Source organism: Lonchura striata, chromosome 4, assembly GCF_046129695.1.
Source record: "Lonchura striata isolate bLonStr1 chromosome 4, bLonStr1.mat, whole genome shotgun sequence".
NCBI lineage: Eukaryota > Metazoa > Chordata > Aves > Passeriformes > Estrildidae > Lonchura > Lonchura striata.
The window spans coordinates 76,512,347-76,584,435 of record NC_134606.1 but is presented as its reverse complement, the minus strand read 5'-3'; the positions used below and the strand labels follow the sequence as shown (position 1 = coordinate 76,584,435).

General features: G+C 38.8%; 3 long non-coding RNA genes across 3 annotated transcripts; all 3 read left to right on the top strand.

The window, feature by feature from the left end:
- Positions 1 to 5,416: 5,416 nt before the first annotated feature.
- On the top strand, positions 5,417 to 23,163 carry LOC110478808 (uncharacterized). Its single transcript, XR_002466817.2, has 6 exons — positions 5,417 to 5,456; positions 5,830 to 5,920; positions 12,604 to 12,896; positions 14,370 to 14,438; positions 20,305 to 20,525; positions 23,150 to 23,163. It is a non-coding gene; the product is annotated as an uncharacterized LOC110478808 (long non-coding RNA).
- A 7,768-nt stretch (positions 23,164 to 30,931) lies between these two features.
- Positions 30,932 to 43,029, top strand: LOC116183586 (uncharacterized). Its single transcript, XR_004148221.2, has 2 exons — positions 30,932 to 30,967; positions 42,096 to 43,029. It is a non-coding gene; the product is annotated as an uncharacterized LOC116183586 (long non-coding RNA).
- Positions 43,030 to 58,573: 15,544 nt separating this feature from the next.
- LOC110482328 (uncharacterized) lies at positions 58,574 to 60,152 on the top strand. Its single transcript, XR_002467399.3, has 3 exons — positions 58,574 to 58,629; positions 58,776 to 58,890; positions 60,000 to 60,152. It is a non-coding gene; the product is annotated as an uncharacterized LOC110482328 (long non-coding RNA).
- Positions 60,153 to 72,089: the final 11,937 nt, after the last annotated feature.

The following is a 72,089-nucleotide window of genomic DNA, read 5'->3' as shown; positions in this document are numbered from 1 at the left end:
TCTGAGAAGAGATGCATATTTATTTACCCATTTTGTCCAAAGAGAAACTCTGCTTGAAGAAAAATTATTTTATTATTCTGAGGAAATTTTCTGTTTAAAAGATTCAGTACAGTGGGCTTGAGGGTAGGAAAAAGATGACCAAGCAGATTAAATACTTTCTAGCTTGGCAATTTTGTTATTTTTCTGAGATTGGAATTCAAATAGTAGTTTGTTCTGAGAAGTAATCACTGCATGCAAGGTAGAATAAGGCTTGCAGAATGTGAGAGAAAACAGTGAGTGGAGGACACTGGAAAATGGAAAACTGAGGTTTATTCTTCAAAGTTAAATCAGCTTCTTTGTATACCAGCAATAGACAGCTGGGCTTTTGCATTGCCTTTTTGCATCATGGCCATAAATTCTCTCCTGGGCATGAGATATTTGGTGGATTTTAGTGGTTGAATGAACAGTTTCTGATGAAAACTTTTCACTGGAGAGTTTCTCACTGGCTGAAGTCACTAGAGGAGTTACTTCAGAGCTGTACAATATCAGTGTACAACCCAGCCACCCTGATCATGCTCCTTCCTCCCTTAAAAAAACTGTGGTCACTTTTTTTTTTTTTTTTTTTTGTCTGCAGCTGAATTAATCAGCAAAGATTCAGTGGAAGTGGTGACAGTAAATTGCATAAGCTATGTGTTGCCCCAAGCCTGGTCTAAATTAATCTTCTCTGAGCTGTGTGTCCTGAATTAAGATCACCATACTGGCCTTTCCTGTAAATATTGTAGAAAATGTGGAATACAAATACCATGTGAAATAAAGCATCAAAATAAATGATCTGTTGCCTCATCTTTAACACAAAACTTGCCTCATAAAAACTGAAGGAGGTTTTCATGCTTTTGGAAATAGTTACTAATGATCCCTCATAAATTAACCCTTCTTTCTGGAAGTAGAAACCAAGGTAACATTGTTGGTTGCCATCAAAAAGTGGTGTGCTGTACCATTTACATCACTGGTCAGAAAATCACATCTGGACAGACAAAGCTGCGTCTGTTACCAAGGTTTGTTTACACAGCTCTCACTTAGGGTAGATTTCTCATTTATACAGGTGTTGAAACAACCCAGCAATGAAAATAGACAGAGTAAATATACCATCAAAAATAAAAAAAGAAATAGATACCAAAACCCAAATGGCTTTCTCTGACAGTGCTGAATGTACCATCTGTTTCCATTGCATTATAAATTTATATAGGACATTACTATGCAGTGCTGTTTCTGGGTAGCTTCTCATTTGCATTTGCTTTTGTTAAAAATGGGCACAACTGAAACCCAGCAGGCTGGAACCACTGGGCTTTGGAAAGAGGCACTCAGACCAGCCCGAGGTGCTTCAGCCTGAGCCTGGAGCCACAGCTGGATGGGGCAGCTGCCACACACCTATCCCATCCGTGTTAAAGCACAGCTCTGGATCCAGGCACCCCATGGCCCGTCAGGTGCTCAGGCTCCTGCTCCCACCTGTCTGCTTTTATTTATTTTAGTTTGCACTTTAACAAATGACTCATTACGATGACACAAGGCTTACCACCCAGCTATGCCAAAAAAAGAACCATAAAAAGACCCCATGTAATCATTTGACTCAGGCAGGCAATGTGCAATAGCAGCAATAAGGAAACTTCCAACGAGCACCAACAATACAAACTCGGTTGTCTTCGATTAGTTCTGTGCAGGAAAATTAAATTACCAGAACACAGAAGGATAACTATTGGCCATGGCCATGATTGTGATTAATCTCAATGTAAATCACCATCCAAAGCAACCTTTCATTCTGTGGCTGGAGGAAACCGAGTTACAGCTTTCTCACCCTGTGTGATAGTCCAAATCACTTGCAGGCAGAAATGGAAAAGCCAGAGAGCTTGTCAAATGTGAGTTGGTGACATATTGTCTCTGCTGGACTCAGTGCTGGGCAAGAGCAGATGTAAATGAAACTTCTCCCTGACATGCACTACTTTCCCTGCATTAGCAGTTTTGGATAGGCTTAAAAGACAAAAGATGCAGAGCCAGCTCCAAAAGGTAGATGTCTGTGGTGGATGTGTGTCTCCATGAGGAGATGTATTTGTGGAGCAAGGATTTTCATGCTTTTGCTTCACAGCACAAGGAGCTTAGATGTCTACTTTATTCCAAAAAGGAACAGCTGTATTTCCTGTCCTTTAATAAAACTGAAATAATATTTTATTTGGTTGAGTTGTCTCCATCACTGTTAACTTTAAGGGCTTCTGAAAGGAAGAGGAGGGAGAAATCAGCAAAGATTGAATTTGTTCAAAAAAAGTTCTTGCTGTACTATTTGAGCATGCTGCTGTGTAGGGGTGCTAGAATCAGTGTGAATGCAAAGCCTCCTGTGCTCTCTATTTGTATTTTTGGTAATCAGAAAATTTTTTCAAAGATACAATCAAAGCAAAGTTGAACCCCTCTCATATCTGTGGGGTGCAAAGGATTGTTTGCACAGTTTCTGAGAACCATAGCAATAATATCCACACCTCTGCAGACCAGTAGGAAATGTAATTTTGACACCAGGTTGGTGATGTGCATGGGATGAGGGCTTCTGCTGGCTTGCCACAGGAAGATTTAGATCCATCTTTCCATATTCTGGGCTTCAATAGCAGCCTGGGAGTCACTGGCTGTTAGATCCTGCTTGTGTCTCCAAGGCTGGTAGGACAAGCAAGGAGAATATTCATTTGTTGTTCTTATGTTCTCCATCTTCTGTTCGTGTAGACTTGAAATATCTGGGTTCTAGGCTGCTATGGTATAATGTTGCATTATATGTGGTATTGTGAAAATCCAGATAAACACAGAAATAACAGATATTTGGAATTTACTGCTTTACATTCAGTAAAAGATGCTGGTTACTTCTCTATATTATTTGTTAATGAAATGGAATTTTTCCTTGTAAAATTCTCAGCTGGCATTTACTTGTTGATCAAGCCACTACTTTTTAACATTTTGAGGTTGTATTCACCAAAAATTTGGTATTAATGGATTTACATTTTTTTCTTTACACTGCCATGCCTCACTGATAGACTTCCAGAGAAGGAAGAGCTCAAAATTGATGTATTCATTGAGAAACTGCAGAATTAAGCCTGCTATGCATTTGCTGCAAAGAACCTGGAAGTATAGAAGGCAGAGAATCTGGAAGCAGGAATATGATGAATATAAGGTAAAATCAGCATTTCTGGTAGATATGTAATGTTACAAATTATTGTGAATAGCTTGGTAGTTTAATTTAGCCACAGGTTTGTGACAATATGAGGGACCTCAGCCTTGACTGTCCTGAGATCATGCAATACTTGGTGAAGGATTATTCAGCCGTATTTCCTGTTCTAGATTTGCTGTTCATAAAAATGGTAGCCAAGTTATACTAAAGACTCAGAATCTACAGAGAGAGATTTTTCCCCCAAGTAGAAACTAAAAATCAAACAACTTTCTGTCAGTGCTAAAGCGGTTTAAAAGTCATATTGATCATATTGAACAATGAAATTGTTTATGTTTATGGCTATCTTACCAATCAAAAAATTATGTAGAGAAAATAAATTTTCATAAATTTCTATGAGGAGAAAAGAACTCCTCATAGCTGTTGACAGCAGCAGCAAGAAAGCAGACTTACATTGATAATTTACTAGTTAATATTTTCTGGGGGACCACCTTAATTTCTCTCTCTTACCTCCAAAATACAGATGTGAAAGGGCAGAAGATTTGCTGCCACGATAAGGAGCTGCCAAAATATTTCTCTCTCTTGCATACAAACTACATCAACCTCTGGAGTTCTTAGCAGCTGGGAATAGCTGCTCACTGTTGAAAATTCAAAATAATCAATTTTCCTTTTCAGTGGATGTCTCTTTTCCCCCATATAGCCTCCAAAGAGTTGGAGAAATAAGACCTATGGCAGATGTATTTCAAGGTGAAATAATCTCTACAGTGTCTTGTAAGCATTTTTCCAGTTTCTGAAGATGTTGAGGTGTGCATTGTGTCTCTCCAGCTATCCAAGAAAAAGCCACTTAGCACTGCAGCTTGGCAGGGTCATCCCAGGAGATAATGCCACAATTTACTGCTGCCTCACTCCTGTAGAATGCTCCTTTGGAAAAGGAGAAGGTGTTTGGAAAGTTGGAAGGTCTTGTACTGCAGCCACAGCTGTTCTGCAGAAGTAATGAGAAAGGTCTGAGCTTTGCAGGCTCTCAAAGCTGTATCTTTTACAAGCATTAGGAGAAAACCATGAACTTGAAATCTAATTCTCAGAAATTTTAGAAGCATCTGGCCTCCTGTAAACTGGTTTACAGTTTGTCTGGATAAGCCGAGGCTGTTTTTCCTGTAATGAGTATTTTTTGGCTTCATGAGGTGTAGGACTAGAAATAGAATCATAGAATGGTTTAGGCTGGAAGGGACCTTCAAAGGCCATCTAGTCCAGCCCTTCTGCATGAGATGATAAAACCACACAGAAGATGGCTCTGTTGGGATGTGGGAAAAAAATAATGTTGGGACTTACCTGTTTATTGTCTGCCTTGGTTAAGTGCTCCTGAATTGCAAAAAACCAGATCAGAATATTTCTTTTTTTCATGTGTTTTTGGTGATGCCAACTCTGATTCTTTCCTTTTGCTGTGATTTTGATTATAAATATGCTTACCAGTTTTTCTTCCTGCAATTGTTTCTATAGAGGGCTGGGATTTTTCTTTCAGTAATGGGAAAATCATCCTCAGCTATTTAAATGTTTTGGACATTTACTGAGCACCACTTTACTCTGTTGAAATTTTCTATGCTATTTGATACTTATTTTTAGTTTCATCCATTATTTTTCACTTGCTTTAACAATCACAGTGATTTATGTTTCCCTCTGCTTTCAAAATGTGTATTTTTGAGGTAGATTTTGTTTTGAAAATGTTTAAATGCTTGAACTTATGGGAACATATCAAGACTATTTTGTATAATCTATTTCTCTAGGAAAAATGTGGAATATTTATGCTATTTCTGAAATTGCATCAGGGGAGTTTGGATTAAGTCTATATGTACATACACACAGTAAGCAGTGTGCTGACAGTTTGCTTGTAGGGCTCCAAATGTGTGTGCTTAAGTGCTTGCACGTTTTGATGGCTTTGCTGAAATGCATAGCTGAACAGGTCTCCCTTCTCGAATTGGTTTTTGCACAGTGCAAGTCAAATTTAAATTTCACAAAATTATTAATTGCTAATTGAGGGCTACTGAGAGATGACAATGTCCTAGATGGTTACAAATTTCTTCCAGTGTCACTGTCTATGCCTCTGCTCCAGTGCTCCGAAATGAGTCAGTAGTCAGCTTTAATTTGTTCGGTTTAATTAAATTCCACCTGAATAAATGTGTTGCGCAAATGCTGAAATTTCCTGGGTGATGTATGCAGCTGAGATCTAATTTGATCTACGCAGCCCTAGATTGTAGCTACTCTCTTCCAGAAAGGCGTGCTCCATGTAATTACTTAAATAATAACTTAGATGAACTTGTAAGGATAATTATATAAAGAAGGCAAAGCAAAACTGCACACAGAAAACTATTTTTCAGCGTGTCATCATTATTTTTAGAATTACAAAAAAATCATTAGCACACTAGAAGCATATTTCACTTTCAGAGCACAGTCTTGTTAAGTGTAGCAGCTTGTTTACTTATCCTGATACTGTCCTGTACATATTACATTAATTAAAGTAGTGCTGTAGTCAGATAGGACAGCATTCTCTGCTGAAATGTCTTGCCTTTTGTGGAACGACATTGATGAATTGTATTTCTGTGTATGATCAGTGATGTGAGGAACTGAAATAAATGCCTGTCCTTCTCTTTCACATATAGTGCAAAATGGATGAAAAATCCTCCCTCTCTCCCGAGTCTCCTGGCCCTGATGACTGAGGGAAGTGTGCTGCCCAAAATACACATCAGTCAGGTAAGCAGGGCTCAAAGGGGCTGGGAGCAAAACTTATCTCTTCCAGACAGTACAGAAATTCCTTTTCTCTTGCATTGTATTTTGCTATATTAACTCTCCTTCAGGACCTGCATAAAGTTCACTCTTGTGTATGATTTTACAGTACCTTACTCTAATTTTTAAATCAGTGTAATTTTCTGAGTCCTGCCTTGCTGGAAATTTGCATGGATTTCATTTCCTTTCTACTTGCTCCTAACATAATTTTCCTGTTACTTTTATGATTTTTTTTTTCTTTTGCATCTTTGTTTTTCAAGTTCTGTTTAATCTAGGACTAGGGGCAGATAACTGACGAATAATTTAGGAGGTTACTCTACTCCCACTATTTATGTTTATCTAAATTCCTATAGGTCAGAAATTTCTGTACTGCTGTAGATATATATATTTAATACATATTCTCACTATGGTGATATTTTCATTACAAAGTTAAATAAAACTTTCTTACACTTTTACTGAAATTTGGAGGTGGACACAAATGTTTTCATAATTATAAAATATAGAACAATTAAAATGTATTGCTAAGAGACAAGTCCTAGATAATCTTTTGACCTTCTGACACAGAAGAATGAGTCTAAGGTATGGAAAATGCTTGTGTTTCTATAAAATTCCATCTTTATTTACATAAAAATAGCTGTGAATTTAATTTTGTTTTAATTTTCTTTTCATATGTGAGAGACCCTTGAAATCGCGATTGGTAGAGACATAAAATTTCACAAAACCTTTTATTTGCATGCTGAAAATAAAGTCCAAATTATTGAGGGCAGGATTTGGAACAATAGGCTGAATCCACAGATTATGTCTCCCAGGAACTTTTCCAGATTTCCACAGGTCTCTTTAGCTTTCTGCACCTTGCTCACCCTCCAGTGTAAATGCCATTTTGCACATGGGGCACCCCCAGGGGCAGTGGGAAGATGGAAAGAAAGGAGGGTGTACACTGCAGTGTGCATGCAGAGAAGGAGAAATAAATAACAGGGGACAGTGGACAGAGCACTGGGTAGCCTTCCTACCTGGCTGGATAGACAATAAAGCCCTGTGGTTTAATAACCAAAACTTGCAGGTTGATATTCCAAGAGGAGTTTGGAAGTCAGTGACTGCTCTCAACAGTTGCTTCACCAAGAAAACAGTGAAAGACTTGAAACTATTATTATGCTTTGTGTTAAGAAAAATTTGGTTACTAGAAACAGGACCAAATTCAATTCCTAGAGTAAAGTAATAAATATTGGGTTTAGACACCACTGAGAGATCAGTGAAAATTAAATTGTAGGGGTGCTCAGAGAGCTCCATTTTTCAGTATTTCCTCCCCAAAGGGCTGTGTGCTTTTGCATTGGATTAGGGCAGCCACTCCACCTGAGGCACATTTGGTTGATTCACTCAGGTGACAGTATTCCTCCTCCCTGAGCTACATCCTGTTCCCCACTCCATGACATGACTATTGGTTTTGTTCTTTATAGAACTATTAACAAAAATGAGAAAGAATCTATTACTGTGTTTAAATTCCTATTTCTACTTTGTTCTCCCACTTCAATACAATTTTCTGGAGTAATTTAATAATTCTGTAAGAAATAGGCGAAAGTAGATTTTTCCCAGTGCATCCATCTGCTTTACTAAGAGGTGTGGGGTTAGATTTTATTTTAGTTGTTATGTCCCTTAAACCTGCATCCACGCTGCACTTTCTCAGCATTAATTTCACTCTGGTTTCCTTTCTGAGATTTACTGGGCATCATTGGAGACACACCTGGGTGCTCCACATTTTTTGTATCCACCAGGAGGGAAAGGGTTTGGAATGATAGTTCTCCTGCTAAAGAATGACAGAGGACACCAGTTAAGGACGCAAGACAGCTTCTCTCTCAAAAGAAACCCTACAACAAACTAAATGAGTGATGTAGCTACACCCACTGAGCTTTCAAGCAGCTGATTTTAATTTTCCTGGCTTTTTGGTTTGAGGCTTACTATTGTGTTTATTAGGGGCTTCTGGAAAAAAAGATTCCCCTGGTTACTGCGAGTTAAAACGTGACAAGTGCTGCATGTGTTTATAATTAGGTGGTCAAGCTCAGCTGGATGTAGTTGGCAAAGATGGTAAAGAGCTTAGGACAGAAGAAAGGAGAAGGATGAAGTGCTGGTGCCTTGCTGGATGTCACTGGATAGGGGTGCACTTGCAGCTTAAGGAAGGGGCTGTGACATGGCCAAGGAGACAAGGGAGGGTGTGCACAACAGCTGAAAAAGGTCTTGGGAGTTCTTGGACACCAGAAGAGAATCCTCACCTACAAATTTTAATAAAGGTCAATGTCTTGTCATTTAACCCCTCTATAAATATAGATGTCACCACCACTTGGTACTGAAGAGAGGAATGTAACAATGTTCTAATGCTCTAATTAGGAGAGTACTTTTCTAGCTATGCTAAAGCAGCTTCCTTACTTTTCTTTCTTTGTAATCTGTTAATAACTGTGACATTTTTCTTGGCTTCAACTGTGTGTCCCTGAAGGCATGGTGAAGGCCCCCTGTGATTACAGCAATGGGAATCGTGTTGCTGAAGTGATGGTAACAGAGACACTTATTAAAATCTGGCCCTTGCTGTTTATAGCTTCTCGAGACTACACTTTGGCAAAATTTAAAATAGAATTAAACCATGCCTGACAACTAGAAATTATGCTATAGCCCAAGTGTTAGGTGAGAATTAGAGAAAGGAGTGTGGACTGTCACAACATCTGAAAGCAGAAGTGATGCTGCATTTCCTGATGGTGCATTTAACAGATCGCTGGCTTTGTGGCTGGTGCAGAGCAGATCTCTTGGCATACTGTGCACACAAAAATCACGTGTGCTGTTTGAATGTTTGCAAGGCATTCCTGGTGTTCATCTGCTGTTCTCAAGCATCAGGTGAAAATATGATGCCACTTTCTTAAAGCCTGTCCACCTGAACAGTATTTTAAATAAATACTCAACATGACATGTATCAGGACAGAACAAAATTGCTATTTGACTGTGACTGGTACATTTAAAATCCCCACTACATCACTGAGGTCTTTGTGATGGATCTGAAAATGACAGTATACTTGTCAAATTTTTATGCTGTGGAAAGAATTTTAATTATTTTAATTACTGTTTCTGAGTTACTGGGAAATATACTCAGAATATTTCATTAGTGCATCCAGCTGTGCAAATGAAATATATAATCAATATAAAATGGTTTTGTCATACCCTGTTTGAACAACGATCTATGATAGTTTAAAATTCAGAGGGTTCTCTTGTGATAAAGTTCTATTAATGCTTTCATTAACAAGAAATTACATTACAATGTCTGTGGGGCTTACTTCAGTGAAAGGACAATTTCTTTGTTGGTAATTTCATCTCGACATTACTCCCCTCTATTCAGCTTCCCAAAATGACATTTATTTAAAAATCAGCACTAATGCAGTAGTTAACCTTTCTCAATATTATTTAAGCAGATATTGCAGAGATACAATCACAAAATAATTAAACCTTGAAAACATCCATTTTACCCAGTGCTGCAAAAGTACAGCACAACTTCCACCATATTCTTTATTTCACAGATAGTACTTCTAAAATGGTAATAATGACTTGAAATTATAAAAGATAGTTGGCTGGCTGACATACAGACTGTGAGGATTATTATTTGTATGGAAAAGAAGCACATAAAGATATTGTCGAAGCATAGCAAGGCACAGGATTCTAATGTCCTTTATATTATTTATTTTATGCTAAAACTAATACTGAACCAGATATGAGGGAAGGGTTACATGACTGAAAGGTGCACAAATAGTTTACTCAAGAAAGCCCTAATTTTTCATTTATTTAATTTATTTTTTTTTGGTCCCAAAAAAGTCACAAAACAAATGTCTTCTCTTTTTGGGGGATAAAATCTGAGTGTTACCCCTCTCATGTAAATTATGTCTTTGCCTGGGGAAATCAAAGTGTCTGTGTTGTGCTGTGATCCATTGGGGAATTATGAATGACAGGAACTGGAAACTGAACTTCTACAGGATAAAACATGGGGAATATGCATTGATCTTGACTTGCAGCATCACTTCAGAAATGAGGTGAAAGTGCAGGGGTTTTGGTGTCCTCGAAGATTTTATTGCCATAAATCACTTCTTTAGTGTCTGCTAGAATTGCAAAGTTCTTGAAAATGGACACCTATAAAATGATTAATTCCTGTTATGCCTTACTTGAGTCTCCATTTATGAGGTTAGGTTGTTTTATTTGCTTGCTGGTCTTGACAGTCATGGTGGATAAAAACCTTCATTTTCCTTCACATGAAAGCTGAAATTCTTATCCAGTCACTTGATTCTAGGAGCTCTGATCAACTATAGGGAGACACTTAAAAACCAAATCCATAGAAGAGATATGGCTGCTTCTGCTACAGCGTTTTCAGTGAGAAGGAGAATGGTTCTGGTCTGTTATGACCCAGTGAATGAGAACAGATTCTGTGCTGCCCTAAATCCATTTTGATCTGCTTGTTTCAATAGATTGTAACGCTGTATGTGTGAACAAGCTGGAGACTCCTTTCCTATGGATAAATCCTAGTGTCACAGGTGGATGTTGGTACCAGAATTGGTCAGATAGAAAGTTTCTAAGAGAGTTTTGAGTAGTGGGAAGCAGAAATTCATTATTGCAGCGTGCTGGGCACTCGGGGGATGCCTCCTCTGATCGAGCGCATCGGGCGCGTTTTTATCATCCACACGGGAGACCTGAGACGAGCATCCCAGAAAAGTTCTCTAGTAATTCCACATGGCTACAAGCTACAGAGGACCAGGCAGGGAATCATGCTGTTCCACCTCTGGGAATAAATCACACGGGACTCCATTTGCTTCGTGGTGGAAAAAGTCCTTCTTTACTCACCTAACTCCTTTTTTACAGCTTTACGGACCTCGTGTGGGACTCCAACTGGTTAGTAGTTTCTGGCCAATTACTTTTATTGGTTAGTAACAAGTTGTTATTCTGTGTTGACTGGTCACTCAAACTCTCTGGGTGTTTTTTGTGAGAGATAGTTTTCATTTTTCTACCTAAGTGCAAAAAGAGTTTATATATGTTCAAGTTGTTATTTTACCTTGGAATAGCTTGTTATGCTAATAAATTACTCACAGAAGGATTGCTTGCAAGATGCTGGCTTTGACAAAGGCACTGATTCCAGGAGAGAAGGCTTGATTTTATGAAGATTTTCTTTATGATTTTTCTACCTTACTGCAACAAGCACCTATAATTAAAAATCTGGTAGAACAGTATCACGCCACTGAAAATTTTTGGTCTAAGCATGCAGTGTGCAGTACACAGAGAGGTCAGATGGCCAGCCTGCTGCCATCAGTTCTCTGCACTATTTTCATTCACATTATTAAAAAGCTGAAGTGCACTGCATAGTTCTTAGTTAATTTTTAAGAGGCAGAAAAAAATTGGTGAAACATAAAAGGCTCAAGTATCTACATGTCAACTAGACAACAGCACAGTGTAAAAAAAGCAGCAAAATATTTTATTAATATTTCAAGAAGATCTTGCTCTACTGCTCTATGAGGCTATCCTTTATTTAACCTTTACTGATGTTGTAGCAGCCTTGATAAGTGCCAAATATAAAAGGATGCATTTTCATTGTGTCTAGCAATCATGACGTCATAGAATGAAGGTAAGTATTAGGAATTGGCATAATCTAAAAGCCTCTCAAATTAAAAATAAAGAATGCATATTTTTGTAGATGGTCATACCAGGAAAATAGTATTGGTAAATTAGTATCTGTCTCTGAACAAAGAGGACGCTTTGAAAGCAAAAACAGATATACCAATGCAATGAATACAATTAAGACATCAAAGGAACACCACAAGAATGATTACATCAAATCAAAAAGGTTTTAAATACTTTAAGGTGCAAGGCAGATCAAAGGCTTTTAAAGGTATCAAAATTGTGAAGCCTACAAGGAAAATAAGATGCTAAGAAGCAAAGACTAGTTAATGAAAATGTACGTACAACCATTTAAAATGGAAAATTAAATGCAATGTTCTAGGATAAGCCAAAATATTTAGTGTTAATAATACTTTCATCTTTCATTAAATGAAATTAAAATATACATAAGACCTGAAAATTTATGATATTATTGAATTTGCCATCATGGTTATGCAGAATAAAAAGACTAACTTATAATTACTTAAACTTCCTTCAATATGAAAATAAAAGTAATGGAGAAAATGAAATCAAGGACAGGATTAACAGTGAGACTGCCTCTGACTTGGATCCAGGAGAGTGGATTTAAGCATTTTACTGGAGAATTATATTGATGCCAGTGCTAGAGCTAGCTCAAATGGAACTCTGCTAGAGGAATATTTTATTATGTAATCATAATGGTGAAAAAAAATCCACATTAGGAACATCTGTTATGTGAAAATATTTTGGTCCACCGAGGTAATTTTACAAAGCTTTATTTTATAAAATTATCATTTCCCCTTGCTACGTCTTAGCGCAGTATAGGCCTAGGTACTGTTAGTCCAGAAAATAAGATTTACAAATGTTTACTTGAGAAGGTGCTTTTAAACACAATTTGCCATTTGTTTTTGTATCCACAGCTCCAAACCCAGAAATTAGAAAGCAAAGGGACAGACCTTTAAGCTTATAAAATAAGGTTAATGTGACTTTTTTTTTTCTGTTAGGTTATCTAGACTAAGCTCCCAAATCATTCTATTGTCCAGCCCCAGAACACATTGTCTGAGAGTCCTGAAGACATCACTCAGTTCCTTTGGACCTGGGTCATGGCAGGATGCTGCTTCATATTCATCGCCCCGACAGTGCGTGTGGATCCCACATTTCCCTCCTTGGCACCCTCTGCTCCTTCCCTGCGCCTGTGGCTGCTCAGCATGGGACAGCAGAGTGAATTCTGCAAGGATAACTGCAGATAATTCATCCAACAAATTGGAGCAAGGGGACACATGGCATGAGGAGGGAGGTAATGTTTTTTTCCTGTTTTGAAGGTGTTAGGAATACACCTGTGTTTTACAGACCGAGAAACTGGCAACAGAGGGACTCAAAAGCCACTTGGAGAGGCTGATGCAGTTTATAACCCTCTATTGGCTAATAAACAGATTAGAACTCCACAATTCCAACAAAGAAACACAAGCAGTATGAAAGTATAGTCTGTATCCATTTGTCCATTATCTCTAATGAAATTAAATAATGCATGTGGGACCACACGTTTGAAGAATAAATACACAATACAATTCTTAACAGTGAGAAGATTAAAACAATGTGGTTTTTTCTAAAGTTTTCATCCAGGGAAAAAGATCTTCCTGCTTGCTTCAGGTAAGATTAGCTGGAAAATTCCTATCATATACCTAGAATAAACTCTGAGAGGCAACAGGCAAATATTTTAATGCGGAATAATTTTTATTGGTTTTAATTAAGCAATAGCAATCTTATTGAATGCCTTTAATCTTTAATTACTACCCAAAAGTACTGAACATGACATGAGTTATTTATTGAGTCACTGAGAAATACAGTTTGAGATTTTCTTATGAATACTTCATACAGAAAAAACAGGTTCTCACTGAAAACAAGTGATTCTTGGAAATATTTGTGTTTCAGAGTCCTGATTTGAGCCACAAGGAAGGCAACTGAAAGAATGTTGGGGGTTGGTTTTTGTCTGTAATGAGTGTTAGAGTTTATAGTAGCTAGAAAAATTTTTTTTTTAAATGCATGAATACGTCCCAAAAAAAATCAAAATCTGCCAGCAAAGAGTAGCCCTGAGTAAGTGACTGGGATTTATACAGGGACTAGGTTTAGGGTGGTGAGAGCCCAGAGCAGTGGGAACTGGGGAGGAGCCCAGTCTGCAGGGAGTTCCTGCTCAGGCAGCTGGGAGCAGCCTCAGGGTGATGCTGGTGCTGGGGCTGTGTGCACCAAGCCCAGGTGGGCTCCTCCAAAAGAGCTTGCAGTGTCCCCAAGCGTGAGAGGCTCTCTGCCATCCCCTGCCTGTGAACACCCCTTCTGATGAATATCGACTCTTCTATCTGTGGGATGGGGAATCGATTCTGTAATCAACTCTTTGTACTTCTGTTGGCATCAGCCCAGGTTGTAGGACCTCTGAGCCGAAAATCTGCCAGCTGGGAAGTTATAATAGGAAAAAAAACAGCTGCTGTGTTTCATCCTGAAATCCTGGCCATACTGTGGAGCCCAAACTGTGATCTTAAGTTTTCCTTTCCTGGCAGAAAGCTTAAAGAGGCGTGAAAGTACCAATACTGCTTGATCACCACAGAGATCATGCCTCCAAAAACGTGCAGGGCTTCTTGAAGACTCAGAGATACCTCTCATATGTGGTCTAGGGATGCAATTTGAGCCTCTAGATAGTGTTTACCTTGCATGAGAAAAATCATCAGTCAGAAGGGAGGAGCCCACGCTCCAGTGAAATGTCGTTTTCTTTATTTAGAACCTGTTTTCAGAAAGGATGAAGAAGTTTTTAAGACTTGATGAACACAAGATGTGCAACATTTCAGAGGTGAGAAACTTGTCTGTGTATCTACAGGGCTTGTTCATAAGGGTCTGCATCTAACCCTCCCTGCTGGAGTCAGTAATACATCTGATAAACCTTACATATTCAGCCAAACTCTAGCTAGTAACTTCTGTGAAGAAAAACACCCTATGAAAAGCCTTAAAAAAATACCCAGTTGTGTTTAATATCCTTTGTAATTTTTAAGCAGGGACTCCTGCACAACAGAAACGAGAAAAACCAGTTATTTGAGTTAATAAAACCTGCTATGTAAGGGCTTTCACTGGGTTTTGACCTCTTTGGCTGTACTTTGGTTCAGGATTTTCAGCTTTTTACAAGATCAGATCCCAAGTATAAGTCTAAGCACTGCATCTGTGCCTACTTAATTTGAAGATAAAATAAAAAGAAGCATCTAGAAATCCCAATAACGTCAGCACAGGGGAGAACAAGATGGAAGTATTACCTTGGACTGCTTGTGCCTTGTGCTGCTGGCGATACCAAGTTCCTATTTTAAGTGATAATATGCCATTTTTTCCTTCCATGGGGAAAATGTTACCACATTGCTACTCATTGTGTGAATAGCTTGTCCCCAACCAATTTCCAGAACAATGTCTAACACTGGCCTGTGGAAGTTTCCTCCCATTGAAATTCAGAATGAAGTTTACTGCAGGAATGATATCTATAATCTGATTACTTGTCCACTGAAATTAAATTATAGCCCTCTATTCAGTTCATTATGCATGAAATTAAGATAGAATCCAGGAAAGATAATGGAGTTTCAGATGTGTGGAAGCGCTGGGGAATGGGAACCCAAGGTAGAGAATATTGTGGTGAGATTTTGGGAAAGGAAGTGTGTGCCATACAAGCTTTTGGAGTGAGACACAACTTTTTATGCCTCTTTTCTAAGTTGGCCAGGCACTGCAGTCAGTGTGTCATTATGCTTCAGTTAATAAATCCTCCTGCAAAATAGATGAGAGTTAATTGGGCAGGGTATCTTAGATCAGATAAACCAGGTCGGGACCTAGGGAGCTTAGTTTATCAGGACAATGGGCTAAAGATAACAGGGAGTAAGGTTTTAAGAGATTCTAGAAAATAAAGTGAAAATGGAATTAAACACTGTTATATAGTCAGGAATTCTAAATGGAAATATCTCTGACGTTAATCAGTATCTCAGTGCTTAAGTTTGCAATATAACCTTTCTTTTAGCATTGGTTGATACAAATACTTATACATATATGTCCCTATCTTGGTTTGAAATGATTTTAGAAGAACACTCTGTAACTTTTAAAGTAAAAAGCAGATTTATAGGGTGTTATATAATTTAGGATGGCAAGTATATGACAATGGGTCTAGACAAGTATGTGACAGATGGAAGCACTGTAAAATCTGCCTTTATCATCATTTCACTTTGCCGTGCTATGGAGCTACTTGGTTTCATTTCCTCTGCAGGGCACAATTAATTTAATTTCCAGGAGTCTTCTGCCTACATGTAGTGGCTTCCTTTTGATAAAGCAGAGACACAGAATTTCACTGGAGAGAGACATACACGGCTCTCTACTGAGCAATTCATTTTTGCCCTTAAGTCTTAGGATGGTTATGATTAAAAGAATACACTTCTCCCTTATGTACAAAAACTGTCTTTATAAAAATATACACACATATGTATTTGTGCAAGGGGTAATCAAGGGGTAGTGTACAAATTAATTATTCAAAATATTCTAATTGGCTATCCCAAGAAAGATGGTTAATCTTTGATTAGACTTCCTACTCATGATTTAGAATAGGGACATATTTCATGGTGTATAGGATAAATCTATCTTAGGTTTACAAACATTAGCTCTATTTCTAAAATTTTAAATGTGGTCTTAGATCCTTTGAGGAGTTTAGTATAGATAACCTTCTCATGTGTCTTTCAAATCTGAATATTGATGAGTAGTGCTCTCAATCATTTCAACATGAATATTCCTAGCCTACAAAAGGTAACAGTAGAAACCCATTCTACATCTAAAGAAAGATAGTAGCTTTGCCCACGTCTACAAGAAGATCTAAAAAATATGTTTTTCAAAAACATCAGTACTATATACATATGCTTTTATTACTGTATATTTGAATCTTAACCCACAAGATTACATATTATTTTATTATGGTCAGAGATTTCCACTGTAACTAAGTTACAAATACATTCTTGGACTTCGGTCTGCAATACAGCTTATGCAGGGCAACTACTCAAGAGTAGCATTCACATTAAATATTGATAATTCTGATATTCACCAGTCAAATATTCAGAGGATGATGTCTCTATCTGTACAGCAGGTGCTTACTTAATGGCAGAAAGTGGTGGTCAGTTGAAGTTAAAATCAATGTTGATTTTTAATTTTCAACCACTTGTCCATTTAGCACCCAGCTATTTGGGAGCTGGATCTTTGCCACAGTCTCTTACACTCTTATCAAAAGGATGCCTTGGGGCTGATAGTGTCTAAAAAAAAAGAAAGTTTTCTGTAACATATATGTGTTAGAGATGTATCTCTATTTCTAATTTTTCTCTCTCCTTTGGGGCATGTTTGCCATGAGCTCTTAATTCTGTTGTTTCAACTTCAACATTTTCATTATGTGTTCTTGTTTGAGTGCCTTCTGGGAGCACGACTGCTTGGGAGATTTATATATTCTACAGTCTCCTTTCAGCTGCCATCATGTTAGTGGCTACAAGAAAAAGCCTGCTGGGCTGCTGGGTGTAGTGACATTTTAGGTTATTTGGCATATATTCCTGTTTCTTATTCAGGAACTGTAAAAACCTAATTAATATGAAGGGTGTTCTTATAGTCACCCCACCCCAGAAGGAAGCCTGGGGGTTTTGCCCCAAATACTCGTTTGTTCTGTGGGTCTATATCCAAAATAGCAGCTTTGGATCCAAGGTGGGAGCTGTGCTGGAGAATGAACGCTACCAAGGAAAGGGGCTGCCTGGAGATCATAATAACTTCTATAGAAAAGCCATTACAATCAGGAATGCCACATCAGCTCCTCCTGATGCCCAGCTTGGCACGGTGGCACCTCTGTGGGACAAAGAACCACAGAGTTTCCTTTCCCAGGGTCATTCAGGGAGCGAGGGCTAAAAATGGAGCATAACTCTTCTGAGGCTAAAGTCAATGCACTCACTATTGCTGCAGTGGTGCTGGGAGGATATTGCCTGCTCCTGGGCACCCAGGAGTAGTTAAGGAGACAGAAAGCTTAGGCTCTTGTTTTTACAGCAGGGATGAAATGGCCTCCAAGGCGTCATTAAAAAGATCCTCCTGAAAAGTTCACATTTCACAAGATTTATATATGTATTGGCTTATTCAGAACTTTAATTAAAAATTGTACAAGGTCCTTTAGTTCATTAATTGAAGATGTTTCCCCTGTAAATGAGAGATTAATTTATGCCTGTTTTTAATTGTTGGATGCCACCACAATTGGTGCTGCATAAAAATACATACAGTACGTAAAATATGAATTAAAACAAGTGAATAATTATAACCACATCAGCCTAAAGGCAGGAGGCATTTTAATATCAGAGTCTGGTAATGGTGCATGAATTTAGAAGGATTAATTTTTCCGAGACAGTTCAGAAGTATTTAGCCTTTATTCTGCCCTTATTTAAAATGCCTCATATAATACATCTCAGTATTTTACATAATTTAAACTTTCATAAGACATTTTGTTCTCACTCGGTAAGGTTCTTCAACACACTGAAACACTGCTAAGATCTTAAGGCTACAAATCATAATCTTTCCAAACAGATCCTTTGTTCTGAGGCTTTGCATTGGTAATCAGTAGTATCAGTGCCTGTTATAGATCAGCTTCTCCCATGGAAATAGAAATACACCTGGATATGTAGGTAGGTGTGTATATTTAGATAAAGGCACTGGTCAGAACACCACAGTCACCAGACAGCTGAACATTAAAGTGCCATGGAGAAATGGCTGTATTCCTTACATCAGGGTATATTTAACTACTTTGGGTGGCAAATATGCAGCAGAAAGCAGAGCTTGCCCCACTGGCAGACAAATCAGAGACAAGGTCCTGTGGTTTTATGTTCTCAGGAAATGGGTAACATGTATGGACTCTCTGCATGTTGAAGGACACATCCTACAGAGGGGCACTGCTTCAGCAGTGAGGCTGCTGACCATCAGCAAAGTATTTCACAGGAAGTGTAATTTTGAATCTTTTTCCAGTGGCTCTTCAATTGGAATTAACTATATAACTAAAAATAAGAGTGTCTAAGGCCTTTTCTAGGTTTGGCTCAGGTATTTCCAGGAGGCTTTGTAGCACTGAGGCCCTTGCTGGCCTGAGTGCATCACAGCAGATTGTATACTATATATATATATATATACACATAATATATATACACTATATATTATTATATTATACATTATATACTATAATTAATATATAAATATGACGTTATATATAACATAGTATAAATATAATATATTATATATATAATGATATAATTATATATATATATAAAAATTATATATATATGTATATATGTATATATATATATATATATATAATGATATAATTATATAATAATATAATGGGCCTGAGTAAGTATCAGGAGGTTTTAAGAAATTTAGCAATAGAAGGAGATGTGGCAAAATGAAGACGAGTCCTAAGGCAGAAAAAAAAATAAAAAACAGAATCCTTACCAAGTGTAAAAGTTTCACAAGAGAGCAGAGGTTTTATTACTGTAATAACTCCATTATTAACTTTTTGATAGATGCCTTACATATGAATATTACCAGGAGATAGCCTGGATTCAAACTATTCTCAGAGCATGGAAACATTATTTCAGGTTCCTGAATGCATCTGTCAGCATATCCTTTGATCCTGATTTGTAACAGGTCTTCTGTTTCAGTTCTGGGTTTCTGGGTCTTTCCTCTACAGAGTCCTTGGACTCCAACAGATTACTTCAAAATACCCGGTAGCTTTGTGATGTGAACAAATATCTACTGAGATCAGATTCTTTAAGTTTTATATGAATAGCAAATTAGGCAGAAGGAGCTCTTGTATGTCAGCACATCCCACAGCATGTGAGTTTTCTCCACATTAGAAGGCAAATCACAATCAAAGAGCCTTACATGGATTTTAGATTTTGACCTTGGGCAGGTTACTGAGGCCCTCTGTGTTTTGGTTTGAAGCTGATTCTTGCATGTGCAAAATGCTAATATTCTGTGCATCAAGGTGTACGTATTTTTCTCTGTGTAGGAACATGAATCCTCGAGATGACTATTTTTTTCCCTTTAATTTTTTAACTTTTTTCTTTGTCTTGGCCACTGCTACACACACATACACCATATATATTTCCAATCCCTATGTGGATGTTTTGTTCTTATCTGCTAATTTAGTAGAAGTCATCACTCAGTTTGCAGAAGAGAGGTCCTGAGTTTTGCCTCTCTGTTTAAGCAGAATTCTTACTGGGTTTTAATCTTGGCTGCAACAGCTTTTTAACCCTGGAACTCACAGCCTGCCTTTCCTTTGGCTGTGAATGCTTCTCTTTCTCCCATGGGAGGAACAGTGCACTTTCTTTTCCCTCTGGAAAATACTCGTATGGCCCGAGAGGCTCTCTTTTATAGCAAATTTCTCACTCTTAAAACTATAGCTGAGGATTTTGTGCACGGTTTTGCACCTCTTGTGATATTATGAGGCCATTCAACCACCAAACTATTGCCCATTTGATGGTCCCCCAGAGTCTCCCACTCCAGGCCCCTGTAGGATTTGTTGACTTTACAAAGTGCTTTTGTTTATGTTTCCTTCAGTCTTCCCTTCCCCCTGCTCACGCTGCCAAGTGTTTCTAATGGAAGTTTTTTATTCTTTTTTTTTTTTAATACGATTTTAGGTATAACAAAATTCTTTCTCTGATGAAAGGATAAAGGCAGAGTTGTCTGCTTAGCTAGCACCACCAGTCTCAGAGCCAGGCCAGACTTCTGCCAATGACCCCGAGACTTGAAGGAGCCAGGCTCAAAGAGAAGCACCCAAAAGGAAAATGGAAATCTACTTTTCTTGACATGTCTGTCAGCAAGCAGCAGAAGCACACCTTACCAGCATGTGGAGGAAAAAGTAAGTAGTTTGGGCATGACAAAAGCATGAGCTCAAAAAGCTGCTAAGCAGCTCCTGAGGAGAGCCATGTGGCTGATGAAAGACCTTATCCTCTTGAGATTTTGCCACAGAGCATTTGCAGGAATAAGGATGTTTCATCCCTTCCCCAAGAAATTATGCTGCTTGCTTAAAGAGCCCACTGGTGATGAGCTACAAGTCTTGCAGAGGTGAGCAGCTGTCTCTGGATATCCTGTTTCCAGCATTAAAAGAGGAAAGGTAACTGCTCTTTATTAGGTTTCTTTTGGTAAAGTTCGTACCTTTTCCTAAATTTAAGCAAACTGGGGAGAGAGGTTTCTTTTTTATTTATAAAGTTATGTATAGGGTTAATCAAGAATCCTTGTTAAAACAATGCATCCTTTTCCTGGCTTCTCTGGACAGGCTTCCTGGAATTTCTGGGTTTGCATCTTGAGCTTTCCCCCTGTATTTTAGGCTTTCCAAATTATATCTTATGGTTTGGATATAGTTTTTAACATTTGTAATAGACTTGTCTCTGCTGTGTCCACGCATAAAGGAGCTAATCCTCCATCCTGCTGGGGAGCCTGTCCCAGCTAGGAAGACAAGTTGTGTCTGGGATCAAGAGTTCAGACTGCAGCTCTCCAGAGGAGCTGACTGGTGACATCATGCCTTCTCTCAAAGCTTGTTTTATATAGTCATGGCTTTCCTTATTAGCTCCTTTTAATTCCTGACTCTCAGTACTGTTAACTTTATGTTGACTTTTCAGCTAGTTCTTTTAGCTTGTTTCTGAATCCAGGGACAGATTCTAATTTGAGCAGTAGTGCCTTTTTTTTTTTTTTCCCTTTTTTTTTATTTGCTCAATGTCTCAATCAATTGATGGAAAAAAGGCAAAGAATAAATTATAAGACACTGTGCTCTCCTTTAATGTCCTAAAACCAGTGGGTGATGAACAGATATATTTGCTTGTATTCAGAGATGCATTTTATTTCTTTCTATTTCAGCAGGCAATGCATACTGATATTATTTAAAAAGCAGGAAAATACACATTATCCCATGAAATAATACTGTTTGCATCTAGGAAAAGTTGACTTAGTTGTTTGCAGTTTCCTGAGGTAAACATAGGCCTTTCTTATGCTCTTTGTGTTGAATGCAAAATTTATTTTAATTATTCTACCTTAGTTTGGATTGTCAGTTTAAATTCACCTGCTGAGTACGATCAACTGGTGTTGGCATCTGTATTCATGCTTGAGATGTCCATATTCATTACTGGATTGTTTTAGCTTAACAAAGCTTGGAATTAAATGCAGCCCACAAAGTGAGCATTCATCATTCTGTGATGCGCTGAGCCTGTGCTGCTAAAGGAAAGGATTGTTCCAGGCATTAAGTGTCCAGTGTGATTACGGAACTCGGACCATTCCTGGTGGAACCATTGGAAGAACAGCACCATTGCCATCTGTGTCCTCCTCAGAGGCTTCATAGCTGGGTGTTTAGCATTTCAAAAATCCTACAGATGTTGATGCTGCATTATTCATTGAGCCAGGAGCTGCCACAGCTGTGTGCTCTCCTGTAGATTCTTTCAAGCAATCTGGCAGCAGAGCCTAGTGTGAGCAGGGCAGAGTACAGGCTGCAGCTTTGATGGGCATGGCTCTGGTACTTGTGATTTGTGCCTGGCTGGCAAATTTCCAACCTCTGGAGAAGCAAGATGGGGAATTGGCACTGCACTCCAGCAGTTTCAGCGCTCCAGTGACAACGTAATGGATTGAAAATGAACATGCCTCGTGTACATCCAAATGCTCCCGTGGTACTGAAATGATTTTAGAGAACCCTTTCAAATCAATACATCAACCTGTCCATGGAAAGATTGATAGAGTGGAAGAAGTGAAGTGTCAACTCCAAGAGAAATAGTGGAGGAAAAGGAAGGAGGAAAAACAATAGGACAAAAAAGAAGCAAAGGAAGTGGAAGAAGTGGAAAAGGATGTGAAATGCACTGTATATTGAAAAAACTGAAAAGAAGGAAGAAAAATGGGACACATTAAAGAACAAAAAGGAAGAAATTTTAAATTCAATTATAAGGAAGAAAAGAAAAACACAAGGGGGTTCATGAAAAGTATTTGGTGAGATATGAGGCATCTGCATTAGGTACTTGAAAAGGAATCAGATTCAAAAGCAGTTTCTAAAATATTTCTAGTGAATAACTGGTTAAAAAGACTCTGCTTTTCCTGTGAGAGCAAAGCAGGAAAAAAGGGGGATTGTAATCCAAATTGCCAAATATCCATTGAATAAGAATCTTCCCCAGGAACCAGTACAAAGCTCTGTTTGTTTATTTCTACTCATAGAATCTGATATTAGAAGTTATTCAATTGCTTGAAAGCAATTTGTTTTCATAACTTGTGGCTGGAAAGCCAAATCTCAAGAAGCGCTGGAAACTTTTCTGAAAAGTATTTTAAACCTGTTATGATGATAACAAGAGTGAAAGATGGCCTTAACTCAATGATGTCTCCCAGAAAGAGGGTTGGTGCTTTGTGAATTTTTAGGGAGTCTGCTTATGCTTATTTTCATTTTTCTTGTGGTTTGTTTTTTGTTTGTTTGTTTTTTTGTTTGTTTGTTTTTTCCCACTGGTTAAATCTCAGTTATTGAAACCAGCAAATTCATGCATGAACAGTGGGTGATTCCCTTGCATAATGTATTAAAAGAAAGAGGTAAGGAGAAAGACCTATCATTCTTTCTATCTATCTATCTATCTATCTATCTATCTATCTATCTATCTATCTATCATTTATGAGTTTGAGTGACAGCAATTGAAATCTATGTTGAAAATGCAACGAAAGACTAAAAGTAATCACCTCTCCCACTGCCCATCTAAACCAACTTTCTCAATTTAGAAAACATCATTAACCCCTTGTAACGTGGCAAAGTAGTAGGTAGTGGCATTACCTGGTACCTCCTTTGTTCTTATAGTTCTCCTTTTCTTAGGGAAATACTGGTTTTCTGGCATGTTCTAGACTCTGAGAAGTTGCTTTTTCCCAGGTCAGAAGAGATGAATTTGTCACTGGACAAGACATATTTTTATGTTCAGCTCCCACACAGCAGCTGGAGCACAGAGGCAGTTTGAGAGGCAGGGCTGAGATTGTGTGTGGGTTTAAATTTCACTCACTCTGACTGAATGCCAGTGGCTTTCTCATTCCTCTTCTGAAGAGATTAAGACCTCTAGGCACTTAATGTCACTGAATCCTTGCCTGTACTCTGCAGGGAAGCTCAGTGTCATCACCCTGCACTTGTGTGCAGATTCTGTAGTCTGACTGCAGTGGACAATTTCAGTAACAGTGTGATCACACTGTTCTGCATCTCTTTTCTTTTCCTGTGGGGCTAGTTTAATAAAGCTCCCACCTGTCAGATGAAATCTATTTTGCTTTTCAGTGTCTTGCTTATCGAGAGAAAAAATTCACATCTTTTGGGAGGAGTGTAATGAAACACCTGTTCAAGTGCCCAGTAAGTAGAGTTGAGTTTGCATGAGGAAGTGAAGGGAACCCAGTCAGTCAATAGTGAAACAGGACAACTTTATAAAATCAGCAGTGCTTTCACCTTGAACTCCCTGTCCTATCTGGATTACTCACATGGAAGGGTGAATGAAATTTTTTGTAGCATTCTGTATTATTGCAGAGGCAGCCAAAAGATTTTTGATTATATTTAGTGGACTGGATTTGTCGGAGTAGAGAGGAACATGGAAGAGTAACCCAAGTAATCATCTAGTTTTGATGTAAGAACACACTCAGATTAAAAATGACTGTTTCAACACATAGGAGGAACCACACCTTACACAGCAGAGTTTTCTAAATAAAACACAAATAAAGTAGTTTAAATAAAAATTTATACCTAAAGTTCTTGTTCTGGAAAAGGAGGCTGTAGTTTTTCTATATTTTATCAGTAATTTAACTATGTACTATTATGACATCAAATGTAAATTCAGAAAACATGCTCATTGATCACTACCAATATTATTGATCTACAGAATTTCAAATCTGCTTTCCGATACTTTATCTGAAAACCGATGTGATAATGAAAAGATGAAATTAGATAATTAGATGTGTAACACCTTTCCCTGCTATCCTTCTAAAACCAAATTTTTCTTCCTTTCTCTGTTTTTTAAAAAATATTTCTGCCCCGATTTTTAATGTTTCCCCTCAATCCTCAAACATCCATGATTCTTTGATGATGTCTAATTTTGCCAGCATTTTGAGCAGTAATTTTTGCTGAGTTTTATTAACCAGAAGTGTACTTTGATCTTTTCTTTGCATGTCCATACTTCTCAACATCAAACAGCAAAAATCCTGGGAGTGCTAGCAGTTAAAAGAAAAAAAAAGTTTTAAACAATCATTAAAATTCATGGGGCAAGTTCGGTTTTTGCTCATGACATTGTGAGAAATCAGAAGTTTCAGGGCCTAAAGACAGCTGAGGTAGGGTAGGAGGAACCATCAGTGATCCCTATTTTGGTTTTTGGGAGAAAGGGAAAAGCATCAGGTGCTACATAAACAAGAATCCCCTGGAAAAAATGGTGAAACAAAACTGAAGAATAGTCTGTAGGAAATCAGTGAGTATCTCCGCCCATTCCAATCCTTACCTTACCAAAGTTTTCTTTCAATAAAGATAATAAAAAGGACACAGCCGTATAAAGGTCTGTGGGGATCTAGCCACATAAATGAAATCTCAAGTTGTGTTCAAGTTGTCCCATTTCAGTCAGTTTTATCTATTTTCAAACTATTACTTTTTCAAGACCTCCATTGCTTCTCTATGAATTACACTAACTTGAAAGTTGAGGGTGGCAACTGTGAGGGAAAAAAGGCATTTTTAACTTTCTGGGAGCTTTGTTAATTTAATTTTGGTGACTGAATGGCATGAGTACTGTGCTAGATTTTCGGTAAAAGGCTGGTTCTTTCTCTAAAATAATTTGTCTCAGTCATATATTTCTGCCTCTCTTAGGTGTGCTCTTTGCAGAATTTCTCACAGCACGTGTCTAGCAGAATGTTTCAAAAGCAGTTTTGAGGGAAGCAAAAGAGGTATTAATTTCCCTCCCTGCCCCTTGTTTGAAAAAGAGATCAGTTTTACACTTACTAAATTCTGCCCTGCTTTGAGAAGTGGGCTGATTCCTTCATGGAAGCGATGCAGCATCTGCCTATATACAACATTTTTAGGAACAGCTATGGATTCTTGAGCTTACTCATGTAAGTTTGTCCCTTCTTCTTGTAGTGTTCCCTAAGCCTATGGAGAAATTCCCATGCATTAAGAAAAGTGAGGGGGTCATAGAATCATGGAATGGTTTGGGTTGAAAGAGACATTTAAAGGTATTCTGGTCCAAAATTCCTAACCCTTCCATTAGACGTGGCTGCCCACAGCTCCATCCAGCCTGCCCTTGGATGTTTTCAGGGAGGGGACACTCACCACCTCTTTGGGCAACCTGCTCCAGGGTTTTACCACCTTCACATTAAAAATGTCTTTTTTATACCTAGTCTCAAATGATGGTCTTGAAAATAAATGTTGGTTTTGTGTATAACTTTTGGCGTTTCTGCCTGCCTTAATACCTTTTTTAATTCTCTCTCTGTTGCTGAAAGTGGGGGAATATTCTCTTTCAGTTTTTATTTTCCTTGAAAATATATGCTGGTCTGCTTTACAGATGACCAAAACATTCTGGACCTTGGTTTTTTTCCCAGTGTGCTAAAAAGTAAGTCTACAAGTACTAAGTGAAATTTATTGAGCTCTGTAATGTTTCGCTTATAAAGTTCAAATTATGCATATTACTTGCTTTCTTGGGATTATAAAGAAAAATGATAAAGAAATGCATTATTATATAAAGAAAAGTTGCCATAGGTGAGAAAAGCTATATAGCTGATAACACCGGTCCCTGTGTCAGACAACACGTGGCTGTTCCTACAGTCACGTAGGAATCAGAATCCTTGTGGCTCTACATCCCCAGCATCCCTTCAGGTTTTTTCATGCATTATGGATTCTTCTCTTGCAGAAAACATCCCTGCTTTGATGTGTCAGAGGTTATTTTTTTTCACAATTGTTTTTAAAATAGTCGTATCTTCTTAGCTGAAATATTGACTTTAAATATTTTTTCCTCAACTTCATGCAAATTGCAGCAGGGGGAAGAACTTTGCGTTAATGGACCAGACCTGTGACCTCCTAAGGCATGAGAAGTAAATTAAAAAGTAGCTAATGACTTCGTTATCATGTGTGTGAGCAGGTCAACATGAAAAATAGCAAGGATGGTAAAACAGATGACAAGGTAGGGAGAGGAATATTTATACAGCTTTTTCTCAAACTATGAAAGATGTTTTCTTAATTTTAGACTCTGACAAAGAACCTGTGTGGAAGCTTACCTCAGACTTCATTCAGTGGCTTGCGAAAGTCATCATTTTCTATTTGAAATATTTGGGTACTCTCTTGAAGCAGGGCACAGAGACCCCATCTTCACTAAATTTCCCCAATATTTTTGTTTTAAAATAAATTTTAAATAAAGCATCAATGAAATATTGAACCCAGAATCTCCTTGCTGTAGTTTCACTACATAATAAATGTGGCTTTAATAAAGACAGTGAAGCTTTTGTAGTTCCATAAAAGTTCAACTATAAATTAATATTAAATGGAATGCTGAAGTTTGAGCAGGTTGTATCCTTTGAACTTAATGGCCCAGATCCTTGGGCAACACACAGGGCAACTCAGGTGAAGGGCATTCATGTGTGTATTTCAGCATTTCTTACCAAATTGCTGCTCCATGTAGGACAAGGAACTTAGAAAACCCTAAAGTCTGGCTACTGCTAATTACAGTTACAGCCATTGCAGCTGAAAGGTGGATGGTAGACTTGTAGACTTCATGGCTTTTTGCAGCCTTTATTTTAAGATGATCATTCCTCTTTGTGGGAGTAACTTCAAAAATTACTGCTAGGAGATACCCATGATCTCAAGAAATCATGTTTGCACATGAAGCTATTTAAGACTCATGCTATTCTGGCTATTTCATGCTATTGAGTAAATTTTTTTTATGCTGCTTCTAAAATTTCCTTGCATGAGTTTTCACAGGTAGTCAGCTTCAGATAATCTTTATGGCAGCACAAGGCTGTGAATGATTGGCTCACACATCTTTTTAGAGGAGCAACATGTCATGAGATACTGATCATTACCAGAATTACATAAAAGAAAATCAATGTTTAGCTTCCCCACTTATTTTCATTTATTTCCTCATATAGCCTATGTTTAATGTGCCGGTGGTAGGCTTTGTTATTAGCTTAAAAAAAAAGTTAATTAGAATACTACTGCTGTGTTATACCACATCACAAAATATATCCCCTATCTCGCACTTCTTCCCACTTTTCCTTCTCCTGACTGGTTTTGTGGTTGATTTGTTCAAGAGGAAGCTCACAGGAACCAGCAAAATGCATGCATGTGGTATTTCACAGGTGGATACCCTAAAGTCAGAACTATTTCCATTCCTCACATGCTGTACTCCTAGTGCAATTTGGTGTAAGTATGCAGTCATCAGCATTTGTAAAATTCACTTTATCTCAACAACAACAACAAAAAATTCCATCTACCAATGTTGGTAAATATATATTTAGTTGCTAATGACAACTTAATTCTCAACTTTTTCTATCAAAATCTGGGAGAGCAAATGGCTCTGTCAAACCCTCAATCTGGAGTATTTCTTTTAACATTTTGCCTGAATATCTTTGATATAGGCAGGATGTGGATGGGGTCAGAGTGCTGGAAATCTGTGTAGTATTTTTCTTATTAAAAACCCACATTTTTATTAAGGGACTTTTCCACCTGGAAATATCCACGTGCCTTTGTCCTCCACCTGAAGTAGAGGTTCACTGCAGCAGTATTACCAAAAACTCAGTGCTTACAATGCTGAAAACAGGCACTCTCCCTGAAATTTTTACCAGTGAGAGCTCGATCCCCTCCTTCTGCATAAGCCTTTTTCTTTTCCTGGCCTTGATGCCAAATTAGGCTGCACAAGAACTGCAGCACTTGGGAGAGTCCAGTTCACTGGAGCTGAAAGTCTTTTTCCTGTAGCTATTGCCACCACTATTGGGGTGCCTGCTCCACTGGCTTTGAGGTCTCTGCTCAGCCCCCAGCCCTGTCTCTCGTGTGTGACTGCTGCCTGGGTTGGGAACAGAGAGTAACAACTGGATTTTCAGGGTTTTGGTACATCAGTCTTTATGTGAGGCAAAACTTTGTGCAGTGAGGCCTTGGTGTCCTGGGACAGGCGTAAAGACTGCAGAAAATAACTCTTTGTGCACTCGAGTGGTAAAGCATAACCAGAGCCTCGAGACTTGGGGGCTGAAGTGAAAGCTCTGGGGAGATGTTAGAACCCCCAGCAATTAATTATTTCCATTAATCAAATTATGGCCAATCAAGCAATCAAATTATGAGCAGTATGATTGCTCGAAACATGCCAATTTTAGAGGAGTTCATGGAAATTTGAAGTGTATTCCCCAAAGGAAAGATACTGCCATCTGTGTAGGCTCAAACACCCAGCTGAATCCCAGAGTCAGAAGCAAGTTTTAAGGAGATAGATTTCACACTCTCTCTTTTCATTCACCATCAAACTTCCCATTCAGCATCATATCCGCTGACTATTGATTTTCGTTTTTCATCTGCTTAGCTGATGGAATTAGGGCTGTGTCACGTAAATAGGACAAACAACAAGCTTTAACCTTCTGGAACTTGGCTGCACCTTTTTCATAAATAAATAAAAAGAGAGGTTTTGATGAGGCTGAAATAACACCAAAATAAAAGCAGTGGTTTATTTACTAACAGAGCATGTAGTGCTACAGGCATCACTGAATTTTTTACATGGAGAGTGATTCTGGTGGTTATGTGAATTTTAATATGCTGCATAGACCATTGAAAACTGCTAAATGTTTTTTCAAGTTGGATATTGAATTGTTTTATGCAGATTATAACAATCATTTGAATGTTCTTGCAGGCAAAAGTTATATGTACTGTCAGCTCCCAAATATTAGCATTTTAATTTTTATTTTGATTGATGGAAGGATGAGGGGTTAGAGAATTGTTTTTGTTCAATGACATTGTCTTTCAAGGCGAATATCTGGATATTAAATGGCTTATCACTCTTTTTTGTATTCTTGGTATCCTAAACAGCTACTGAAGCTTTCTAGAATCACTACATGCATCATAGAGATATTTAGCACCATAAGGCTAATGGCTCTGTAAATGAATGTTGGTATAATTTGCAACTTTTCCCATTCAGCTTTAAAGCTGATCCAGAATTTCTTTACAGGCTAGCTCACCCAGCTAATAAAGCTTTTCTGTTAAGACTAGTGGATGTAGCATCCAGCCATTAAATATCTATTTACTAAAGGTAATTCAAATACAGTATCCCATTATTATTAGTTATTGATGAGCCTAAAATATTTTTCCCTTGCTTTCTCCCTCATGCCTCTCAATCCACGTGTGTCATTAAACCTAAGAATCTTATATACAAGGAAAAAACAAATATATAATATATAGGGGTGGGGCTGTGTGTTATATATATTATTAAATTGTGTATCCTGTCTTTGACCTTAAAAAATAGGAGTTTTGCACTTGCCCTAATTCAAATTTTCTGTGGCTCATGAGAATAGTTATAAATACTGTGTCCTTTGAATCATTAGTAAGTTAGGGTTTAGTGCTTGTCAATCTAGTTAAAAGGCTAATGTCAAATTGTCTCTTTTTTTGTGCTATGCTTGTTTTCCATAAATTGACAGAAAACAATTTATTCAGTCTTTCTTCCACTAATTGATTATGCAGATATTATTTATCATGCTCTGCAAGCACATCTTTGCATAAATTGGATGTGCTTTATCATTCTGAGTTACATTGTATTTACAAATGCCCTATTTTCTGCTCATCATTGACGACTTTATTCCATGGTAAACTCATCTTCATTAGAAGGGCTTAAGCACAACTGTTCATTTATCAGCTGGGGAATTTGCTGAAAATCCCCACCATGTTTTCTATCTTTAGCAAATTATTTTCCCAACAAATATGCTTTCAAATCCTACAGAGTTTTTCTCAATGAAAATACTGTAACTAGGAAGAATGATTTTCTCTTAGCACCTCACCCTCAAGGTATTTCTTTTAGCTGCTATTAAGTTTTACAAGTGACTAGTGTTTTACTGTTTAACTAAAAGAGACAATGACAGCAAGGAGGTGCAGCATCCCTGCTATTTTCTAGAATGGCAGTATTGAGGTCATCCCAGTTAGGAGTGTTTCCAGACTAGCAATTTACTTGGTTAAAGGAAGGCTTGTCTGAGTATCTTCTCTGTTTATTGTCTTTTTCCTAGTCATGAATGTTGCTGATAACAACAATGAATATTGCCCACGCGTGATGTTTCAGAATTCGACCGAGTCCAGGGAATTTATTCAGAAGTATGATTCATTTTCAGGTACTTTATAGCTTTTTTTCTTCCCAGCTAAGAAAGTATTTTGTCATTGCTCTAGTGAGATGTAATTACAGTAATTCATCTGCAGTCAAAAAATTTCAGGCTCGAAAATCTCCTCTGTGATTGCACAGCCATAAATGTTATGTTAAAGCATAAGAACTACCATTAGTGTAAATAAAAGCTCAGCGTCCTGTGGCGTAGGAGGCATTGCCCGCTTCCCCGTGAACTGGCAGCCTGTGGGAGCTCCTGCGCGCCCAGGCCCCAGAATCCATGTCAAAGCCCAGCCATTTCCTGCTCCTTCCTGCAGGCAGCACGGTGCCAGCGGCAGCTCCTCTTGCCGGAGAAGGAGCCGGCGGTGCCAGCACAGCCCAGCTGTGTGCCCACAGAGCCCCCGACAGCGCCCGCCGGGGCGGGCCGGCGCTCCTGCACGGAGCGGGCAGCGGCACACGGCTGGCCCTCCGCTGGCACTCCGGCTGACGCGCCAGGCGAGGGGCCCTGGCCTGGAAATCCACGACCAGAAGGTGACGGGGCAGCAGGCCGCTGCAGCAGCGTTGTGACAAGTGGCAGGAAGCAGGGCTGCTCCTCTGGCCTGTGTGCGGGCAAGGCTCTCGCGGCGGCAGCCGCAGAGCCGCCACGGTGCTGCAGGGAGGAGCGGCGCCGGGCCGCGTGCTCTGCCACGATGGCCAGAACAGGGGAAAAGGAAGGTTTGCTGCCTTACCATGTTTTGCTTTTTATTATTTTCTATGATTTTTCTATGAGAAGAAGAACCAGTGTCTGATGAACGTCTAAAGGAAATAGGCATCACTCTGTAGAGAGCAGTTGTGTCTCTTATCTACCTTGGAATAATGAGGCTGGAGCTCTGGTGCCTCGTCTGACATTTTCTGTGTTCAATTGAGCCACCACTTCGTTTGCTGTTGTGAAGTTACCTTTGGTGGTGCTAATTCCACACCTGCATTGCATAAGGAATTACTTTAAACATCTTTACAGGCCTCTACATTAACCTGGACGATCTTGCTCATGTTTGTGTACAACTGCTGGTTAACATTGGCTTTTAATTGAAGCAGCTTTCAAAAATCCAGAATAATTTTGAAATCTTCTTTTCAAGGAGAAAAAAACCTCCACAAACCAAACAAGCAAACAGTTATAGGTCACCCCTTAAACCGCAGGGAGAATCTCAGAATGTATATGTTATTTATACAGCTTTATTTGCTTTCCTCTATGTTACATAGGATGGTTACACCCGTGTGCCATACAGGGATAATAAAACATATACATAACGCAACTCCACACCCGTGCTTCTCTTAACATATGAATAATAGAATGCTGAATGCTCATCTGGTCTTCTTGCAGGGCTCTGATAAGGTTTTACTAGAATATTTCCCCTCCTATCCCTTGCCATTTAAATTAGCTTCCCATTGCAAAGAAAAAAATATTCCTTATATGATATGAATATGGAACCTGTGTAGTTAAATTTCTATTTCTACAAGCAATGACTGCTTGCTTCAGTGTTCACAGAAAGAGATTCTAAAAGAGGCCCAAGCGTAGCTGGAATGAATTCAGATTTGAATTTCAACAGACATTCATTGAAAGGTTTTTCCTTTAAAGGCATTGAGTTCTTCTGATGGCAAAGGATTCACCTAGCTCATGGTTTGTAAAGGACTGTCTGGACTTTATTGCCAGTTGTGAGTCACTGTGCAGGCTCACCAACCGTACAAGGAAAAATCAAGTCCCTAACCACAGATCTTCTCTTTCTATCCCCTTCCTCAGGGCTTGCTTTATTTCCAAACCCACAAACTCTAAACCAGAACAAATCAACTCAAATTGCTCAGTAATAATCACCTGAGGCCCTGCCAGCCTCAGCCAGCTGGGAGGTGGCAGCAAGCAGCCTCATCTTAGGAGATTTTCTTTTGTCCCAGCTTTGTCAGCTCTTTCATGACTCCATCAGAAACACAATCCCAGCCCAGTAACCTTTAGGGTGCCAAATTAGCTTTAGCCAATGACCATCTCCTCTGCTCTTTGGTGAGGGCTGTCGATTTATGCTGGTTTACCACATTTTCATACAGGTAACTCACATTCCCCACAAAAATGAGATCACTTTAAAAAGAACCGATACTTCAATAATAGGCCCTTTCATAACCTGAAACTGTGAGGACTAATGCTGAACGGAATTCAGGGAATTTCTGGGAAATGAGGAGATCTGCAGTAATTTGGAGTAGCTTTTGGCTTGATTAATTGACATATGTAGTAGTTTTGAATTGCAAGAAGTTTATGGTTTTGTTTTTAAGGATGGCCAGTACATAATTTAATATCATATGTGTTCATCTTACCACTCTAAAGGAGGGAAATTAAATTAAGACAGGATACAAGAGAAGATAATGTAAATATAAGAGTTTACATATATAAATGCATTTATTTATAGATGTGAAGCTTTTGGGATATGCAGAATATTCAAGCACAAGCACTTGTGTAGACATGTAAACCACTAATGGTGCATTTTTCACAAATCCACAGGGAAGATTTTTTTTTTCCTGAAGTCCTCCTTCCTTCCTAGAAAAGGAAACCTGCTGCAGTGTTTTAAGAACGCTTGAAGGATCATGTGAGTTGTTCTAGAGAAGAGAGCTATCCTGTCTGTCAGATGGCAACATATAGCCTTCACAAACCAAATTATTTGGCTTTTATTTGCTTCTGTAGCAGCTGAACAAATATTCCTTGTACTGCTATAAGTGGTAGTCTAATTTCTTCCAACAGACCAGATCCATTGAGCCAGCAGGTCAGTGCAAAACACTGTTAATGACAGTGTGCTGTGAGTATGTTGCAAGTAAAAGCCAATAGTTTTTACTTAAAATTGCCATGAAGGATTTGGGGATGCTCTATTGCCAGTAGAGCATGTAAAACCTGATACCATTCTGCTTAGCAGCAGTTTAATTGTTACCTGTAAGGTAATTTTAAGCGGTAACAAAATACAGACTAAAAAGCTCCTCTTAAATAAAAACCCTTTGAAAAATGAAACTCTAAGGAAAGATTAATGTCAGACAGAGAATTTAAAGCTGAATAAAAACCATTAAGGCAATGAATAAAATTAAGCTGTACTTGAAAATTGATTAAGTCTTGCTAAGTAGCCAAAAGGGAACTACCAAAAGATCCCTACTGCCATAAACTACTAACTCTTACACTCAGGGCCCAACTCTCTAAATTGGGTCTTTCTTTTCAGTCTGGAGCTGGAAGGTGTTTAGTCCTCTTCTCACTCTGCTCACCTTCTTTGTCTCCATCTGTAAGACTGATTCCTCCTTCGTGTTTGGAATTGCTTCCTGCAGTGTTTAGCAGCAGAGGAGCTGGGGATGATGCATGTCCCCTGTGCCTCCCAGTGTGCAGGTGCAAGCAGAGAGCAGAAATGCAGCTGACATCACTCACTGCGGCCTCCCATCTTCTTGATTGCTCTGTACTTCCACTAACATAGGAACTGAGGACAGGGAAAAAAAAAAAAAAAATATATATATATATATGGCCCTGCCTGTTGCGTGCCATGGGACAGGAGACAGTGTTTGGAGGAGGAACAATGTCACTTGTTATGGTGCTAATACTTCATGCTGCTAATCCTAGCTGCAACATTTTCTATAACCAGGTTTCCAAGGTACCAGGCTAATTTTATAACCATAATATCTTTTTATGGTGTTCAATATAATATAGCATAAGAAATACAGCTTGTGGCAGATATGGTGCCTTAGCAGGCTCTGAGAGGCCAGTCTGCTGGCTGTCACTAAATCTAACCTCTGTTGGAGATCTTGCCAAAGCAAAGCAATTGGAATTAAGAGTTTTGAAGGCTGAGTGTGATCACTTAAGTGTAGGTGGCCTGTTGATTTAAACAGGAACATATTTAGGTACTAATGGCAGATTAAGGATGTATTTCAACAAAGCAAGAAGAAAGGGAGGTATGATAAATAAGGAAACGTAGTAAAATAAGCCATAAACCAGACTTTCTCCAGTGTGCTATTTCACTAAGAGTACTGACTTCACCAGCAAATTTTCCCCATGTTCCTCTTGGCAAATTGAGTGTAAGTAAAAGCCATAGGTTCCAAAGCCAAGAGAGGGGTGAGGAAAGGGTATAGGAGATCATGACCTTCACTGCCCCTTTCCAGGGTCTGTGACAGATACTGGAAGTCAGCAGAGCAAGGAGTTGTAGTTTTTCCAAATTTCTGAACAGCAAGGAGTGCTCACATGGGTTTTCGTGTCAGAGACTGTCTCACTGCTGAACAACTTGCTGAAGTTAAAATTTTAATGAAAATTGAAAGTTTAAGTGCCACAATTTTCCATATCATTTTTCCCCTAACATGATTTATTGACCACTTATACATGATACATTCTCCTGTCACAAGTAACACTCTATATATTTATTTTCATGAATAATGACTACCATTTTAATTGATAGTTTCAAACAGAGAAGGAGATTTATTTCTACAATGAATGAAACTGCCCCCAATATAGAGACTCTATAAATTATTTTATGTACTTCAGTTTTCCTCTTGCAACACAGTATGCTCCTAATCTTAACAGAAATCAATCAAATAAGATCTAATACATCACTAAACACCGGCTTCTCTAAAGTATACTAGGACATTCTTCTATAATGCTTGTAAAATCTGTCTTAAGCAGTATTGCCAGGAGCCTTTGACGTGGCTGTTATATGTGTCTGTAAGATGTCTGTTTCATTCCCTGGTACCTTATTTGTCAGCTTTTTTGGCACCCTACCTATACACTTATAACATAATTACTTTAGTCAAACACATCTCAATTATGCTACCCTTTCTCAGCTAAAAAATTTAAATTCAACGGTGTTAAAAATTAAATATTGATTCCAGCAGTGCATGAGCTCATGTGGGCAGGTGATGTATTATGCATTCACTTCTGAGTGTGACACCTAGAAGTCAAGTCTGCAAAGGATTCTTACCTGAAGAGATCACAGTTCATGCCTGAAATCCACATTACTTGCAAATGATCTCATTCTGATATAGGAGCCCAAGCCAACAAATGCTGTGTGCTCACAAATGCCTCAATCATATGCTGCAGAACTATTAAAGGAAAAAGCCTGCATACATTCCTGTGTCTAGTATAAAACACTACAGCTTGCTGTGAATCATTTCAAAATAGAAATAAAAAGTTACAGAGCATGCACTAGCTGGTGTCTTTAAGAACAAGCAAAGCCCCAAACAAACACAAATTCCTGAACAAATTACATTGCAAAACATTGATCCAAATATCTTTGTAATACGTCCAGTAACCAGTAATTTAGAGAGCTATCATTTATTCTTCAAAGTCAGGATCATTCCTACAGTTCTATTCCTCTTTAATAAGGATTTCCTCCTTGTAGCCTGACAAAAGTTTCCTAAGGCATTACTCCAATCTCTATGTAAACATTTGCATAAGGGATTTTACATCCATTCAGAAATCCCACATTTATGCACCAGTTCTGGAAAGTTTTGATGGTGGCATTTTACTATTTTTCAGTATTTTAAGAGACTGGGGATGGGAACACTGACAGATATGATGAGTAAAGGGCAGAGGACAGAGTTTGTGAATGTACTATAGTTGAAATAAATGTGAGCACCCAAAAGTGAATTTCAAAATGTAACAATAAGTTTTGGCAAAGACAGAGTAAGAGAAAAATTTGGGCAGATGCCTTGCCTTCAGTAAGGCACTACCACCTACTACTTTAGTTAATTATATTCTAATCTTACTTCACTTTAGTAAACTGTATATAACACTTGGAGCCAGGTTCTACTTCCTATTTCTGTTCACAGAGCACTCTGTATTTTTTTTTTTTAGTTGAGAGATGATGTTCTGTGGTAAAATATTAGTAACATAATGTATCAAGATGTTTTAATCATAAGACTATTGCTTACAGATCTGGCATTCATGCCAGATGTGCTGTATAATGGATGTACAGCAATTTAGCATTTGTACCTCATGTGTAATGTTGTCTTTGCTTTCATATCTATTGCTTTAGCTACAGCTATGGTATTTGAAAGAAAATGTGACTGCAGGACTGTATAGGAATTTGAGTAGCTTTTATCTATGTCTGCATTAACATGCAATTCCTTTTCTCCCTCTAAAACAAGCCATTTTCTTGAGAAAACAGAGGCGTGATTGCTGGAAACTGTAGTTTTGTATTCTGTTGTTTGAGCTATGAAATCAAAATATGTTTTAATAAATTGCTCCATCAATACATTCAGCTGTTAAGCTAAAGCAAAGACATAAAAGTCGATCAAAAGACGCCACTCACTGCAGGGAACAAGTGAAGCAGTAAAGAATTAAACCTAAAGCTACATAGCTCCTTTCCTTTGGTAGCAGCAAAGTAATTTGCATTATTCATTTCACCCAGGGAAGACAAAAAACCCCCCACAAAACCCCCCAAATCCAACAACATGAATAGATTGAAAGGACCAGATGGAATCTAGCTGGCAAACAAAGCAGAGGTAAAGTGAGTGAAGCAAAGAAAGCTAAATCAAATGTAACAAGGCTGCAAAAGGGTTCTAGAAATATCTAGGGAGAATAGAAGGAGACCACTGAAAAGTAACAAAGGGACCACATAAGTGAAGGCTGCAAGATGGATGAAAAATGTTCAAAACTACTTTTTCTTAGTTTTCAGTATAATAGAAAATGATGAAAGTGGAGAAGATTGTGGAGAATATAATGTAGGAAGACAGAAAACTATTACAAGCAGTGGGCCAGAATTGTGCTTAACTTGAACACAAGGGCCTCATTTTCTGCCTTCTTTCTCCTTGTGGGTCCCTTCCAACCCAACACAGTCTGTGATTCTGTGATACGTTGAATAATGCTTATATTGCAAGCAGCCCCCTCTTCAAAGGCAGGGAAAAAAGGGAAGTGCTGGTGGTATAAAATGAAAGACAGAGTTACAAAGTGTAATGCAAGCACACTGCCCTGAGAGCATCCTAAAACCTCTCATTAAAACAGTATGGAAAACGTTACCAGAAACGAGTAGCTGTTCAGAGTAAATTGTGTTTTCCCTCATTTCAGGTGTGTTGTGATAGAAGTGGGAGACAGCCATGGTAGTGCAGGTGTCTTTAACACGTGTGCTGTGTCACAGAAGGTTTAGGTTAGATGGTGGGAACATTTCTTCACCCAGAGAGTGGCTGGGCACTGACAGAGCTCCCCAGGGCAGTGTCACAGCAGCTCCAGCAGCATTTGCACAATGCTCTCAGGCACATTGTGGGAATGTTGGGGGCTGGCAGGAGCTGGACCTTGTAGGTCCCTTCCAGCTCTGGATATTCTATGATTCCAGCACCCCAGCACCATGAAAAAACTACAGAAGGCATGCTTTAGGGTATTAATGAGAGCCAAATGAGGCACAGACCATGCATTCATTTAGATTTTATTTTATTTAGTCTGAAAATACAAAAAAATTATTTTTATTTAAAAGCCTAAACATATTGTGAAAGAGTATTTCAGAACAATTATGTGGATGCAAACATCTTCACTCCCATACCCTTGGTTCTGTAAAATTCCCCCCTACTCCACCTTGTTATTTTGCTTTTAAATGCTTGGTGTGATCTGGCACTACTGAGCTCTTCACAGGTTATGGGCCATCTCTTGATTTAAGTTCATGTTAATTGAGAATGTCTGTGCTCTTTAGGCAAATATTTCCAAGGCATTCTTGCCTTCTCTAGTAAAAAACACATAAGCTTTTTAATGCCAAACTCATGATCATTAAACTTTTTTTTGTACTACAGTACCTACTACTATGAAAAATTTTATCCTTATTTATGTTCCTGCAGACCAGGAGCAATTAATCTGTTATCCTTCTCCATGTTGACCAAAATAATCACCCAGTCTAAAATGGATATTCCAGATCTTGGATAATAGTTGTGACTTTGTTTTTCTGAACTCTTTCCAGTATGTCTGCAGTCTTTCTAAGTGGAGGATAAAGACTTTAAATGTGAGAAATGTAATTGCTTTCCAAAGGTAACAGACTAAGGGATTAGTACTAGTCAATAAATGAGGAAATGTTTATTTTAGGGATGCCAGACACATGGCTTTCAGAGGGCTGGCTGCAATTAGATACTGTCAGAGGAAAAAAGGAAATGCAGTGTAATCTGCATTCTGATGTCCCCACAGAGAGTCTGATATGTAGCTCATAGTACCAAGAAGGACTCTTCCAATTGATTAGAACAGTTTTGAAGCAGCAGGTTTTATGTAAAGCCAGGGAATCAGCCAAGGACTTTGCCAAGCTCTGGTGAAAACAGAATTATGGATTCTGTTTTTCACTGCTTGTGAGAGCTCTGCAAACAGGCAACAAAGAACACTGAAAGGATTAAAAGACATAGCTGTAAGGTCCCCAAAACCACTTCACAGGCCTCTTGAAAGGTTTTCTAGGGCCTAACCTAGGAAACAAGAAGAAAAAGAAGAGAAAAGTATACAAGAAGTCCAAATAACATACAATTGCTATTTCAATAATCGTCAGTCTAGCTACAATAAAAATGTCAATCTATGCAAGTCATCGCTCCCCACCCTGTGAGTCTCTAAAACTCAGGCAAGTTGTGATGCAAAAGAGGATTTGGCGGAGGAATTCATGAAATCAGCCTTTCAGCTGCAGTGACCAAGGAGTCCAGCAGATTGGCTGGTAATTTCCTTCTTGTTTCCTGATACAGTATTTTTCTTCTGTAAGGTCCTGCCTTTTACATACTCCTCGCTCATTTATTAATACAATATCAAACATTAGACAATTTAATAAACCCATTTTTGATACTTGCTGGACTTGTAACATGAGCTCCAAAATAGCATGGCGAGTTCAATTTAGGTTCTTTATTACTTATTGATATTGCAAATGAATTGCACTCCTTGTGAAAAAATACAAACTTCAAGGATAGGCCAGTTTTCAATGGTTAGGTTTCCTTGACTTTTGGAGCCTGTAATCTTAGAGGTCCAGGTATTATTATAACCCAAACAAACAAATATACATGTCCCAGATTACCATCCTCATCCCTCCCACCAACCAGGTTTCAGGGGAAGCCTCAGGATCCATACTGAGGGAAAGAGGGAAAAGTCAGCCCATATGTCTGTGTTTGGGGCTGGATAAGCTTTCTAAGCTTTTAGCAACTCCATCAGTGGAGAAGAGTTCATGTCGATTTCTACCTGGGTTTCCAGGGCCATTCTATCGTTTTAGATCAAAAATTAATTTTTCCTTTATTTCCCAACTAGCAGATACCTCTGTCTAAAACACGTCACCTCAGGAGCACTCTTCTCACTGTGCCAATTAAAATGTAAGGCACCAAAAAACTCTCCTAAAAGGGCTTATAGATTTCTTATATACTCTGAGGCTTACACACAGAGCAATACTGACAAGATAGTCTCAAGAGGTCAAAACAACAAAAAAATTTACTGGTAACTTCAGAAAATCAGAGAGCTTTGGCAGAAGTTTAGAGTAGCATTCAATCAACATAAAACAATTCACAAAGCCTTAGCTTAGCCCAAGCAACTTAGATAACTCCAAGCCCATCTGGTTTTAAGTTATTCAAAACTACAAGAAGACATAATTAGAAGGAGATGAAAGGGAAGGAGAGAAATAATATAGAAAATAACAAATATAGCTAGCACTCCTGAGTTCCAGCAGTGTTCAGCTTCCCAAGGGGAAGTGGGGTTAAGCTGTGTGCTTGCCCTGTGTCCTGGGCTGAGTGCCCTTTGGCTTTCCTGGCCATTCCCCCAGATGGGATTTTGGGTCATCTGGCCACCGTGGGGCTGGGCTGGGCTCCAGAGGTGGGTGTGGAGCATTGCCCGTGCTGTGCCAGGGATGGGATGCAGGCTCTGGGGTTTGGAGCATTGCCCGTGCTGTGCCAGGGATGGGATCCAGGCTCTGGGGTTTGGAGCATTGCCCGTGCTGTGCCAGGGATGGGATCCAGGCTCTGGGGTTTGGAGCATTGCCCATGCTGTGCCAGGGATGGGATCCAGGCTCTGGGCTGGGAGCATTGCCCGTGCTGTGCCAGGGATGGGATCCAGGCTCTGGGCTAGGAGCATTGCCCGTGCTGTGCCAGGGATGGGATGCAGGCTCTGGGGTTTGGAGCATTGCCCGTGCTGTGCCAGGGATGGGATCCAGGCTCTGGGCTGGGAGCATTGCCCGTGCTGTGCCAGGGATGGGATCCAGGCTCTGGGCTGGGAGCATTGCCCGTGCTGTGCCAGGGATGGGATCCAGGCTTTGGGTGGGAGCATTGCCCGTGCTGTGCCAGGGATGGGATCCAGGCTCTGGGGTTTGGAGCATTGCCCGTGCTGTGCCAGGGATGGGATCCAGGCTCTGGGGTTTGGAGCATTGCCCGTGCTGTGCCAGGGATGGGATCCAGGCTTTGGGTGGGAGCATTGCCCGTGCTGTGCCAGGGATGGGATCCAGGCTTTGGGTGGGAGCATTGCCCGTGCTGTGCCAGGGATGGGATCCAGGCTTTGGGTGGGAGCATTGCCCGTGCTGTGCCAGGGATGGGATCCAGGCTCTGGGGTTTGGAGCATTGCCCGTGCTGTGCCAGGGATGGGATCCAGGCTCTGGGGTTTGGAGCATTGCCCGTGCTGTGCCAGGGATGGGATCCAGGCTTTGGGTGGGAGCATTGCCCGTGCTGTGCCAGGGATGGGATCCAGGCTTTGGGTGGGAGCATTGCCCGTGCTGTGCCAGGGATGGGATCCAGGCTCTGGGGTTTGGAGCATTGCCCGTGCTGTGCCAGGGATGGGATCCAGGCTCTGGGGTTTGGAGCATTGCCTGTGCTGTGCCAGGGATGGGATCCAGGCTCTGGGGTTTGGAGCATTGCCCGTGCTGTGCCAGGGATGGGATGCAGGCTCTGGGGTTTGGAGCATTGCCTGTGCTGTGCCAGGGATGGGATCCAGGCTCTGGGGTTTGGAGTATTGCCCGTGCTGTGCCAGGGATGGGATCCAGGCTCTGGGGTGGGAGCATTGCCCGTGCTGTGCCAGGGATGGGATCCAGGCTTTGGGTGGGAGCATTGCCCGTGCTGTGCCAGGGATGGGATCCAGGCTCTGGGTGGGAGCATTGCCCGTGCTGTGCCAGGGATGGGATCCAGGCTCTGGGTGGGAGCATGGCACTGCCTCAGCAGAGCAAGGCCTGACCTGTCCCTTTTCCCCACAGGTGCACCCAAAATGTTTTGAGCGACAAATCCTTCCAGTCTCTCGCAGTGGGGTACCTGAAAGAGCCAAATGCACACAGTTTGGAAAGAGGAAAGCTTAAGAGATGCACAGCTGCTCTGTAAATTCCTTCCAGAAATGAATGTATCATCCTACAGTTTCTCTGTGAATTACCTCTCTGCATCTTGTTAAAAATACGAGGTGTACACAAAGGGAATAACGTGATGTGCGCTCTAATGCACAACTGCTGTCCTTTTTTTATGAGAAAATTCCTCCCATTCCTTCTTGTAATCTATTTCTCAGCTGGGTCACTTTCAACTCGGCTCAGAGCTTTGCAATCGAGTTCAGTGGGAGAGAAGTATTTGCAAGTTATAAGGATTAGTTACTTTGAACTCTGAGTACCAGTATTCCTGCAGCATAGAAGATAAAAAAGAATTTGTGTGAATTGGAAAATAACAAAGCATCTTTACTCTTCTTTGTACCTTCCCATGATAAAAAAAAATAGAGCTGAAATGAAGAGTATGACAGAATTCCCCTTAAATTCAGTAGTGTCTGTTATTGAATTTTTCATTAACATTTATCATTTTCCCCCCTCAGCAATATAACAATGGCAAAATAGTCTGTGTAATTAATTGCACATACAAAATATGTATATAGAGCACTCGGTAGAAAAAGCTCTTGCATAACATAAAAGCCACATAATTCATTTCTCTAATGCAGTCAGGTATGGACAGCATATGTGCATATATACATACATACAGACACGCCTTGTGGGTATCCAAAGCTACAAGATGTCCTAGGGAGGGGAAAGAGCCTAAAGCTATAAATTCAACAACTCATGTGTTGATGCATTAGTACTTATTTCCATGACATGTGTATGTATTCTCAAAAGTTCAATATTTTTATTAATGATAAAATATGCGTTCTTATTTCCGCCATGTATTTTTCTTGATCTTCCTGTTAAAATATTATATTGTTTAAGTGACTAGAAATTATAAAAATTACAGCCAGCTGTTCAGCTCAGGTACCAGGCATGCTCATGCTATCTATACATATATAAATACCTGTCTTGGTGTATTAGTAGGATCTGACAATCTTGTTATTCTGTGACTACTGTGAATTTTCCGTGTACAGTCACAGCGAAGGACCTCCTGGATTATAGACTTGGCATGTCTTGGATCCGATATCAGGGGCTTCAATCTGTTTGCAAAATATTGTACATGCTCCTTTATTTTCCAGGGAGGATAATCAGCTATTGTTTTTTGGGAACCCAGTGAATACCACTTTCAAAATAATGTCCCACGTGTTTTTCTCTATTTTCTCCCAAGCAGGTATGCAAACTCCTGTTAACATTCTCTAGTATTTTGTCCCCACAAGTATAAAAAGAGAAAATATATTTCCACAAATATAAAAATACCTACTTAATTGCAAAGTCTAATATATTTATCTTGGATTTACTTCTCATGACAGAAGTCATTGAAGTTGTGATGAAGACAGCCAAATCTCTGTTGATAACATAGTTATGCTTTGTAACTAAAGCAAGTCCAATAGCAACTCTAAGTACTCTAAGTAATTTCAAAAAATTGCTCTTTATCTTTCATTACTTCAATGATTTCTAGCTTGTGTTTGAACATTCATTAATTAAATCAGTCAACTGTAGGAAAGATATTTTACATACTTTAGAACAATACCTAAAAATAGTCAAGTCAGATGTTCATTACTAAACTTATCCATGATGTGAGTTCCAGAGCAGTCATTAGGGCCTTTTATAACCATTGTGAGTCATTCTGAGTATTTCTTAAACTTTCCAAGATGCAATTTGTTAGTTAATTTCTGTTTGCAATATTTTTCCTTAGAAAGCACTGGAATTTTCCTTAGAAAAAACTGGACATTGGTCCAGTAGGATCAGCTATTCCATTTTTGCTTGCCCAAATTTTTCAATGACTTTCAACAAGGTGCTGAAATCCTTACTCACAGTGAAGAAATGGTAGCCTACAGATGGTTTTCTTAGAAATCAGAAGAGGTAAGTAGCTTTAATATCTGCTGTGGGGGTGTTTCAAATCTTCCATTATCCCAGGAAAGCCAGACTTCATCGAGGAGAGAACCACTAAAGAGTGCATCAGAAACACCAGAGGGAGCAGTGAGAGTAACGAGGCACTGATCTTCAAATTTGAAATAAGCTGAATGTGACATTCTCTGGACAGAGAGACACAATTCTGTCTCTCAGGAGAAGCACAGAGAGAAGAAGAGAAAACAATCTTTATCTCTGCTCCTTTGCTTTCCCCACGTGGAATGTGGTTGGAGATTGTTCACCTGCAGTGGTGGCTGGGCTGGATTCTGGTGAAGTTTGGGTTCAGTGACCAATGGATCCAGCTGTGGCTCACATTCTCAGCACAGAGTCACGAGTTTGACTTAGGTAAGTGAGAAGTAAGTATGTAGAACAGTATAGTATCTCTTTAAATAGTATATTAATGTAATATAGTATAGTTTTAATAAAGCTATCCTTCAGCCGTCTGATCTGGAGCCAAACATCATTTCTTCCCCCATCCGGGGTTTGCTGCATTTTTACTATAAGCTGTATAAAAATCTGAGCTGATATCCACGTAGAAAATTTATTATCCAGCCTCTTTTCACCTACCTAGAGGCACGAATGCCAGGAGTAACTCAGACCACTGGATATGTTGATCCTAATGTAGCTGCCATGCCCATTCAATAATTTCTGAAAGGACTAAATAGGCATCTGTAGATTGATTCCCCTTAAGGTTTCTCCATTGCATACACTGGTAAATATTTCATAATAATTACTTCTCAACTAAAGAGCTGATGAAGGCTGACTCATGGTGAATATTTTGAACTTTTCAAATGGTGTCACTGAAGCTCAAAGCAGAAAATATGCAGAATGATTAAATTGTGGAGAATAGAGCTGTATGCATATTTCCTTCAGTAACTGATCCACTGAAAGACTAACACTTGTTTTGAAAAATGAAATGCCTAGATAAGCATTAGATTAATGAAGTACACCAAGTAAAGTGAAATGTACCAGTGTTTATGACCTCTTTTAACAGGAAGTTTAGTAGCAAGACACGATAGCAGCATTTTTCTTTCTTGCTAATAAGCATTATATTCTGCCCTGAGATATATCTTTATAGCTACTCAAAACTGTAAGATATGGGGAAAAATGCTTCACTGAAAGGGTGGTCAGGCATCTGAACAGGCTGCCCAGGGAAGTGGTAGTAGAATCATCACACCTGGCAGCATTTACAAAAACAGGTGCATGTATCACTAGGGTATATGTGCTCATTAGTGGTGAACACAGTGGTGCTGGTTTGACAGATTCCATGATCTTAGAGGCCTTTTCCAACCTTAACATTTCTACTATCCATATCTTATAAGCCTGCCAAGAGCCATCAGTAGAATTCAGATATAATAATTGGGAAATTAGTTGAAAATGTGTGTACAACTCCACATGTCATTATTTATTGATTTCTAGCAGCACTTCTAAACTAATAGAAGTTTACATTTTCATTGCATCTCTGCATTTCTCTTAACAGGAAATGTCTGTAGGTGTTTTAAGTTTTCAGGATGAACCAATTTAGATATTTTAATGGCTGTGTCTCAACAAAATCCTTCTGCCAGCAGCATCTTGTGGGTTACCATCCTTCCTCCCTGTCTCTCCAACCTGACTGCACCACAGCTGGAGCAGCAGTGGCTTTAGCAGCTTGACCCACCTGAGATTATGTGTGTGCTTCAGCAGAAAGTGGTATGGCAGGGAATATATAACCTGTTGCACTTCTTTTGCAGTTTAATGAACAGATCCCACACCATGTTTTTTGTGCAAGGGATTTTGCTTAACTCTCCCCTTGAAAAATGGAAAACTCTTTTTCTGAACTTATTAAAACAGGACTAAATATTTTTCTCTCTGATGAAAAAGTTGGCATTACAAAAAAAGAAGGGATGCAGAACAAAAATATACAGGATATTTTACTGAATGAGTTAATTAAATATTGATTTCCCATAATGTGCCATGGTAGCTTCACAAGAAAAGGAATTCAGTTGTATGTATGAAAATCAATACCAGCACAAAACTTGCCCTAATATGACAGCAGTCTTCAGCTGACTGCAGGACTCTGCTGAGCCATAAGCTTACTTAAAACTCAGGCAAAACTTGAAGTAACTTCAGAGGGAATTTCAAGTGGTAGAACTTGTCTGTATTTTTTATGATTCCCTGGCACCTCTGAAATGTTATTGCTACCTTTTACTGGAAACTAAAGTTCATGTCAGAACGTTAATTTCATTGTAAAATCAAGAGAGAAAAATTGCAAAGTGCCATTTGCATAATCATATTATCATACCAACACATTTCCTTTTTTGAGTGAGGGAATACTTATTAATCATCAACCCAATTAATACCAATTAGGTATTAATTAATAATACCTATTAATCATCAACACAGGTACAGAACCTGTGTTAGTCCAGGTGAGTCAAGTTTCAAATAAAGCGACAGTGAAACTGGTTACATGGAAAAAGAAATACACTAATGACACAAGAAGTAGAGGATGAAAGTGCTGTTCTAGTGATTTGCAGGTATATGCCATGGGCAGCAGAAATTACAGAAGAGAAAGCTATTAAATTATTATTTCCATTCATGGTCCATATCTAAATATTATTTTCATATGGCATAGAATTTTTGCTTTGCTTCTGCTTTATTTTCCATCAATTTTCTTCCAAAAAATTCTGATAATAATCGTAGTGGCAAACAGAATAAATAGTAAATTAAAATAATTTAAAAACAAATAAACCAAACCCTTTCTAGTGACAGAAATACTGTCAGACGTGGCAAAATGTGCAAATATAATTTGCTCCATAGGAGCCACTACTGTGTAAGTGTTTCAACAGCTGACCCAGTGTATCTTGACTAAATTGCTGTTTGAAGATACAAGTAGGTAGATGGAATCAGTTGTCCTCAAGGTAGCCTAAATATCTCATGCTGTGTTCATTAAGAACATCACTCAGAGTGCTGTGTTAGGATTCATGGGGTTCTTTGCTCAATTTGATCATCTTTAGAAGTGCACAAGATCACAGGCCAGATTCATCAAAGCAAGGGATAAAAGAGATTTTCCTTTGTACAGCTTGGATGTGGAGCTATTTTAAATTAAACTATTTTAATAAATTTAGTTTTCACTTCATTAATAGTTTTGCATTTTGTAGTATATGACTGCTAAAGCAAGAATGATATGAAAAGTTTGTACTTGTTTATATATAATTTTCAATTGTATACTGGAATTTTTGTGCTGTTATCTGGTAGAAAGCGTAGCTAACTTGTGACTGTCTTAATGCAATAATAAAAGGGCCTCTGTAGAGATCCAATTATTAAAATTATTAGAGAGATGCCACTGCCCAAATTTAATCACAAATGAGACCATATACCAAAGTCAATAGAATGGATTTTTATTTAGCAGTAAATGTGAAGGAGAGAGAGAGACAGGGAGAAGGAGGCTGGGGAGAGAAAGATAGCGGCAGAGAAGCAGAGAAAAATACCTGCACTCTTTAAATTCCACCCACATCCTGCCACTCCTCCTGGTCTTGTCAGAGATTGCATTCTTCTGGAGGTGGTGGCTGCAGGCTGTGTCCATCAGGTGGTGGGGGAACAAATCCAAAGAGCACAAACTGCACTGGGTTTGCAGGGTCAGGTGGGAATCCAGGGAAGGGGATTTCACTCTGGGTAATGCAATACAAACCACAAGACACCTGAATCAGTAGTGCTGTGGACTTTAAGGGTTTTGACACCTCTTAGTCAGCACAGCCCATCAGTCATGGCACATCACCCAGTATGAATCCCTTTGTCCTACATGAGACTGTCCCATGCTTGGGACTGGCCTTTTCACAGCTGAAGCCATTAGAGAAGGGAGGACAAGGGCACGACAGAAGGACTTGCCCACCTCAGAGGATTTGCCTCTTACCAGCCTTACCTGGGAACCCAGTCTGCAGCTGGGAGGCCAGTCTCAGGTGCATCCCCAGCACACTGAGCCATTAGCACCAGCATTCCAGTCTCTTACAGCACCTGGGTGCTCACAGCAAGTGGCCAAATATTTGACTCATTAATCACTAGCAGGCACTCTCACAGCCTCTTAATACCAATTTTTTTTTTTTTTTCCATACATGATGTAATTTGAATAAGATGATGAACTGCAGTTTGGGCTTTTAAATTAGTAAAAGGAAAAGATTACTCAAATTAGAGCTCATTTTAGGATTCAGTCATCTCAGTTTATGAGGATCTATAATTGTTTAGACCCAGGGAACTAAAAATGTGAATTAAAATTATGACTGCCAAAGTTTTTAAGGGAATACAGTATGAAGAATAAGATTTGGAGTTGGAGCACACTTGAAAATGTCAGGACCCAATAAAACCAGAGTGTCTGCACTGAAAGCCACTTCTCTCTTGGAAACCATTTACCTGGGTGACATCTAGAGTTTATTATAAAAGATGATTTACAAGAGACAGCCAGTGTATTCTTTCTGCATACAGCATGTTTTGGGATCCCCAATGCCAGGACATTATCAACAATATTGGTGTGGAGGGAATGGTCAGGACAGTGTGGCTGTGGTCAGGTTGAACTCTGCACTCTTTTGTAGAGTGCTTTTATTAATATTGTTGCTGTTATTGTTAATTTTTTTTCTCTTTGTTGTTTCTAGTAAGTCGTTCTTATCCCAACCTGTGATTTTTGTCTTTTGTTCCTCCAATTAATTGCTGCATTAGGGAGGGGGAAAAGATGGAAGAGAGAGCAAGTAGTATGTGTTTTTTTGTTCCAGTGAGAACAGTAAATTGTGGAGTACTTTTACTAAAGCATGAATACAACACAGTTCATCAGGGAGACTGGAGGAAGAACGGTTGCTATGTGTTTTATACTTAGGAAATATCTTGATTTTTCCCAATTCCAAGCACTGAAAATTCACTGAAAGGTTCTTATCCACTTCCTCCAAAAGTGACATTTGGTAAAAAACTTATCAGAACCTTACCAGAAAAACGAAAGGTAATTCTATCCATTTTCTTCAAAACTCTAGAAGTAACATCAGGACTGAGTCTTACAAATTTGAGACGGAGAATTAAGTTAGAGTATTCCTGTTAGAGGCACAGAAGATTAAGAATAAAGACTAATAAATAAATGATTTAAAATTTTCTTCAACCTGCTCCTCACCACTGTGTAATTAGACATATACTTACTAATTGCTGACTATTCCCAAATTTACTGATGCTTAAATTACAATCTGATATGTCATATGTTTATGTCACATTAAAGTCCCCTCTGCTCAATTAACAGACATCTAATCTAGAAAGTTTTCAGGCAAGTGCAATAAGTATCACGGAGCAGCAATTAATTGTAAATGCTTCCAGACAAATCAAAGGAAGGCACTGAAGATATTTGTCTATCAGCTGACATGAACTTGGAGAGGAATGCTCACCCACATGCTTCACTGCCTCTGAACACATGTAAATTATTCTCTTACAGCTACCAGCTGAGTACATTTGTGCACAGAGAAGTCTCTAAGAATAAATGTCTCCTGGCATTTTAAAGAGATAATGTCAGCATTCCTGTCCAACAGAGGAAAACAATCCTGTTTGTTTATCTAACTGAAACAGTACAATATTGTGGAAAAAAAGATGAGAGAGCAAGATAAAACTTTGCTTTAGACATCTCAGTGCTATATCCACTTCTTTGCAGAAGCAAGGCTTAACCCAGAACAGGAGCTAGGCACATCATTGGCATCTTCATTCAATGCCAGCACATGCCAAAGAATATATGAATGACCAAAGTGGGACAAACCCTTTCTTTAACAGAGGCCATAGATGGATGTCTGTGGAAAGGTACCTGAAACAACATATTTAAGCATCCAGAGACAAGATGAGAAAGTAAACACACACTAAATGTCATAATCTCTTTTGATAAACTAAAAGCAAGTGGAGGTTTTTCTTCTCTGGGAAACGTGATTGTTATGGTAAAAATCCTTTTTTCAACCAACCCAGACAACTGATAATCTGAAATCAAAGTCTTATTGTGGGGATTCTACTTTGAAAGTTGGAAACAGTGAAAATACTGACTTTATTAAATAATTTTACAATATAAAGTCTTTAATAGAAAGCCTCTTTTCCCAATAAAAATATTTTTCTCAGTTTTATTTAACTTTAATAAGTTAGTATTTTAATTTAGTACTATTGGTACTGAATAAGTCTAGGAACAATATTCAATGTTATGAACTCCCAAGTTTAGTACTCAAAAATAATTAATTCTGGCCTATCCTGGTTATTTTCTTGTTTTTGAGTCTTTAAATCATACCTTGAATATTAGTTTAACTAAAAGGCTTTTTGATTAATATGTATATACAGGGCACACAGTTCACTGCACTCTTAAAGTTCATCAGTTTACTGCCAAAACATTTTATTTTAATATGCAGCTTACTGCTCTTGGAGCCTAGGTTTTGAATTAAGCACTGGTTTAATGTCTGCATCCTTTTAAGGGGTAAATGTACACTCACACTCCTCATAGTCCCTTCCTCTCTTTCTTTCCTTCTTTCCTTCTTTCTTTCTTTCTTTCTTTCTTTCTTTCTTTCTTTCTTTCTTTCTTTCTTTCTTTCTTTCTTTCTTTTCTCTCTTTCTCACTCTTCTCTGTCTTTCTCTTTCTTTCTCTTGCATCTAGCACAAATTACATTCTATAAAGAGTTTTGCTAGCATAACTGCCTTAGTTTCTGCAGCATTGCATAGCATGGCAAGGCCTCATTTACATAGATGAAGTTAAATTTCCCTTCTTTTTTTGCTTTTGAAGCCAGTGGGAGCTATGTCCATACACCCAATGACATTTTCTAGTTATTAGACATTAAAGCAAAGAGTTGTGGAGTTGTGGGGAAAACAAGAAAGTCTCTATGAAATTATGAAGAATTCACAGCTGACATTTTCAGCCACTGAGACATAATAGAGAGATTATTCTTCAGAGACCGATTTACAGCTGGAGCATAAAGAGAGCAGGTGAAAACTATTCTGTTCATCTCAGCCTCTGCCCAGCCAGGGTTTCCCACTTTTTCTTTGAACACCTGTGCAGCTTGTCTGCACAATTTGCTGGTCACTCCAAACCAATGCAGAGCAGAAGGAGGCAGTTTTGTGCAGTACTAATCAGCAAACGTCTGCTGGCTAGGAGCTGGTGGCAATGCACAAAGGTATCTGAGAGGATTTACTAAATCCATTTCACAACTTCCTGAGGCGTCACACTGAGGTGCATTCCTCAGACAGGGCAGGACAGAAGAATCACAGAATATCCTGAGCTGGAAGGGTCTCACAAGGTTCATCAGGTTCAGCTCCTGGCTCTGCACATATAATGACAGCAGGATAGAATACAGATTTTGTTCCTAGAGGAAGCAAAGAATCAATGCAAATACTCCAAATTCACTACAAATCTGCTGATTCTAATCTCCCTTTTAATGGTGAATTAGTTAGAATGTTTTGTGACTTTATTCCTAATGTTATGAATTGATTATCTAGTGGTCTGTTCTTATAAATGCTGCATATTAACTCAACCCATCTCTCATAGTGTAAACTGGTTTGTGCTTTCTTTTGAGGTGCTCTTTTAGATTATTGACAGATGCTTTTTGACTTCTGTTTTTTTCCACAGCCTGAAGTCTTTAGATTATTGAGCCACACTTGGTACCTCTGGGAGCTGCAATTGCTTTTGCTTATGTCATGATGCTGTTTAAGTCCTGTCTCTCGAGACTGCTTTTATTGTCTGATAGGTCATCATGGTCATGAAAACACACTGTATAAAGACTCCACAAGCAGCTTATGTTTGCTCTGACTGGACTGAAATGGGCAGAATGCCAAAGCATGTTGAGCCTAATCATTTTGCTTCATAAAATATTGAAGGGCACAAAGGATTCTGCCAAAAACAACTCATTTCTTCTCCTAAGGGGTTCTCCTTGGATTTCTTATAAAGGCTGTGGCAGGCTTTGATTGAACTCCGTGGGTCAGGGGTCAGTAAAAGGTAAAGCAGTAGTGGGATGAACACTTAACATTCCTCAATGCATCTTGAAAGAGGTATGTTTCAAGAAAAAAAAAAAAGGCACAAGTTAAACACAGAGTCCTTAATGTCTTGATTATGAGAGGTTTGTGATCAGAGAAAATACAATTAGGAAAACATGAAGTGAGGAAATAATGGGAGAAAAAGCCCATAATAAAAAAGTGTATTTAAAGGGGACATTATGGACATTTGCTGAGTGCACTTTTGGCACTATATGAATAAAATAATAACATGGAAAGAGCTGTCTCCCATTTGCAAGAAATATAGAAACAGTGCTCTAAAGAGATTGTATGTACAATAAGAGATAATCTGTAGTGGTACAAAATATGCTGACCAGAAAGGCTGGTAATAAATCCCAACACCATTATTTGGTTTCTCAGCATTTGTCTGCACATTTATGAACATTATTAAAACCATGTATCAAATTTTATTTATTTCACCACGACTCAGCTGGAGTAGTAATGACATTGATGTCCACTTCTTTTCCCAGCTGTTCCTACAAACGGCTTGAGAAGGAAATGTGGATATGTCTGACGTGCTCTACGTTGAAGTGCAGTGGGCTCCGTGCTCTGGCAGGGCCTCCTGGGTCTCTGGATGTTCATACACCACAAAAATAGGAAAGCTCAGCAGATCTTCTATTCTTCCTGGTGACGTGGCACTGCTGATAGCACCGTGGCTCTTTACATCTCTCCTCTCAGGGCAGGATTTGTGCATGAGCTTCTGCATGCAGGTACTTTTCTCTCTTCCTTTTATTGTTTTGAGGTTAAAACTCACATCTAGAATTTCCATGGTGAGTAGGAACTGCTGAAAGCTCCTAGTCTGTGTCGTACACCAAGAGGGAGAGGCATGCACTCCAGGGAAATCTGGAAGGCAGAATCATCTACCACATCATGGGGCCCTTCTAAATTCTCAGGGAGATTGGCATTTTTACATTATATACACTGTCAGGATCTCTGAGAGGCTGATTATTTTCTAAAATTTGGTCTTTTTTATCTCTGTATATTTGTCTGGATGTAGCAGTTGTGTGATACAGCATAGCATTGCTGCAGTGAATGTAGACTTACAAAATAATTTATGATTTATGACTAGCTTTCCATGTTAAAAAGTTACTAGGCATCTACATGGTTCTATAAAAGCGATATTTTTTCTGAGCTATCATGTGACTTTTGACCCAAAAAACTCTAAAAAGAAGAAGAACCTAGGTTATGAAGAGGTACTGTGATTTCAAAAAACACATATATGAAATCCAGAACAGCTGGGATCCACAGTCATCTGTCCTGTCCAGTGAGAAATTCTGACTTTCTTTGGCTTGAATTTGCTGTATTTATGGCATGTGGCATTGGGAATTCAACGCCTTGCCTACAAAAATAGTTTTCTGGTGTGGATTTCTCCTATGCTGGACATAGGAAGCCAAGTTGCATACCAAATTCAGAAGGGAAAAAACCCAAACAATTTAAAATGGAAAGCATCCTACTGCATGTTGGATTAATGTGCTGTCAGCAACATTATGTGTTATTGCAGCAGAAATGGAGAAAATAGAAACTAGGTTTTAAAAAATCAGCCTGTGGAATTTTCCTTTTTCTGACTCTGTTGCAGACTCTTCAGTCACAGAGAGCTGATCAGTCTGTTTCCATTCTCAGCAGGATGGGCAGTACAGGTGGGCCTTCCTTCAGTGCTAGAAACCTAAAAAAGATAGAAAAAAGAAAGCTTCAGTCCTCTGAAAATCACTATTTTTTGTAATACCAGATAGGTCTGCCCAGAAATTCTAAAAGTCATGATGCAACTGTAGGACAAATCCACCACTTTCTGGAGGCATAAATCTGGATTTATAGATGTATAGATATGGATGACATTGTCTGGATGTACAGATTCCATGCCAGCTCTAATCTGTAAGTCTGGCAAATTCCTTGTCTCCATTGCCTCCAAGGAAAGAGGAATGGCACAAAAAGAGGAAAATTCCCGAGGCATCCAACTGGCTATAGGAAGGATTCAAGAGACCATGCTGAAAAGAATCTCCTGGTGTTGGGATGATATCTGATGGAATACCACTTGGTAGATCTTCAAAAACCCAAAAATATGCTTGCCCAACCTATATGTTTTTCTAGAATAGTTATGCTGGTCTAGTTTACCTGCTATTTTCCATCCCTAACTTCTACAAATAAGATTATGTTCAACTCAATTACAAAGTCCCAACATTCAGGGATGTTCTTTGTTGTTTGTTTTTTGTTGTTTGTTTTCATTTTGGTTGGTTGGTTTTAACCTGATTTGAAAATGACATTAATTTTTGCTTTTAAGAGATGGATCCCACTTAACCTCAAAGAAGACAATTTTTTTCCCCCAAACAAACAGTAATAATTAATAACACATTTCCTCAGGCAGAAAACACGCATGGAAAATCTTTGTGATGAATATTTAGGTTATTAGCATAGTAAAACAGGGGAATATGACTGAAATATTGTCAGCCCTTATATAATTAATGCTATTGAATGCATCCTACTAGTGTATCTGCTTTGTTTTATTCATACCCCCAGGCTTATAAGACAAAATTCTTTAGCTGTATAAGTATATATGTTTGGTAGATACACATTTTGTACATTCTCCATTTTAAATATAAAAACTCTTTAATGAGATAAGCTACCTCGCTGCACACCACAATATCTCTTTTTATCAAACTTTTTCACCAGTGCACAATTTTATAGGTGAAGTTCATGGAAATATGGAATAACTGCCCAAGAAATCTCTGTTTTTATCACTGACAAAGCAGAGGATTTCAGCTTCACCCTAGAATGACACATAAACACTATTGTTTACAAAAAAACCCAAAAAGAAGTGGCAGAAAAACCTCTCTGATGCCAATCAATTATATGGCAGGTATTTTAACAACAGAATAATAATTTGGAATGGGGAAGTTTATTAGTAGGCATAAAAATGTTGCCTCCCTGCTAGGGCTGCTGTTAATATATGTAAAGCATAACATAAAGAACCTTGCTGAAAAAATAACAACAGCTTCTTCAGCATGCATGGAGAATTTACTTGTAGTTCCCTCTATCAGCAAATGCTGCCATTTCAAAATGAATGTATTGTTCTTCTACATTTAGTGAGTATTTACTGCACTTTGCACTCCCAAAATTTGTTTTGTCTCTCAGGCTCTGCATAGAGAGCTTTTTCCTGGCTCTTAGTGAAGAAAGTTTAAATAATTTTAAATGTTAGAAGTGAGAAGGAATCAAACCTACACTTGTCTTTTCTAATACAGAGCTGCAGTGCCATACATACTAGCAGTACCACTGGAAAAAAAAAAATTGTGGGACAAGGAGCTCAAGAGTGATTTCTACTAGAGCATGTAACAAAAAAGTCTTTAGCAAAGAAATTTTTGGAAGAACAGGAATCCTCATTGAACTGGGTATTTTTTAAGTTGTCTTCATTTTTTCCCCAATAATCACCCACTAAACCTCCAGAGTGCTCTCTGCTGATTCTGCCATCACTTTTGGCCTCATCTTAGCCAGTTAAAGTACTTCTGACTTTTCAATACTAGAAATGTTAGTTCAGGACATAGCTCATATCCTCAAACCCCATTGAAATCTCACACTAAAAGATGTGAATTTACTGAGAATTTACTGTGACCTTATTTTCACTGAGAATCAGAGATGGATCAGAGCCAGGCAGAGGGGCTGAGCAGCTGGGTTTCAGGCTTCCCAGTGTGCAAAGCAGATTTTCCTATACCAAAATTCAGGTCACCATACACCTTGCTGCTTAGTGAGAGGTGTAACTCTTAAGTCATCACTGATATTTGTTCATGAAATGTGTTAATTGCAAGATTAGAAATTACTTTTGAAAGTTAATCTCATAGAGCATGAAGAAATGCTGTGTTTCAGCAGACATTGCAGTCAGACAAACACCTGATTTTGCAAGCACCAGTTTTGAGGTACAGCACTGGCAGTCACAAAAATCTGTTTGGACTTCTAAAATGAGAGACTTGCTATGGATATCATTCAGAGAGAAGAAATAAAGTAAATCAAGATGTTTCTAATATGTCACTTCTCTGACCATAGCCTAACATTAGAAATGAGATTTCAGAATAAAGAACATCCAAAATATTACACGAAGTGAAACATCTACAAATGATTACAAGGAAAAATTTACTTTATTAGAAAGATAGGTGCTTTGATCAGTGTTAATGAGCTGTACATGAAAGGTATGGATTTCAAAGAAATGATGGAAACTGCAATGTTGGAAGAATGTAATGTTTCAGGCTTTCTGCCTCACACTCCATTCTTAGTAGAAAATTAATGACTTACATGACTGAAAACTGTTATTTTAAGATTATTGTTTTTGAAGCACTGCTAATTATTCCTAATGAAATTACTGTGGACACAAGCACACAAACTGCTTAGTTCACTTTGTGTTTATACAGCTCCCTGAGCTCTCAAACGTGCAATCCAGCTACCTTACAGCACTCCCACAGTGCCAGGTTAAATGAGTCTTCCCATAAATAGGTACTGATCAATTAATCAGTTTTTCTAATTGTCACTTGCTTTTACTATGACCACAATGTTTGAAAACAAGCAGTCTGAGGGCAGTGGATTCAATTTGCCTCTCTGAGGGCATGAGAGTAATGGCTCATCCTGCTGGGAAAGCTTTTGCCACAGAAAAAAAAAAAAAAAGTGGATGAGTGGATGCTGGTACTAGTCTGTCTTTCCTTCTGTGTTTTCCACTAAATGCAAAATTTAAATATATATGCAGCTCCACGCATGCAGAAAGTATTTCTGGGCCTCAAGAAACCCTAACTTTTCTGTTCATGTATCATACACACCAATTAATATGCACATAATTTTCATTCAAAACCTTGGCAGGGCTGGCTCCTGTGAGAAGCTGCTGGAAGCTTCCTCCAGGTCCAGAGGAGTCAGTCCCTGATAGTCAGAGATGGATGTGCTGCTGGTCAGAGCTGGGCCAGTTACAAATGCTGATAATGCCCTTGTGATAACAGACTTAGGAATAAATGTTACAAACCAATAACAACCAAAACCAAAATATTACTGCACAGTTGTAATTGTAGTCAGAGGAGATGTGAGGAGATGTGAGAGGAGCAGCCCTGCAGACACCAAGGTCAGGGCAGAGGAGGCACAGGAGGTGCTGCAGCACCAGAGCTGGGATCTGCTGCAGCCCAGGGTGCAGCCATGGTGAGGAGCTGTGCCTGCAGCCCCTGGGGATGCTCAGGGATGCAGAGACCCACCAGGGGATGCTCAGGGATGCAGGGATCCACTGGGGATGCTGAGGGATGCAGGGATCCACTGGGGATGCTGAGGGATGCAGGGATCCACTGGGGATGCTCAGGGATGTAGAGACCCACCCGCAGCCCCTGGGGATGCAGAGGCCCACCCACAGCCCCTGGAGGAGCCCACTCTGGGGCAGGTGGGTGCCTGGAGGAGGCTGTGACCCTGTGGGAGGCTGTGCTGGAGCAAGGTCCTGGCAAGGACCTGCAGATTCATGGAGAGAGGAAGCCACACTGGAAAGGTTTGCTGGTGGACTTGTGACCCCACAGAGAATCCATTCTAGAGCAGCTGTCCCTGAAGGACTGCAGCCCCTGGAAGAGGGACTCAGTGCAGCAGTTCCCAGAGGGCTGCTGCCTGTGGAATGAACCCAGAGAAGTTCATGAAGATGTTCATGGAGATGTCATGAAGAAGTTCATGGAGAAGTTCATGGAGAAGTTCATGGAGAAGTTAATGGAGAAGTTCATGGAGATGTTAATGGAGAGGTTCATGGAGATGTCATGGAGAAGTTCATGCAGAGCTGTCTCCCGTGGGAGGGACCCCATGCTGGAGCAGGAGAAGGACTCCTCTCCTGAGCATGGCAGAAGCAGCGTGTGATAAACTGACCATAACCCTCATTCCCTCTCTCCCTGCACCACTGGGGAAGGAGCTAGAGCTGGGAAAGAAGGAGGGTGGGGGAAGGTCTTTTCAAGGTCTTATTTTACTTCTCATTATCCTGCTCTGATTTTGTTAGTAAAAAATTCAATTAATATTTATGGTTCAAGTCTGTTTTGCCCATGATGGTATTTGGTGAATGATCTCATTCCCAGCCCTTAACTCATAAACCTTTTATTGTATTTTTTCTTCTCTGTCCAGCTGCACAGAGAAGTGATGGAGGCTTTGGAGGGTGCCTGGCATCCAGACAGGGTCAATCCAACTCTGTACATGAAGTTACTGACCCCAAGATGCGCCTCTGAAGTTTTGTAGAGCAGAAATAGAAACATTACAAGGGGATGATGCCCTAATTATTCCAGAGTTCAGCACCACCACTGTAAGCAAAATAAAAGCCTGCAGCAAATTCACTGCAAAAATGTTTTTAAACTCCTGGCAAGCCTTATGGCAAAAAAGGTTTTTTTAACACTGAAATGCAGAGCTTAAGGAAACATCTGTTGTCTCTGAAGATAGAGGCTGACGAATTGGTGAAACACATTGTTATCTATTTGGCTTTAAGGTAAGTTCTCCATGCCTTTTGGGTAATGCATTTTTTAAATTTTACTTCTACATAAAAGCTGATCTAAGTTAACAGCCCTTCCAGTAAAAGGCAAAATCCTATTGTCCTCTTTCTTTGCTCACTTTTTCTTCCTCTCCTGTTTTCAGCATTTCCATTCTTCCTCCTTCCCTCCTACTGGCTGGGCTGCACAGCTGAGCCTGAGTCAGCTTACCAAAGTTATCAGCACAAGTGAATCACTTCCATATGAAGCTGATCAGGGAAGTAAGTCTTTGCTGTATCAGCACAAGAGATTTGCTTTAATTCTTCACACTTCTATTTGTTTTCATATATATATATATATATATATATATCTGTATGTATGCATAATTTTAAAGTAATTCCTCTATAATATTTACTTGTCATTTATCAGTCAGCTTAATCATCACAGAAAAGCATATGCAACACAAAAGGTTCTCTTTGCGTTATTTTTGTCTTCTGCCTTCTGGAGATCCCCATTGTATCAGATAAGTTTGCTGAATATCAGTGTCCCTGCTAGTAATCATATATTTTAAAAGGCCCTTAATTCATCCTGTCATTTTTAGTGAAACAGTCACTGAAACAAAGCTGTTAACTTCCCCCACTGGCCTTGGGTGGAAATGGGCATTTTATAACACAATTTTTGAATAGTGGGTGGTGATAACAAAAACCAACAGATGTTAAATAGAGGAACAGCTTTTTGTATGACTTGCCACAGAAGCAAGAATTCCTGCTGATTGGGTTTACTTCTTGTGTGCTGCTTCTTGGCACATGGTTTTCACAGTGGGCATCATAGAGCACTGAAAACTCAGGCTCAGATGGTCAACCTTTGTTATTCTGTAATACACAGTGTCATTCATCAGCTGTCACTTAATTGCTGGGTGTTGGTCACTCAGACACATAGTGAACCAAAAGAAAGAAACTGTCAACAAAATCCATCAGGAATGTTATTCTGGAAGAAGAGTTTAAGTGTTGCTGTTAAGTACAATGAAAAAAAATCTTCAGACATAAAGGAGAAAGAAAATGTAGTTACTTACAATGGCTGATTATTGTTAATGTAGAGAAAACCCTTTTTTAAAAAAATGCTTTTATCTCTTTTTTTATCATATACACTTGTGTATCAGAGTGGGAAGAAAAATGAACAAAACCACAGGGGTCAACTGGCAAGAAGAGATTTGAAATGCCACAGAGCAAGAGCATTCCAAAATGTAGCCTTGGATACTCAGGGCTACTTCAAGAAAACATTGCTTAGCACTTGTGGGCATCAAGTCCAGAACACATTGCTGCTTCTTTTTTTTCAGGGTTTGCAGTGGGAGACACTTGACCATTTACTTTCTCTTCCCTACACATTAAAGCAGTACCAGAAATGCTCAGAGCAGACAGCTGGAACTTCTGGGACCACAGGACCATGGATGGTGCTTCCAGGCAAGAAGCATCTGTAACTACTGGGTAATTAAAAAAAGAAAATTAAAACTCACATCTTGTGCACAAAAATTTACCTCTTTTTTGCTGGGGAAAAAAAAAAAAAAAAGGGAGATGTCTCAAAGTTATCACCAACATGTAAGAACAAAGTTAGAAAGTGGTAATTTTATAAGTGACACTTCTTAAGCTGACAAGATTGTTGAAAAGTGGTACTTTCAGGTAGGATGTAAGTGGGCTGTAAATCAACTCAATTCATTGTTGAAGGAGCAAATCTGCACAGCAAAATAGTTGAAACCACTGGTTAAAAGTCCTGTAATTTAGTAAAGATGGTTAGGTTTTGTTATTTTCAAAGGGACATGTTACAGAGAGAGAGAGATTCCTCTTAGCTCTGTTAAATCATGTGAGCAGGTATCAGTGACATGGCCTCTATGTCCTCTCCCATTAAAATATAAGATCTAAGGCTGTAGCAGAATGGGAAAAAATGAGAAAAATTCTCAGAACCGGAGGAAAATAAGGGACAAAATAACACTGAAGACTTGCATTGAGATAAAATATCTGAATGCCCTAAAAGCACTATTTACAGAAAGAAATGCAAATTGATTGTTGAATAATTTTAACAAATTTTAATGCTAAAATAATGTGGACAATCACATGTTGGTCATTCTGTGTAGGAAAAAAATTCCTCTGTTGCCCCTAGATGAAGGCTAATGGAAGCTGGTTGGTGTTAATTTCACAGTTGCTGTTAATTGGTTAGCTAATTAATCTAAGGTTTCCTCTTCAGGCAGTGAAGAGGGAGCAGAACCCTTACTGTAGTAAGGGCTCTGCTCCCTCTTCATCCTAAAATCTATATCTATAGGGGGTCAGAGGAATAACAGAGGCAAACAATAATTGCTTTCAGAAGGCCACTTTGGAAAGAGGTGCCCAAAAAGATTTTCTTACCTGGATGACTGAAGAAGGCTTTCAAGCTTATACTTAGTAGTATCTTACAGTTTTTCCAGCTTTGGGCTTTCAACATTCCTCAGAATTATTAAGTGTTTGCTTAATCCTTGAGGCATGAAATGCAATAGGATGATAAATAGTTCAATTTAGGCATTTTACTTTTCATATGGGATGGATAGTAACAGCAGAAAAGAGGAGCTTAGTAAATAAAAAGGGTAGAAGGTTCTGAAAGCTATCACCTGTGCTTCCTTGAACCCTCAGGCAAATCACTGGAGACTGATTTTCCCCACTAGGACTTAGCCATAAACCTTTTAAAACATGAATAATAACTAGAATGTAATTGTCCATTCATTTCTGGCATTCTTACTGGTTTAAATGTTTTCCAGTGGTTCAACATGAGGATATCTGCATTTTCTATTTTATATGTTTTCAAATAAAACCAATTTGTGACGTCTAAACTTTAGAAAAAGACAGACTTAAGATTGTCTGCCCATTTTGAATTATCTACATACAGATTTTCATAGTTTTTTGCTTTATTTTTTTCACAGCCCAACTTTTATTAGTTTCAGTTGGACCTGCATTTTTGCAAATGAAAACTTTGCTGTGACAAGATAAGCACAAAGAAAATAAGGAACATCTTTCCTCTCAAAAGTCTGGTTTAAGTGACTTCCTTTGAATCATACAGTAATCTTGTGACAGATGATGATACCAAATGCATTTTCTATGCTGGCATTACATTGCCTTAACTGTAGGAATAAAGCCCACTGAAAAACAGATTGCTGCTTCAGTGTTGGTATAAAACTGAAATTATAAACCTGCATGATGAATTGCTGAGTGGCTCAGAACAAAAGATTTCAACTACATCAGAAAGAAAAGGTAGTCTCTGAATTTATTATCCAAATGTTCCATAAAGGTAATGATCTTACAAGAAATATGTTTTGTCAAATAAACACTTTTTGCGCACAGCACAAATAATAATTTTAACTACCCAATAATTTTAACTAGTTTGGCCTTTAATTGCTTTGAGTCCCACATTTTTTATTTTATAACTTGAAAAAGTAAGAGGAAGGTCTTAATCATATTATGACTAATCTGACATACAGAGCTATTTTCTGGGCATCTTGTTCACTGTCTGAACATAAAAATGTAGGTTAGGATCATATAATTAATGACTTTATTATAAGGCCTATAGAAAAGAGACCTGAGTTAATATCAGTCAGCTTTATTTATGGTAATTCCCAATTCTAAGTCATACTTTTTCAACAATAATATATTTTTTTTTCTTTGTCCCTGTGAAAAAGTAAAATAAGTAACTAATTAAATCTTCTTTTTCTACTTAAACATAGTCATTAACACCCTGATGATAGGGGCCTGCTTTCTCCCTTATTTCATAAAGAACTGATGACTAATGAGGAATTATTAGTAATATGGTAATATGAATAATTCTGTAATACAAATAAATTATAGGCTTTAAAAATTACTTTAAAAACTTCAATGTTGTACAAATCATGACACTAACAAACTTCTGTTAATCATTATAAACTTGATAAACTCACTGACATACAGTGATGTCTTAAAAACGTGGTAGAAGTAATGAAAGACAGTTGTGCTGTTTCTGATTGATATATTAATATATGATTACAAATATTCCCCCCAGTTCTCATTTGGATTGGATAATGAGCATTGTGGTAGACAGCAAAAATCTTTAGTTAACTAAATTAAACAGTGTTGAGAACAATTGACTGTCTTGAACTTAGTGGCTAACACAGTCAGAGCCGTACTACTACAAAGTCAGTATTGCATGGAAGAGTAAATTATTATATACATATATATAAAATAGCAGCTAAAGGGTCAATTTAAGCTTAAGTTTGGACTAAAACTCATTATTTGGGCAATAATACTGATCTGAATTGGAAGTTTTCACAAGTAATTTGTTTACTGTTAATGTAAATAGATCAACTCCAGTTTTATCTCCAGGATCAAACACGTTAAAAGGTAATGTGAACAATCTCATATCCAGTCTTGTTTATGGCAACTACATATTTGACAAATGTAAAAATACAAAAAGAGATAATTATTTAGGTCACAAGGAGATGTGGCTAAAGCTAATTTATTGCACAAATTATTAATTACTAATTAAGGAATACTTACAGGAAGAATATGGGAACATGAGTGTTGCTACTCTGTCTGGTGTCTCAAGGCATCAATAATTTTACCTATTTACAGAGATCAGCATGTTTTTTCCTATTTGTAACTTCTAGCAAAGTTCTTTAAAAACAAAATTAAAGTTCTTTAAAAACATTCTTAAATCAAATCTTACAGTGCTCCTTTGGTCTCCTGACCTACAAAAAATGTTTTAGAATTTAGAATTTCTGTAATCTCCTAATGTATCTCACCATTTTCAGGAAAAGACAAGCAAAATGTTTGCTGCTTTGGATACAGGGCTGTTTCAACTGTGTATTTCCTCCTCATAGGGTTTCTAAAAGTTAGAATTAAGATTTTGGTTTCAACTTTAAAACATTACAGCTTCCAAAAGAAAGGGATGATGGCTAGCAACTGGCTTTAATGCAGCTTAAGCGTGTTCCAAAGGCTTTATTGAGCAAGCTCAGGGACCTGACTTCTTGCTACTTGAAAGATCCACAGGGCTTAATTCTTCTAGCCTTTCATTGTCACCTTATTTCTGTTATAAATCCCAGCGCTCCTCTGTAATTAATTGTGCAAATGAATAATATCAGTGCAGAGATAGTGGTCTTGGGCCAAAAGCAACTGCTGTATTTCATGCACTCCTCAGAAGTGGCTATCCACCACCACAGGAACAAAGAAAACTAGGTCAATGAAAATCCCTCATTTCCACTTCAAATGAGAGCTTGCTATAGTCCACAGTCTCATTTCTACTTTTAAAATTTATCAAAGAGAGTTCTGTTAAAATACTGTGCAATGATATTAGCAGTATTAATAGGAAATAATTATGAAGAGGAGTAATACCTTTTCTTGAACGGGTTCTGATATGAAGTACCAGTGCTGCTAATGTAAAAGCTTAGCCTTCTTGGTATTCAGTGCTTTTTTAAAAGAATTTTTATTAGCTAATTCAAGAAAGAAATATGACGAATGTCTCCTTCCCAGTTCCATTCCCTATCTTTCATTACAGTAGTATCTGGTAATAGAAAGTGCTTCTGGCAATATGTATCTGCATGTAATGCATACAATTTTCAAGATATAAAAAGGTATGTATGGAGAATGGCTACTTGATACACACCACAAATATCATAACATTTTCTGCCTCAATTTAAAACTAAACCTAATAGTTCTAGTTATTTTGCTCTTATAATCATGATCTTGTATGGGACAAGTTCTCAGCAGAGCAAACTGTCATAGCTCCATCAATGACAATTTATAACTCATCTGCCAATCTGACCCTGTACTTTAATCCATCATTACGGTCTCAGACATTTGCCTCTGAGAGTTCTTTTTATCACCTTTGTCTTCTACTGAAAATTAAATGTGAAAATAAAGAATTTCATGTAGTTGACATCATTTATGTAACCAAGCCCTGCAAACCTGTCTAGCTCCTGGGTACTCTTATGACTCCTTGGTGACTGTGTTGTCAGCACACATGCCACGATAGCATGCTAGTAGTACCAAGGTCTGTTTTTCTATTACTCTTTACTTTTCAGTCTATAGGGTTTTATTTTCCCAACCCCAAACAGGAGCAAAGCTCTCTCAGCCTAGGTAAAAGTCGAATTTAAAGTACATAGAGTTTAAGGAATGCAATGGGCAGGATATTACTCGTATGAATTACAAATAGCAGCATTATCCATCTGCATCCTGATGACAAGTAACTCCAGAAAACAAGTCTTGGCATAGCCTTACATTTCCTGTGTTAAATAGAAAATTTGGGAGCTAAACCAGGTTGAGGCAGCGTCAAAGAACAGATGCTTTCTGATAGCTAGCTATGGCTTTGATTCAGGAGCATATTTAAACACAAATATGTTTAAAGGTTTTACTGCACAGGGCTAAATGTAAATCTGTGCTTAGAGCTAAACCGTGTATCTATTAACAGGACCTCTCTGCAATCAAATTTTGTAGGACTGCTGTAGGGACTAGTGCTGGGCTATCTTCTGTTTTGATTATCTGACCATTATCTGTCAGGATGGGAACGTCCATCAGATAGAAAATCAAAATATTTTGATTTTGCTGTACTGTGTCTGTGTTAAAGGTAGACAATCTCTGATTCTGGCAGTAAACTAAGACAGAAATTACCCTAGACTTAAGACTAGCAAGGGGATTCTTTTCTCTTTTCAAACTACCCTGTATCTGTGAAAAAATTATGCCAACTGAACTAGCTTCCAAAAATTCAGAATTCAGCTGCACATTGGTATGTCTGAAAACAGCACATTATTATAGCATTTTACTTTCTTTAGGATGGGCAATTTAGCTTGGAATTACAATTATTGGTCAATACTGATGAAAATTTGAAGTGGTTTAGGCTGTCATTCTCTTGGACACAGCCTAGAGCTATCTCACATACTTTTGCTAACCCTTTCAGACCTCTGCTCTGAGAGTATGTGAAGGTGACTACTGCTTTGCAGTAGTGTTCACTGATATTCATCCAGGTTTCATGCATTTGAACAGCACACATCAGTTACTCTTTTTCTCATCAGTTCCTCTTACTGGCATGGGAAGAATCATATTTTAGAGGATTCAATTATCAGGTTGCCATGATATATTTCAGTATAATTATATTTCATTGTCAACTACAAATAATTTGAGGTGCTTTTCTGTTATACTTTTGGAATGATAGTCTTATACCATTCAGAGACAGTGAAACAGTGGAATATGTACAAAACCACAGAAATGTTAAAACCCAAAAATCTTATTTGAAAAATGTTTTTGCTATCTGCTAAAGTGATGTTCTTGCAAACCCTTTGTCATATATAAATAAGTGAAAAGTTTATAGAGAAGCATACGAGAGCTTCTCTATATATTTGAAGACATGGTATTTTTATGTGTGCCTGAAAATCCTAGGAATCTTCCTAGCCTCTACTCCTTGTAGGCAGACAGTTTGTGGCCGTTGGGGCGGGGCTGCAGCTGAGCCTTACCCTTAATTGGGCACACCTGTGAGAACAGGTGAGCATCATTAAGGGCAATCAGCGCCCAGGGGCACTGCCCAATCAAAAAGGGCACAGGGGGCTCACAGGTGTCGTGCATCAGCATCAGGGTAAAAGCTGGGCTGAGGGACAAGAGGAGCAGAGGCTTGCAGCCTTCTGAGTGCCATGCTGGTGCTCTGCGTGGGGTTTCTGGAATTCCGTGGTGGCACTGTGTGTGTTGTGGCCATCTCAAGTGTGACATGTGCTGCCTCTGACCAGCTGGGAATTCTGGGCAGCCAAATCACCCATTCCACCCCCGGCTGCTGCTGGTACCAGACACGTAAGTCAGAAGTTACTTCCTTTGTTTGTGGGGTCGTTTGTGGGGAAGAGGAGTGCAGAAGGGCTCCTGTTTCTAAATCTGTTATTTTCTAACAGATAAAGTGATATATAGTTCAAAACACTGCTTTGGACTTGCCTTTTAGGCATGCGTGTATCTCCTGATCATTGGATTTTTTTTAATTGCTGTGTATTTCTGTGAAAGTAATTCATGTTCTGCATTTTGTGACGAGTGCTTTTCACCAAGCTGTGTGTTTCTATTCTGCTCATTCTATCCTAAGTGCACAAGTGGCTTTCTTTACCATGTCCACGTGACGGTCTCAATTGTGGAATAGAGTTTTGGGGGTTTCATTTTCCCATTCAGATTAGGTAAATAAGATAAAAGGAAGGAATGTCATAACTGCCCTGTAGATTTTCTTTGCCCAAGGCAGATGTATCCATTTTATGGTTTAGTGAGAGACATGGTAATTTTCATGTGGCTTGTAATCTAGATGGTTTTATCTGGTCTTGAGGACATCTGTTGGACTTTGTCAGCCGTGTGCCACAGTTACTTGCTGTTTGATTGCTGTCAGCTGTTTTAAGATAGAGATATTGCTCAGATCTCTGCCTGACCCTTGCTGTAGGCACAGGTTGTGGTAACTGGGAGTGGCTGGTGGGCTGCAGCTGTGAGAGCAGGTGAGCAGCATTGAGGGCAATCAGTGCCCAGGGACACTGCCCAACCAAAAAGGGCACAGGGGGCTCACAGGTGCTGTGCATCAGCATCAGGGGTAAAAGCTGGGCTGAGGGACAAGAGGAGTGGAAGCTTGCAGCCTTCTGGAGTGAGAAGATGTTATTCTTTGTGGGCAGGTGTCTGAAGCCTTTTGATGAGGTAAGGTGTTACCCTGTTTGGGTGAAAGCTTAAAGCTTTCTGAAATGGTGTGGTGATGCTCTGTGTATCGTGGCCATCCTGACTGCACAATGTGCTGTGATATTTGCTGCAAGAACCCCTACTTGTGGCTTAACCGATAATCCAAATTTCATGGAACCTCTATAAACAGCTTAGTTCTATGCTTGAGTGTTTCTTTTATCATCAGCTCTAGCAGCTGATTTCAAAGTCTAATTTCTTCTTTGTGATGAGATGAGAAACTTTCATCTCCAACCTCTGAACATGGGGCTGGGGTGGCCTGCAGGTGTTAAATCCCTTTCTGGGGCTCTTGACAAATTTAAGATGCCAGGTAGAGAAGAGTTAATTGTTGGAGCCAGAAGGATACCTGGAGCTCATCAGGCAGTCAGATTTAGACTCTTCCTAATCAAGAAGGAGAAAGGGACTAGTGAGTAGTGAAGGGAAGAAGTTGCCTTTTTCTCAGGAAATGCAGCTCTCACTGCACTGTGAACTCTGAGTGTGTCGTGCTATTTGCTCAATGCTTGACGTTGCTTTTGAATCACAGAATGGAAGAATCTCGACTTGAGAGCTTTGAGAACTTCTTTAAAGAAGTAAAGCAGGAGGAACAGCCCTTATTCTTGTACTCTGTGGTGTGTGTTGCAACACTTCATTTATAAGTCCTAAAGGAAGAGGAGAAAATAAGATGTACAGATTCTGTATAAAATATGGAGACTTAGAAGAGCAATGTAGTAAAGTTGAAAAATGACACAGGGGAAAGAAGAACTCGTGGCAATTCCCTGTGCTCAGCAGTGGTTTCCAAAGCTACATAGAAAGTCTCCAGAAGGAATGAGGCTGCCCGAGCCTGAAGTCTGAGATGGGCAGAGGTCAAAGTCTGTGAGTGAAAGGCAGTGTTGTGGGCACTTCTTAATGCAGGAGCTGTGTTTGAATACAGACTGCCTTTGCCCTCTTGTCAAAAGTTATTTCCCACCAGGTTTCCACCCCCAGCCTGGAATAACGTGACTGCAAGCCTTGTTCTGCAAGCTACGTAAGGATTTTCCCTTTGTGGGAAGAACTAATGCATCATTTCTTGTTAGGGCAGATCTAAAATTCACCAGCTACCTAAACTAGCTTAGTGTGTGCAGTCAGTCCTCTTTAAAGCCCTACCCCAGCTGCCTCTGTGCCAGCTTTCTGCACTGAGAGGCTGAAGAAGTGATTGTTCTTGTCACATGCTGAAGAATTCAATATCTTTTATGGCCACATTAGGGAGAATGGTAAATCATCTCTGAAAAATGAAAAAGTAGAAGCAAAGATGTTTACTGCTGTATTTTAAAGCATAGTAGCATTTTAATTTTGTGTTGGAACCCAATTTAGAAAAACAGTCTCCTCATTTTTCCTCTAATATGTAAGGAAATCCCAGTAAATTTATTACTTTATTTGAAAGCAAATTAAGAAAGATTCCAAAGGCTGTATTAAATCTTTTTTGATAAAAATTGTATGGTATTGTCTCTGAAATTCACTGGGAAGCATTACTAATCCCTGCATTCATGATATTGCATGTGACAGCCATGAAATTTAAAGCTGGGCAGTAATTTTTGAAGGGATAATACTCTGTCTTCTGCCCTAACAAAGAATTGATATGATGTGGAGGGGGTGGTTATAACAATTTTATGTGGCATCCAAAAGCAAGAATAGGAACTGCCAGTAGCTAAAGTGTGATGTTAAAATGTTTCTTTATTGGAAATGGCAGCTTGGGAAGCCTTCCTGAGAGTCATTAAGTATTCCTGCAGTATCAAAGTTGTTTTTTTTTTTTTCCTCAGAAGAATAATAGGCTAGAAATAGGTGTATCTTGGAAATTTTGGTTTTTGTTGTTGGTTTTTTTTTTTTTTTTTTGCTATAAATAAGATGTAAACATGAATAACAACAGCAAAACCTTTTCAAAAGCCATTTTTCTTTTTAAGGCTGGTTTTGTGAAATGTATGTCATTTTAGCCAACTGCTGCTATGGTGGCAGTAGTTTGGTCTTAAGCCTAATGTAGTGGTAGAACTCTAGGCTGTGTTCTATGATGTCACATTCACCTTGCTGAAGGTCTCCTTAACACCCTCTTTCTCTAATATCTATTTATTTATAACATTTTCTGGGTTTTAAGGATTAGCTCTAGCATGCTTACCTCATTTAAGGCAGAAGCATCACGACTGCTATTAATTGTGGTTGCCTCTAGCCTGTGAGAGTATTGGCTGACCTTGGAAATTACTCTGACTTGCCTTGATGTCCTGTGGTGGTAAGCATCCCCTGCAGGATGAGGATAAAAAGTGAGAATAGCAATGCCCCTTCCTCTTTCCTAAAATTCACACAAGTACCGTGGTAAAAGATCTTTACAGTCATGCCCCAGCACAATACACCTCAGGATTTCTGAGTTTGGGGATGTTTATGACAGTCCCTGACATTGGTGGTATTAGACTAGCCATATCCTTTGCCCTCATGTGGCAAACCTTGCCCAAATGTAGCAATAAATGTTTTTTTCAGCATTTATACACACTTGCACCCCCTTGAACTAGCTGGTGTAGATGCTCTCTGAATGTTACAGTAGAAAAGCCCTTTATATTCCCCTGAAAGAGCAAGCATTTTATTATTAGGGACAGAGGTTTTGAGGTTAGCCTTCTTCTCTTGTAGGCAGTGACAGTACAACAACAACGAAAATGAAAAGCTCCAGCTGAAAGCCAGCAACGTTTTCTGATCCTTCTATTTGTAAATAGAAGCATCTAATTACCAGCATATGTACATTATGTGTTTCTGTATATGTTTAACAGTTCATTCATCTGCCAATGTTGCCCTTCGTGCAGTTGGATTCCTGTTGTGGCAGCTTCACTAGTGATATATATAGAGAAAGCAAGAATATTAACTTTCAGATTGAGAAAACTCAATGTACTTGTCTTCATAGTTTCCTCTCAAAGCTTAGGACACCTATTCTTGCTGTAGTAGTATTTCTTCAACACTGCACTTTCTACTTTAAAACTGATCCAGGGAATATAATCTGTTTTTTTCTGGGTGATATTCAGTCTTCCTGTGCATTGGTAACTTTAAATAAAAAGTAATTTTCATTGCCTTTCTGAGGCTTTTTGTGCTTGAGTTGCCAATGAAAATTTTACATTGGATTGGTTCACAAGACTGAGCCTTGAGAAACTCCACAATTGATCTTTTCTGCCCAAACCCACTAACATCCTTATCTCTCAGTAAACCATACTTTGATAACTGGTATTTCACTTCATTTATATAATTTTTCCCCTTCTTTTAACTAATCACCTGTCTATCAGTAACTGCTTACTAACTTAACATCTTCCACTTGTCATAATGCGATATTTAGTGAAGCACAGGCATATCAAATGCACTGACATAGTTCTTAAGATTAACAAAGCTTGTGTCTTAGTATTAAAAACCTCTTTATTGAGAGAAAATAAAGATCAGCTGGATAAATAGGGCTAGGCTTACAGGATACATGTGAAGGTGACTAATTATCAGATTGAGAGAAGAATTTGCTTCTCAGTTTTTTTGTTTATTTACTCCCCCTAATAGATTAAAACCATCTGCCTTCACAGGTAGAGACACCTGATAGAAACTTTACTCTGCCCTACACTTCAATGAATGTGATTAGTTTTTTTGAGTAGATTCTAATTAATAATTACTCTCATCTGTGAGTCTGTAGCAACCTCCTGGCAAACACAGCCGCCTCTTCAGAGAGCTGCCAAATTCCTGAGAGTTTAAACAGTAAAATGCAAGATGGTTGTGAGAGAGTGCAAGAATAAAATGAATAATATAGACTGGTGCATTGTATCTGCTTTGCAGTTCATTTCATGTGAATGTAAATCCACTTTTAGAGCACATCTTTTTAAAGATGGTGTAACTGCAGAACCTCTGCATTTTTGCTGTAGTTTATCTTCCTGTTGTAACCATGTTATTCCATAACTTATGTTTCAAAACAATTGCTGTAAAGAATTTTGTGATTTTTGAGTTCTGGTTGGAATTCTGGTGTCAGTGACCTTAGTTATTTTTTCATAAGGCTGCCTAATGATTTTCCTTTGAAGGCTTGTGAGCCCTTATTTTCAAGTAACTAAATTTATATTTTATTAGAGAACTTGGTTTGTTGGCAGATTTAGTAATGTTTTCTGAGCATATGTTTGATGGGTTGAACAGGATAAAAGAGTTTCATAGATGCCTTTGTAGAGGATAAAGGGCAGAGGCTCAGCGTCATTTTTATGCATGAATTTTCACTGACAAGAAATGAGTTTCTAATCCTGCAACAGGAGTGAGCACAGGGAATCATTTTACTTGTGGCGCTTCTGACTGAAATCTGTGACCAGCTCAGAGCAGTGACAAAAAATGAGTGTTTTCCTTTTCCCCTGGATTCACAACTTTCATTCTTTTGCTGTTACAGGCAAACCCCTAATGCTTCCCATAGCATATTACGTGCTGACTTGGAGGTATGAAGGGAGCATTTTTAAAATACAGACTAAACATTGTTGAATAATAAAACCTGAAAAAACCTAGGGGAATGTAAAGAAAAGGTTTATCTGACTTAGGACTGTGCAGTTAGATTCCCTTGAAATTCTTCCCTAATGAAGGTGAAGCAAGTGCACGCAGTTCAAGTGTTGTGCAGCTGAGTGACCTCTGGAGTAAGAATTGCTTTGCATTGGAAGTCTGAAAAAGGCAGAATTTGGTGGAAACAGCTTTCATTTTGTGTTCTTATCCCAGTATTTCCCACCAGAGATGGGGAAGTGGGATGGTTACCTGTGCAGGCAGAGTAC